The 69,572-nt window shown below is 40.1% G+C and overlaps 2 protein-coding genes and 1 long non-coding RNA gene across 17 annotated transcripts in view; 2 read left to right on the forward strand and 1 right to left on the reverse strand.

The window, feature by feature from the left end:
* Positions 1-2,495: 2,495 nt before the first annotated feature.
* On the reverse strand, positions 2,496-34,249 carry FAS (Fas cell surface death receptor). Of its 14 annotated transcripts, none has more exons than XM_067710069.1 (10): positions 33,897-34,079; positions 21,440-21,602; positions 14,910-15,047; positions 13,744-13,852; positions 11,961-12,019; positions 11,721-11,816; positions 10,459-10,520; positions 9,371-9,395; positions 7,337-8,637; positions 2,496-3,032 (listed from the first exon to the last, which is right to left on the reverse strand). In XM_067710069.1, the coding sequence occupies exons 1-9, from the start codon at positions 33,924-33,926 to the stop codon at positions 8,306-8,308; spliced, it is 1,014 nt and encodes a 337-aa protein (XP_067566170.1). In that variant the 5' UTR covers positions 33,927-34,079; the 3' UTR covers positions 2,496-3,032; positions 7,337-8,305. The 14 variants fall into 14 exon arrangements, with proteins under 14 accessions (XP_067566170.1, XP_067566174.1, XP_067566181.1 ...); XM_067710073.1 differs by lacking the exon at positions 9,371-9,395 and having other exon boundaries at positions 7,337-7,586; positions 7,980-8,658; positions 10,455-10,520; XM_067710080.1 differs by lacking the exons at positions 9,371-9,395; positions 33,897-34,079 and adding an exon at positions 34,086-34,249 and having other exon boundaries at positions 7,337-8,658; positions 10,455-10,520.
* Positions 34,250-60,615: 26,366 nt separating this feature from the next.
* The window catches only part of ACTA2 (actin alpha 2, smooth muscle), a 17,397-nt gene continuing 8,440 nt past the window's right edge, over positions 60,616-69,572 (forward strand). Inside the window, exons 1-4 of one of the 2 annotated variants that reach the window (XM_067710093.1) lie at positions 60,616-60,774; positions 64,929-65,083; positions 66,464-66,592; positions 69,430-69,540. In XM_067710093.1, coding sequence (XP_067566194.1) covers positions 64,955-65,083; positions 66,464-66,592; positions 69,430-69,540 — 369 coding nt within the window. In that variant the 5' untranslated portion in view covers positions 60,616-60,774; positions 64,929-64,954. The remainder of the gene's footprint in view (positions 60,775-64,928; positions 65,084-66,463; positions 66,593-69,429; positions 69,541-69,572) is intronic. The other variant, XM_067710094.1, reaches the window with a different exon arrangement.
* LOC137209025 (uncharacterized) lies at positions 66,599-68,029 on the forward strand. Its single transcript, XR_010935867.1, has 2 exons — positions 66,599-67,661; positions 67,749-68,029. It is a non-coding gene; the product is annotated as an uncharacterized lncRNA (long non-coding RNA).

Here is a 69,572-nt window from a genome sequence, read left to right on the forward strand (position 1 = left end):
CTTCTAAAGCCAGTTAGCTGCCATCTCAAACATTTTGTCAGCAGCAATCATGAAAGCATCACATGGAAACGAAGAATGCTACTATAGCTCTCATTAGGAACCACTGCCTCTGGTAGACTTGAAACAGAATAGGGAATTCACACATACACACACACTCTCTCACACACACACACACACACAGAGTTTGTGAAAAGCGGTATGAGGCATAGAGGATACCTGGCTGAATTGAGCCTGGTCTGGTCATCTTTACTGAGTGTCACTGAGAGCCTTCTCTAGGTGGGGGCAGGCACCCTCTCATCTAACTCTAAATCTTATGTCAGACCCATGTTGGTTTTCAATGAAAGTTCATTAGGCTTCTGGTGAGGGTACTAAGAGTTCCAGGAAATGACACTGCTCATTATTTTAGAACTTTCTCTAGAGTATAAAAACTCAGTCTCAGTTGTCAGCAGAAAGATGTATAAAGTTGTACAAAGCTTTATCTTCTTAAAGCCTCAGTTTCTTCATCCTTAAAATGGGTGTAATAATACCTACCTCAAAGTCTGGGAATAATATGCATTGATGGAGTTAAAACTGAAAAGGATTCTTGAGGGGCCCATTGATATTTCTCCATAAATAGAAGAGTAAGACTACCTCGAAGCTCTCCACATCTGAGACCCTCCATCCTCACTCCCTGCAGGAAAACATTTCACTGAACTTCCCTACTGAAACATTTGCTCTTATTGACAGTAAGGGCAGAAATTGAGGTAAGGCTATGAAATGATCTATCAAAGCTATTACCATTGTCACCTTATTCCGGATTTTTAAAAAAAATTTTTTTACTGGAGTATAGCTGATTTACAATGTTGTGTTAGTTTCAGGTGTTATTCTAGATCTTTACCCAAAGAAAACTCGCCCTAGAAAATAGAAGTCTGACAATCATTGTATGTGTCACCTTCTGAAGCTGAAGAAATCAGAAAAGCCTTTGATTGTTACTATCAGATAAGAACTAGCTGGCATTACACTTCCTTTTCTGACTGTGCAGAATTAAAATATGCAGCTTCACTTGAATGTTTTTGGAAATACTGCTTCACGAAAGAAGCTGGACATAAAAGACCACACATTATATGTTTCCATTTATATGAAATGTCCAGAAAAGTTAAATCCTTAGAGACAGAAATCAGATTGGTGGTTTCCAGGGGCTGGAGGGAGAAGACGGGGAGAAGTGACCCCTTAATGGATACAGGGTTTTCTTTGGGAGTGATGAAACTGTTTTGGAACTAGATAGAGGGGGTGCTTGCACAACACTGCAAATATACTAGATGCCATTGAACTGTACACTTTCAAGTGGGTAATCTTATGTGAATTTCATCTCAATTAAAAACAAAAAGGGAGGGGTGAAGAAAGGGACTTTCCAAATGCTGTGTTCTTAAGAAGTCCTGTCTCAGTGAAAAGATGACTAAGGTGTGAGGCATAGGTCAATCCCTAGAACAGCTGGCAGAGTGAAGAAAATGCCCAAGGGCAGAGTGTACTCTGCACAAGGACTTGGCGGGATGGGGTGTGGAAAGTGCTGCGTTGAGATCCCCCCTCATTTACTGATTCAGGGTTCCACCAATTCAACAAATGGTCCTTACAAAGACCAAGTGCAACCAAGTCCACTTATTGTTAATTGTGTGTCTCCTGTTGTTAGAATCTCAGCTCCAGAGTCTCTGGGTATTTTATTAACATTTTAGTGAAAGGCTTAAAATGGTGCTGGCTCAAAAACAGTTGCTCAACAAGGATTTTCTAGAAGACTAAAAATTCTGTAGTTCTGTTTAAGCACGTTCCTTTCTGTAGCAGTGTGAAGTCTGAACAAGGTCCAAGTGAAGCAAAATTCTATAGCCCTTTCGGAAAACTTCACTATCTCCTGTTGCCTAAGGTGAAACTAGAAACACCCACGTCCAGGTGCTGGGGTTGTCATGTCTGAGCTATCCCACCCTAGCCCCGCACCCAAGGGGCCAGACTGCATAGCTCTCCTGCTCTGTTCATCCTTTGAGTGGGACCTTCTCTGCTGGGGCAACAGCCCACTGGAGGAGTATCCTTGGAAGAGTAGGGGGGCCGAGGCTTTGCGTAGAAATTGTGAAAATGCTGCCAGTACTGGTCAAAAAATCCTGGTGGTCTGTGATAGTCATAGTGATAGAGCACTCCACGAGATTCCTGAAACTTCATTGCTAAACTTCCTGCACATCTGCTTCTCTCGGCAGGGTGAAGCCCATGATCCAGCCATTACCAGAGGGCACTGGGTCAGTTATTTGGAAGCAAAGATAAGCCCATGGGAGTCCAAAAGCAAAGCTAAGACAATTCTGTTGAGTCTGTCAAGTCCTGTTACCCAAATATACCCATAAATGGGGTAAAACTTTTAGGGATGCTCTACAGACTGTCCTAGATCTGATTATCACACAATAAATGTTTCCAAATACTTGCTGTGAACATGAAAGGATGAACAAAATGCATATTTCTGCTTTGATTAATCTATGAGGAGAGGGGATTTCATAAAATTTTATTCAAAATAGAAAATAATACGTGCCATTACAAAGGGAGTTAAGAATAACTTCTGTGCCTTAATCTCTCTTTCTACTCGTATGTATTTGTATAATGCGGTTTCTTAAATTACGGTCCAAGGGCCTTCAGCATGATGATTATCAAGGGTGCTTGGTAATATGCACATTCCCAGGCACAGCCCTGGATCTACGGAACATCTCTGGGAGCAAGACCTGGGAAATATGCAGTTTCAAAATTTCCTCAGGTGATTCTTATGCACATTAATAGTTAACAACTCGTTCCATAGTACATTATAATTTATTACACTTGCCCATGTATTTTCTTCTTGTTCCTCTCCAAGTCACAAGAAGGGTAAGCCAGATGTGTCTTTCATCTTCTAGATGAGGAAACAGAAACTTGGAGATGTTCAATTCAAGGCTATAAGTTAGTTTGTGGCAGAGCCAGAAATTGAACTTGGATTTGCCTGATTCCAGACTGCGTCTTGACCTACTACTCCAGGCTGTGCTTGGCCTCTACTAGAAAAAAAAAAAAAAAGAATCAAAATATGAGATGACTGGGATATGTTTTGGTAGGGATAAGTCTTTTATACAAGGAGTGCAGTTAGTACTAGGAGAAACACTGCCATCTTGTGGCCAACTGAGAGCAAAGTGTAGCCTTGTTATTTATTTATTTTATTTTATTTGAATTAATTAATTAATTAATCCTCTATGTAACTGAAAACAACTTGAGTGCTAGTTGTAACTTAAAAATGTAAAACAAAACAAAACATTGTTTCTGATCATCTAATGACAAAATTGGGGCCTTGGGGTTAATATAGAATTGTAAGTGCACTTCTTGAGGGCCACCCCCTCTCCATCTGACCAAACGGCAGTGACACACAACACATTTTAAAAGAAAAACTAAAAGGCACAGCCAGGCTAAAGAATAAGAAATCCTTCCTTGCTAGAAGAATGGAAAACAACAGCAAGATAATTCATGACCTGGACAGAAGCCAAAGCCTCGTGAGATCAATGCCTGGAAGGAAAGCAGAGTTTGCTCCTGGGTTTAGCCAAGAATAAATGGGCCCACCTGAGGCAGAGGACAAGAGCCAGGCTCCCTTCTTAAAATCGGGGACTGAGGCAGAGCTTTCTGACTGGTGAAAGACAGCTAAACAGAACTTCTGCCAAACACTGCCTGGGACTATGGCTTATATGATGCTGTGGGGCTTGGGATCTGGGAAGACCTAGGCACAACCTCATGACATGGAACTGAGCCAAGCTGCCCCCAGATACATGACTGAATATGTGACAGCCCCAGTGTCACCAAGGGCTGTGAGTTGCAAAACGCATCTGTAAATCCAGGCTCAGAACTGGGGACTCTGAGAGCCCTGGTAAAAGAAGCCACAAAACTACTAGATAGAGGTGAGTGAAGAGAAATAAGAAAAAACCCAAATCTGTTATTCAAGATGAACCTACAGAGCTCAAAAATACAAGAAGAAAATCACACCAGAAAAGCCACACTATAAAATCAGCATGAAATCACTGCAGTTAAGGTTAAGATAACAAAGCAATTCTAAAAGAGACTTTAAAATAACTGTAAGATCCTGAAAGAGATAGATGGTAGAATAAAATCTATTGAACTCTAATAAATTGCCAGTGAAAAACAAGCAGAAATGAAACAGGTACAAGTGAACGTGTGAAAGAAGCCCTTAGAAATGTTAAGAATGAAAAATGTAGACAACAAACTATATACCTCAGTGGATGTAATACTCCAGCCTGATTAGTAAGAAAGAAAAGAGTTAATTTGAAGAGAATGAAGAGGAATTCCCCCAAATGCAATATATAGAGACAATTATACTAAAAAATTAAAAAAGTAGAAGTAAGAGACCTGAAGAATAAGCCAAGAAGCTTCACCAGATAATACTAAGAGTTTCAAAAGAAACTCTTCTGAAAGAGAAAATAGCTGAGAATTTTCCAGACAGGACAGAAGCTACAGCCCTATCTTTCTGATTAAAAATTTACTCTTATTAAATAAGTTCAGTAAAAACAAATCTACATCAAAGCTCGTTGTAGTGAAACAGCAGAACACCAAGGAAAAGGTAGGGGAAACTTTAAAACGTATCAGAATTTAAAAATAAACATTACCTTTGAAGGAATGATATTTAGACCAACAGCAGACATTCCATCAGCAGCGATAAATGTAAGAAGACAGTAGATTAACATTTTCAAAGTGATGAGGGAAAACTGCAAGTATTCTGGCATAAAATTCTATACTCAGATACATTACCTTTCAGGAGCGAGGACGGACAAAATTCTAAGTTGCATTGGTTATATACCTTATCCAGACAGCTCTACAGAAACTGATGATTCAATAGCGAAAAACTTTCTGATCAAATCGACGTTGGGAGAACTCCGTATGCAAACCAATGAGGAAGACCAAGATGTCTGAGTAAGCAAGTCTCACCATATGATCTACGACCTCTTTCTACAAATAACCTTTTTTCTACAGCTCACGGGTGACACTCTTACCCAGGATGTCCGCCACAAAGAGGACTAGACCAGGTTCACCACAATAAGGGTGATCTTGAACCAAGGGCCACCTCAAGCTCTGGATCATGGCTGTGATTATTGGGAACAGTCACACTCAAGTGAAACTATGAGGGAAAAAGCCATACCACCAAGTCCCAAGACCTTCTCAACTTCCCTCGTCCTCCCAAAGGAACCTGAAATTCTCGGATTGGAACTTACCAGAATAGGTACAGGATGTTCTCTAACTCAACTTCACCTTGCAAAGTACAAGGTGAAGATACTGTGGATTCTGTTCTAGACCACCGCAATAAAGCAAATATCGCAATAAAGCGAGTCACACAAATTTTTTGGTCGCCCGCTGCATATAAAAGTTATGTTTATACTATACTGCAGTCTATTTAGTGTGTAATAGCGTTATGTCAAAAAAACGTACATACCTTAATTTAAAAATGCTTTAGTGCTAAAAAATTCTAACCATCATCTGAACCTTCAGCAAGTTGTAATTTTTTTTGCAACAGTAACATCAAAGATCACTGATCACAGATCACCATAACAAATATAATCATAATGAGAAAGTCTGAAAGATTGCGAGAATTACCAAAATGTGCATGAAGTAAGCAGATGGAAAAAAAAATGGCGCTGATAGACTTGCTCGATGCAAGGTTGCCACAAAACCTGTTTGTAAAAAACACAGTATCTGTGAAATGCAATAAAGTGAAGCACAATAAAATGAGGTGTGCCTGTAGGACTTCCGCTTCTGGCCGTGAAGATTAACTAGTATCAGACTTGCCCCCCTGCTGTCTAGAACCAGAAAACCAGGTAACAGATAGTGCGGACTATCCCTCAGAGAAGAGAAACTAAGGAGGTGATCTCTATGACCACTCAGCCTTCCTGCCCACAAGCCCTTTCCCGATCCTAGTACAGGAGGAACTCTAAGCAGAGAACAGTCATCTTGTCAAGTTGAGGGGCAGAAGGTTAAGTTTAGGAGGCGGAGGCTGCCAGGCTTTTCGGAACAGAATACTGAAAAGAAGGAAGCTACACAGAAAAAGAGTTCCAGAAATCGGTACAGAGATTCTCTGGAGTCTTTGGATGATACTACGCGCACATGCAGGGATAAGACTCCAAGACCAGCAAAGAACAGCTACGGGTGCTGTAAGCAGAACAATTCCCAAAGCTGACATAGGAGTAGGAGACTGTTGATGCTCCAACCAACCAGAGTGAAGAGATCCCGTTGAAAAGCCACAGAGAGTACTGGACTTTAGTAGTAGGGCTAAACCAGCCATAGAGTCAAGGTTGCCAGATCTGCCCTAACAAAGATATAGACCTGAACTAACAATGCCATAACCAGTCCAAACTGAGATGTGCTTGTAAGTATAAATAAAATACAAACCAGATTTTGTGGGCTTTACTATGAAAAAAAAATGTAAATTATATCATTAATAGTGTTTATACTGCTTACATTTGAAATGATAATATTTGGGAAATGATGGGTTAAACAAAATATATTATTAAAATTAAGTTTTAAAAAAGAGAGCTAGTCCAGTGGTCACTATGTAGCCAGAAATGGAAAGTATGCAGGAAGGATTATTTCTAAATCCCCATTTAGCTTTCTTACCAGTAAAACCAACCCTTTGAAATATTTACTTTCTTAACCACACGTTCAGTGCCTGATATATAATCCTGTTATAGTAAATCCTCACATAATAACTAATTATGTGTTTAGGAGAGGGGTATTTTTGAGAGTAACAGCCTATGGAGGAAATTATTTAACTACTAAAGGGCTTTAAAAAGGAAATACCTCCTAAGAGACCAAAGGAAGGATGAAAGATTTATAAACAGGTTACATTTAGCAATAGATGGAAAAAAGAAAACAAAAACAAAAAGCAAGGCCCCACCAAAAAAAGAGATAACCACAGATACCAAAAACATGATTTTAATTAAATAGTTTTACCTATATTTTCTATTTCCAAACATAAGAGGAAAACACCTTCCATCAATGGAAGCTCTTTAGGTAGTTCTGAGTATCTGTTTCAGCTTATAACTGTCTTCAGCTTACAACTATATAAATATTAATAGTATTTATTAACATTCACATTTAGTATAAACTTTCGAAAGTGTTTAATGTAAAAGTAAGGAAGTGGTAGTGGGGAAAGGGGCTTGTTTGTCTAAGAAGCTACAGGAAATAACAAGAGCAATTCCTGAAACCTGACATGATTTCACTTTTGCTCTGTATAAGCTGCCTTTGCATCAAGAGAGAACACATGGGGAGTTACTGAACATTTTGTGGCGGGTGGAGCAAAATAAGAATCTACCTTATCAGCTTTGGTGGTAGACATGGGTTCGTGCTATGCCACAAAGCTACCTTCCGTAAGACCAGTTAGTCTCTCCAAACTAAGCTAGGTGTTTCCAAGGGCAGTCCCAGCTTTGCATGAATCAGTTAAGTGTTTCTTAGGCAGTCCTTCCAAGTCTGGGGGTGCACAGGCCACCAAGACGCACATCAAGGAGAAAATGGAGAGGTGCCAATGATCTAGTAATTCTTTCCTGATCAAAATGTTTTGACACCTGAGAAAGAAGTGGATTATTTTGATCCAAAGTGACAAACAAATATAAAATAGCCAAGCATTATAACTGAGTCTGCATTTTCTATGTGAATTCAAAATTGAAATATTTCACCATGAAATGCCAATAATCTGTGCAAAGACCTTTGAGGTAGAACTTTATTATATTCTACATTCAGATGTATGTGTAAGTTTTCCCTGAGTACGCTCCTCTCAAAACTAAACAAAATTTACAAATATGGTAAAATCTCTAGAATTATCAGTGGAGCTGGGGAGGTCATTTAGAGCCAGTTGATTGTGACAGGACAACAAAAGATCACATCTAGGGATTTATGGAATGAGGTCAGCCTGTGCATAGGCATTTGTATTTACATATGTTAATTACATTCATACTTACAGAATCATATGTTAGATACTTGAACATGATCTGAAATCTTTTGTCCTTTGCATACGTTCTTTTTTGCGCACTTGACATGCCCCTGTATTTACTCTTAACTGTGTCTGTCTTCCCAGCTAGATTTTAAACATCCTTGAAGGCAGAACCATGAGATGCTCAACGCCTGTAAACATATTAGCTCTACAAATCTAATAAATGAAAAAAGAAAACACACCCAGTAAAAAAAAAAAGCCAAGCAATATTTATAGCTTGCAGCTACCCAGAACTTATTCGAACATTAATCTTTCTTTAGTATATTCTTAGAACTGAGTTAGTTGTTTTTCACTTTAAGCCAAGCTTTCATTTTCATTTTGCAAGTCTGCATTTTCATGTTCACTAGCAATGTCCTTCTGGACTATATCTTGAATTTTCTCTGCAAGGGCATGAAGTTTGGCTTTTCTGAGACTTTTAATCAAAGTGCAATAAGCATCTTTCTTCCCATGACTTTGATACCAATTACGGAGCAGTTGGACTTTCTGTTCAGCTGTATCTTGGGGATTGTCGTGCTTGATCTCATCTATTTTAGTTTCCTCCATACCATTCTTCCGAACAAATTCTTTAACTTCAGTTATTTTCATTTGTTCAGCAATACTAATGATATGTTTTCCCAAGTCAATGTCTGAAAAATACAGAATAGTCTCTGAAAATTTGTTTTTCTAAACAAAATTCCCACTTCTGAAAACCATGTTTATTTCTCCTCTTACAGTACTTAAGAATATGGGTAAGTCCTAGAGATCTAAAGAGCCAGTCAGGGAAAAACAAAAATAGAAACAACCTTGAGTTCTAATCCCAATTCCTCCTGTGTCCCCATTAATTTGCTCTATTACCTGGGCAAGATACGTAACATCTCTGTGCCTTCTTTTCTCATCTATAAAGTAAGAGGGCTGGAAAAGATCACCTCTAACGTCCGTATGGATTTGATGATCAATGACCCACACATCTAAAAGGCTGGCCAAGAGTTTATATGACCATCTTATCACTGACTCACAGGTCGAAGAACAGAACAGAATAGAATCATGAATGTTGTTACGGAACTAGGATACACCAATAATAACTGAGTCTACAATTCAGATTAGCCTCCGAGTCAATGTAGGCAGGAGCTCTATACTACACCTAACTGCTTGTGAAGGGAAATTAAGCCTTCAGAATACAGCATCTTATGTTACCTGAGTATTGGTTATACATTTAAACTGCTTAATAAACCCTTTTTGGTGAGCAGGAAGAACTGGAACCTCAAGAAACGGCAAGACCCCACTATATGTTACTGAAATTCACAAAATTATTTAACTCTAAGATTAGCTTGTGACTCCTAAGGAAGCCAACTCGATGAAATAAAATGATAAAAGTTTTACCTGTGAAATTCAGTGGCATCATTTCCTGGGGAGAAAAAAAAATGGAGGGAAGGAGAAAGATAAAATATACTTAGAATACTCTAAATGTAACAGAATACTCTAAACGTAATAAAATACTCTAAATGTATAAATTTAGACTAAGTGACTAAGGAGGATTCTTTCACCATTCAAATTTTTATTCTGAAAGTTTCCAGCCTAACCAGAAACTAAGGAATATTGGCTTTTTTTTTTTTTTTTTTTTTAAGGAGGCAAGGAGCCTAAGTAATTTGTGGAATGTGCTGAGATTATTCTTTATATAGACTCATGAAAATAGACATAATAACCATAATCATTCTAAAATTTTCTTTACTGTAACTATTCTAATTTTTGACACGACAACATAGTTTAAGTTGAAATGATTTTGTACCACATTGATTTAAAGAACCCTAAGCCTCACTGGCCCCAAATGAGAAAATCATTATTCATCAAGTGAACTGGTTACTCTCCCCAGTGTATCTTTTGCTATATGTGTGTGGGGTTTCTTTTTTTTTTTTTTTGGCCGCTCTGTGTGTGGCTTGTGGGATCTCAGTTCCCCGACCAGGGATTGAATCCTGGCCACGGCAGTGAAAGCCACTAGGCTACCAGGGAACTCCCTCTTTTGCTATTTGAAATGCTTTGATTCCATGTTGTAAAAAGATATGGTGACAGATAAGGTAACAAGTGTCTGGAGAGAGCTGAGTTGTACCTTTACAATGGCTTTAAGTGTTATCTCTGTGCCTGGACTTGGATACGGAATCCCTGCTCTGGTAAAGGATGTCTCTCTGCATTTCTCTTCAGGATAATACCAACATGGAACATGGAAGCTTGGCCACATCCTTTTCTCAACTCCCTTTGTGTAAGTGAGAATTTATTACTAAGAATTAATTCTTGTTATTTGTATAGAAGCTTCTTATCAACTGGGAACCATATCTTAATTCATTTTTGATGCCCCTCTAACCCATGCACACACAGGCATCATAAATGTTTGTTTTTAAAAAAGTAAAAGTAAAAAGCTGAAGGACTACCTTCTCTATTTTTTTAAGAAGGCTGATGCATGTTTCAACACTTACAGTATTTGAGGCGATAGATTTCTGGTGACCATTCTTTCTATTCCTGCGCCGTCTTTTCACCTCTGAAAGATCCAAGAAATTTCTATCAGACTCAGGTCTCAGCCTTGTAGGAAGCATGTGAGAATATACTCTCAGACTAAGAGAAGTGTGAGAAGAAAGGAGAAACTCATTCATTGAAATTTAAAGCAACCGAGCACCAAAGAGGCAGATTCGTCCTGATTTTGAAAATTCCATCCCACCGAGTCAAGTGGTCTAGAGATATGCCACACCTTAATGGAGCCATCCAGTTACCACACACTGGCCTAGCCTGAAGCTGGCTTTTGACTTATTGTATGGCCATCACCACTCCCTCTCTCTGGCTTGAAGCTGGGCACAGAAGCCATAGGCTATGGAAAGTCGACATCAGTTTGCCATGAAGTGGCATTCAATGCCCCAAAACTCAAGTACACACACTCACAAATAATTCAAATATATATACTCAATAAATGTATGCCTTGAAGTCAGTATGAGGTGGAAGAAAGAAATCTAGAAGTCTCCAAGCACAATTTAAGTGTTTATATTTTTAGTTAAACAATCTCTAATGGCAAGGCAATCTCTTTATCTTCAGCTGACCTGGAGAAACAGTGATTTGTTTCAACAGAAAAAGAAAAATTGGATGTTTCAGAGTTATTGAAAGTTGGCACCACCATGTGTTGTATGAATGATCTAAAGGGATTTTTCTAGAGTAATTATAAGTACAGCCAATTTTGGTTTACGTGCTGACTTTACTAAGTAACCCTCGCATAAAAGGTATTGCCACAGTATTTTAAATTAAGGTGGAGAAATAATCAAAAAGCATGGAGTCTGGACAAGAGAAAGGAGGCACAGACAGGGGTGAATTTATCAAGTGTCCCCTGCAATGCCTTCGCTCCTTGAATTCTCTTTGTGCATGGGATGATCTCAATGTAGACTGAAGGACTACTTCCGATTCTTGGCCAACTCAGCTACTGCCTAAATACAAACACCCTTGTTCATGGGGAGGGTGGGAACACCCAATCAGTGCCCCAGAATGGTTGCTCAAAAACAGTAGCTGAGAGATAACATCATCTGTTCTTACCAGCTCTCAGGGGTGCATTTAGAAACAGGAATTTAACACCATACCAGAGCTGCCTACCTGGTAGGAGCTTTCTTTCTCCTGGTAGGTAGGAGACAGGAGGGAATTCTTGTGAACAACTACTTCCCAAGTTACTTCAATCTACAGTTTGAACAAAGTAAGAACTTACTCCTGTATAGTAGTAGTGCAGGTATGAGGATCAGGATGGGGATCAGGAGGGCCCATAAACCGTGTAAGTTAGATCTGGATCCTGTAGATTGGAACACTGGACATGGTAAATGAACGTAAGCAATTTTTAAGATTAAAACGAAGTACTCTCAAAGAATCAAAAGTTTTGGATTGGCTTTTCTTCATATTTTACAGTGGGGTTGGAAGAAAGGAGAATATAATCATAAAAAGGAATAATTACCTTCTCTGCATTTGGTGTTGCTGGTTGGTGTGCATTTCTCAATGATTCCATGTTCACACCTAGAAAAAAATACAGAGGGAATTCAGAAAGCCTGGTGGACTGATTCCTTGATCGTTTTCAATGACACACTATAAATCCAGGGCCATTTTATTCATTTTTGCATTTTTGGCAAACATATTCCCTCAAATATTTCTAAATTAGCATCTACACTGGTGCAAATTCATAACATAATCTGGTTGTTTAGATGAAAAATATCCCAAAGAATGACTATGGTTTAAAATGCCTTGAGGTAAAAGAAGGTATTAAAACATCAACATAGAAGAAAAAGGATGAAATAGACACAAAAATAAAGTTTAATTTGGTCATAAACTGTGCTCTTAAAATCATAAATTTCCAAAAGCAATTTCCAAACTGTCCCATAGAACAATAAAATGGCCAGACAATAGCTACTGCCCAGGCTGCTGCTTAGGGAGTCTACCTAGGTGGTCCTTAAAGGTTACCCATTTTAGCATCAAGTGGTGATTACAGCACTCAAGAGGTTCCTGTGGGATTTTCTTCAGACAGCCAAACACTGACAAATTGTCTGAACTATAACCTGGCTCTGCCTATTACTTAACTAGGTGAGCTTGGGCAAGTCAGTTAACCACCATGAGTCTGTTTTCTCATCAATAACAAGGAGATAATATTACTTGCCTCAAAGGGTTACTGTGAACAGAAAATTAAATCAAGATTATGAGGTATTTAGAATTATTATTATCATTATCATTATTTTACTACATTAGTTCCCCTCCCAATCCCCACTTACACTGTCACCATGACCGTACTCTCAGGCACTTAGGCTAGAAAGGAGAGTCTAGGTTAACTGCACATAATTTAACATTTTCTAGTAAATAAGAGACATAAGGCATTGTGTCCCTACTTTTCAAGTCTACTAAGTGAACTCCTAAAAATTTCCCAAGGTGAATTACAAGTTTAAGGAGAGGCACATGAATATAATCCTAAATATTTATATTTATACAAAACAATATCTTACAAAGCGAAAGCTGTTTTTACAACACATATTACCCAGTCTGATCTTCACAGAAATTAGGCTGATAAGACAAATGAATATTATCTGCATCTATGAATGAGGAAACTGAAGCTCAGGGAGGTTAAGTGATTTGCTCAAAATCACCCAATTAATCATAAGAAAAGTGAAATCTATAATCAGGTGTTCTATCTTTGGGTCAAAACCAAGCTCTTTTAGCATGAAAGACAGGTCTTTCACGATCTGATCCTGGCTCCTTCTCAGTCTTTCCTACACTCCAGCCAGGTCGTCTGTTCTCCAGAGCTTCCTTTTATCTCTTTGCAGTGGCTGTTCCCCTGCCTGGAATGTCCCTTCCATCCGTGTACACCTGGTAAGGCTCTTTCTTTCCTTCAAGACTCAAGCCATGTGTCATATCTTTACCCATCTCCCCAGGCAGAGTTGAAAGCTTTTCCTATATAATTCAACACCTGAGTACAAGTCTCTTCTTGCCACGTGGTGTGAACACAATAACCACTGCTTTTCTTGACACTCTCTGCCTCTAGCCTTAGCCCTTCAAAGCCTGGCCCGTGTCTGCTCATATCGTTGGCTTGAGCAGCCAGCACAGTACCAAGCACATAGGAGGTGTTCAATAAATGTTTAGATACAGGATGTTTGGGTGAAGAAATGGTTATCTAGTTGCTTGGAGGCTTCCCTTTAGGAAATCATTCTCTCTCAAGATATACCTAGTGTTTTAACCAGAGAAAGACTAAAACTTACGTGGTACAAGGGTTACAGTGTTCGCACAGAGATACGTTACAAAAAAAGTTTGGTTTACATCTGCACTTGGTATTCTGGGTCCGGGTACAGTTTTTTTCCACTTCTAGGCCTAGAAAAACAATTCGCAGACTATTAATTAGAGCAGCTAGTTATAAATGGACAATGAAAAGGATGGGCAGGAGCTGCATAAATTTTTGAGTTCCAGCACTTGTTAGCAGTCACACCATCACACCTTTAGTAACACAACTAGCATTTAAATGCCAAATACGCAACCCCAGGTTGAAAGAGTTGAAATCGTTTAGCAGAGTTTTAAGTAGACAGACAATCCAGCAACCTAGATAACCCCACCTGTACTTAAATGGCTCCCTTTTTCTCATCTAGAGCCTGGCTACTCCAAGTATGGCTTAGAGACCAGCAACATCAGCATCACCTGGGAGCTTGTTAGAAATGCAGAGTGTCAGGCCCTGACCCAGGCCTACTCAATCAGACCAATGCCAAAACCCTCACTTAGAGATTCTGATTTTATTGCTCTGAGACGGGACCTAGGTGTTGGCATTTTTCGGAGCTTCCTGTTTGATTCTAATGTACAGCTAGGGTTGAGAAACACTGCTTTAGAGCCTAAATAGGGAGAAGAAAAGCTTTACATCCAGAGAGTTCTTGATGTCTAACAAAACTGGGAATACTTCCGTTTTATTTTAATCTGAACCCTCAAGATAGATTGGGATATCCATGAAAATTCAGGTCCCCAATTGGAATTAGCAGGACAAACCAGATCCCCAAAGAAGGGGGAGCAAACCACCCACCTCTTGGGTTCCTCTGTCCTTGTATCTGAAGGAGTCTGAGCTCTTTCTGGCTAAGAACAAAAGCCATTATACAAGCATAAATGAAAGCAGGAAAAGAAAAGTCCCCGCAGTTTTGATTGGAGCTCATGGACCCTGTTCACCATGTTTACGTTTAGTCATTCTCCTACATCTGGGAGAATTGCCTAGACTTGACTCATAAATGTCACTCAGTACCTGGTCCTGCTTCACCCCAGCCAGGCCCATCCTGTCCCTCCTGTATGCTGACATAGTGCCAGAATAGGTCCCAATTTCAGACTGTATTATACATGGTGATACATGCAGTACCATGATTGGTCCCTTTTGATTGTTTATTAAGACACTTACCATGTTCTCCATCACAAACTCTACATCTTCTGCAGTTAAAAGAATGATGGTTCTTGTCTGTGTACTCCACCCCCTCTGCACAGAGTACACATTCTGGTTCACCTCCATCAATTTTGCAATCATCACTTTTCCGTTTGCCTGCCCAAGAAGAAAAATGGAGCAAGGGTTTAAATGCAAGCTAGTCAGGCAACAGCAAGGGAAGTCTGAAGGGATGATAATAAAACAGGAGTGGAGGGGCTAAGCTAATGAAATATAAATACAGTAGGGCAGAAAGTTGTAAAAATCGTGGCAAGAGACAGAATTTCTCCCAAGACAAAAGCTAAAAGAGTCATTAAGGAATATGCCTACAGAAGTAGGATGATTAAAAATAGGAGCATATAAAACAGAGGTTAGAATCATCAAAAAAGCACTAGAAGAGACGCCTTTACCAACTTTGGGGGGAGGAGAAAAGAAGGTTGCTAGGTATATATTCATGGTAGAGATGACTGCCACTGGCCACTGAGGTTACCTAGTTAATTCTTGTTTCTCTGACTTATTTTACTTTCCAAAGTCCACAAATCCTGACAAGGACAGTATTGTTTAAGGAAGAGAACATTTGAAGTTCTAAAGACTTTGGTCAAATATTTAATAGCAACAATATCTTTAACAAAGTGCTTAATCTGGGACTTCCCTGGTGATCCAGTGGTTGAGAATCCACCTTCCAATGCAGGAGATGCAGGTTCGATCCCTGGTCAGGGAACTAAGATCCCACATGCAGTAGGGCAACTAAGCCTGCGTGCCACAACTACTGAGCCTGAGCACTACAACTAGAGAGCCTGCATGCCGCAACTACAGAGCCCTTGTGCTGCAACTACTGAGCCCATGTGCCACAACTAGAGAGAAGTCAGTGCACTGCAACAAAAGATCCCACGTGCCTCAACTAAGACCCAACACAGCCAAATAAAACAAAAGAAAACAAACAAAAATAAGTGCTTAATCTCTCTAAGCCTAACTTCCTCATGCCTATGATGGAGATAATCATACTTCTCTTGCATGGCTAACATTACTGCACAGGACCTGCCTAGTAATTGCTCACAGTTCCCTTTTCACTCCCCTTTCTTTCTATTCCTTTGCCGTTAAGGGACAGAATATGTTATGATGTGCAGGCATGAACGTATTTACAACAAAATTTATTACCAGGTTTGCTATCTTAATACGCAAAAGTTTAAATCATATTCGCATTTACTTTTATTTACTTTAAAAATAAAATGAGTCATTGGATTTCTATTAGTAAGCATTATACAACAATGCCTTCTGGAAAATTCATTTATTTAAGAAGCGTTTATTAAATACCTATTGTGTGCCAGGCACTTTCTGGGAGCTGGAGATACTGCAGGAAATAAGACAAAGCCTGGTCTCCAAAGGCTTCACATTGTCAAGGCAGAAGCAGGCAATGAACAAATAAATACAAGACGGCAAGTGGTGATAAGTGCTGTGGGGAAAGCTAGTTTAGGGCAAGTGAATAGAGAATGAAGATGAAAGAGATAGAAAATATAAAGGGAAATCTAAGAGAAAAGCCTGACTAGTGACTGTAATTATTATGTTATAACTAATTTAAAAGAATAGGCAAAATCTAATCTGCCCCCCTCGCATGTACAGCAAAAATAATTTATGCTCTTTCCCCAGGTACATGACTTTCTTAACAACCTCATAGCATTCTTTTTTTTTTGTCTTTTAAAAGAAAATTTATTGTAACATTTCAGACAATTACTTTACATGACTGTTCAGAAAATATTCTCATTTTAGATCCCATGACAACAACAAAAAAAGATTAGTAGAACAACAACAAAAAAGATTAGTATACAGAGAAGGTGAAAGAAGGAACGCTGGAGATCTAGATTAAATTTGAAAAGAAAATTCCTCAGTAACAGTAGCTCCTTGCCATTCATGAGCAATATGTTATAAAACCAACACAGGGCTTCCCTGGTGGCGCAGTGGTTGAGAGTCCACCTGCCGATGCAGGGGACACGGGTTCGTGCCCTGGTCCAGGAAGATCCCACATGCCGCAGAGCGGCTAGGCCCATAAGCCATGGCCGCTGAGCCAGCATGTCCGGAGCCTGTGCTCCGCAACGAGAGAGGCCACGACAGTGAGAGGCCCACATAACGCAAAAAAAAAAAAAAAAAAAAAAAAAACCAACACAAATACTCAATTTTACTTATTCCAGTACAGCATGTAGTTTCCATCCAGAAGAATGCAAGTAAAATGTATGTGCACCCGTCAGATCCATAACAATTCTTATAATGGTAATAATAAATGATAATATTAACACTTATTAAGCCAAGGACTCTGCTAAACACTATTAACACATTTCCATTTAATGTTCACAATAATCATAAAAGGTCAGAACTATTATTATGTCCATTTTACAGTTAAAGAACCAGACTCAAAGATGTCAAGTAACTTGCCAAAGGACATGAAGCTTGTTAATAGCTAGGAGGACCAACCATCCCTGTTTGCCCAGGATGTGGGACTTTTAGTGCTAAAATTGGGGACATCTCAGGCAAACCAAAATATGTTGGTCATCCTCTAAGCGTCAGATGGAGGATTTGAAAGCAGGGACTGATGCCAGAACTTGAGCTATTAAACATTATTCAATATCTGCTTGGTAAAGATTTCAGCTACCATGTTACAAACTAAGACAAAACTTTTGAAGTGTTACCACATCTGGTAAAGTGTAGGAGTTTACATTCCAAGACTGGAAGCTCCCTGAAGTCAGGGGCTCTGTCCTGTTTCTCTGCCTTCATCTCACAGTCCCCATGGCTTGTCTGCTGCACTGGAGAATGTGTGCCCTGGGACATGCTTCTTCACTTGCTTTGCCTTTTCCTTTTTAACACTGTCCCATAACTCTCTCTCTGAAGTCAAAGCTTCCCCATTTGCCTTCCTGGGATCACTCTATGGAGGAATTATTTACTTGGTATGCCCACTCTGGATGCCAAAAACCTAACTGCAAATGGTGATTAGTACACAGTTCAGCACATTACAATGTCTTTACGTTTTCCCTAATTTAGGACTTTGAAAAGGATTAGTCAATGTGGCAGAGATCCCTGATTGTCACCCAATATCCATTTTCCCTTCTCCCATAGGAATAGGATATTTACCAGGGGACATGGCTGCCCTGAGTCAAGACTACATCTCCCAGCCTCCTTTGCATGGCCATGTGACTAAGTCCCAGCCAATGGGATGTTAGCAGAAGTGTCCAGTAATACCTTCCAGGATGTCAGGATGTTTCCCAGAGCTGGTGTGCAGTTTAAGTCTAAAGTTTCATCTGCTGTATGTGCCTGAACAGCAAAAATAATGTAAGCTGCCTCTCCTAGGAACATGACTTTCTTAATGATTTCATAGCATTCTTTTTGATAAAACAAAATACTACATAAACAAATTATGAAATTTAAACATATACAATATTTTAGTAAACAAAGGCAATGATAGGTCAATAGAAAAAAAAATACATTGTGGAAACTCAGAACCAAATTTAAATACAGTGCATAAGGGTTCTATACCATTGCAGCAGTATGTTTAAGAAAACCAAGCCAAAGTACAACTTTAATTGCTTGTCAGTGGAATTATACTGCTTTCTAAATGAATTGGCCTCTTTAATGAATTACCTTGCAGAATGTGCCTGGCACAAGGCCTACAGCATGACAGGGATACAATATCACAAGTTCTTTCTTTTTTCCAATGTATACAACCTAAATTTATCAAAATATTTAAAAAGTAGTTGTTTTCTTGAAAATAATATTTTAAAATATATTTGTTTCTGAGTATAATAGTACATATGCTCATTGTAGAAAATTTGGAAAATTTAGGAAAGTGTAAAAAGCACCTATACATCAACCACTCTGAGATACTGTTTTCATTTTGGTGCATTCCTATGCATATAAACACACACATATATACATGTGAGTATATGTGTGTGTGTGCATATATATGTGTGTATGTGTGTGTATATATATATATATATATATATATATATATATATATATATATATATATATATATAAAAAATGTATGCAGTGTACCATAGAATCCTTCTTATTGGATATGGTGATGTGATGAGGACTTTTTTGATTAAAAATGTCAGTTCACATAAGGGATCATTGAAAAAAATACTGTCAATATTTCAATTTATAAAATATAACTATATAATTATTTGCCACTCTTGTGATGTAGAAACAAGTTATTAGAATTCTACAGTCTTTCTCACTTAAGTCACATCCAAAATGCATCACCTATGATTTCCTTTTTCTTTTTTGGGGGCAAAATCTGACTTCATCTTTATTTTATTTATCTATTTATCTTTGGCTGCGTTGGGTCTTAGTTGCAGCACATGGGATCTTTGTTGCAGTGCACAGGCTCTGTAGTTTGCAGCACACGGGCTCTCTAGTTGAGATGCGTGGGCTCCGTAGTTGCGGCATGGGGGCTTAGTTGCCCCGTGGCATGTGGGATTTTAATTTCCCGACCAGGGATCAAACCCGAGTCCTCTGCATTGGAAGGCAGATTCTTAACCACTCGACTACCAGGGAAGTCCCTGATTTCCTTTCTCCCTTTCTTTCTTTCTTTTCTCCTCCTTCTTTCTTTTCTTTCTTCCTTTCTCTTTGATGGAAAGAAAACTTAAAGACACCAATAATCTGTATGAAAGGCGTTAACATTTTTGTGATTTTTCCATGTATTTTGCCTCCACCTAATACATTAACATTTTTTTTAGTAACCCGACTTTACTGAAATTCTCCAAAGCATTCAAAATAATTTTCATAGAAATAAAATCTGTTTTTTCTGTGTATTCATATATTGGTTTATGTAATATTTAATTAAATTACATATTAATATCACAACACCAATGAGCATAAACAAATTTGGAAGCAATCTGAATATTGATAAGCTTAAAATTAAAAAAAAAAGGAATAGAAGTAGAAAGAGTGTTTAGTATATATTGGACACCATCCAGGATCTTTTAGAGATGGAGCAGAGAGAATCAGTTAATCCAGCCAGCGGATCAGTTAGAAATCTCTTAAGGGAATTTATATACATTGAGGCTTATATCAGAAATATATCAGAAAACATGACTTTGATTGATACATAATATTCCAGTCTTTGAATACTCCAAAATTTACTTAATCTTACATCATTGGGTATCATAGTGAAATGTCATGCATACAATATTTTCTTTTATTTTTGACTATTTTCTTAAGACATTTTTCTATAAACCTATTACTGTATCAGTGTATTTTCAAAGTTTTGATCCACATATCCAAATTTCCTTCTTAAAAGGTTTTTTTAACAATTTACATTCCAAGAATGACATATGAGAGTTATCTCACAAGCAAACTCACCAGGACTGAGATCACTTCTAAAACGAAAATAAAACAAAGCCAAACAAACAAACAAAAAGCAAACAAAGTCCTTAACAGTTTGATATTCAAAGCTTATTATCTTCATTTTAATTTGCATTTTAGGTTTTAAAAATAGGAGTAAAGGTCTCAATTCACAGGAAAAATAGATGGTGTTTAGCAAGTTACAAAAAAGCCAGAAAGCCATTCTTCATTCTCATTTGGAAAAGAGTAAATGTGAATATGCTTAAATGTAAATGGGTTAGATTATCAGAGATTTTCCATAAGGGTTATTAAAACCTGGAGAGAAGGCCAAGATGGACTGTTAGAATCTTTTTATAAACAGGGCCCATGCCTGTTTAGCAGCTAGAGTGCTGGAGGCCTGGAGAGCCAAACATGAAACTTACCACCGTCCTTTATGGTTCTATTAATCTATCGCATATGCCCATGTGTTGTTTTCCTTTATCTTCCTGTTTTCCTTCACAATGCAACTGGGAGATCCATATCTGTATAAAATAGTAGTCAACTCTACTCCATGTTGAAAAAAAAGTCTGCCCAATTGCATTTTGCTTAGCTTCCAATTTGCTACTGTTTGAAGGATTTCCAATCTGAAATTGGTTTTCATTTCAAAAATACTGATTTTAAAAAATGGTTGGTTTTTCTCCATTGCTTTCCTAGCTTATCTAGTTATTTGGTTGTAAAATGCAAATGTATTTTGCAGGCTTCAGTGCCAGGACAAACAGCTTTCTCAGAGACTTTCTGATCGAAGGGAAGTGTTGAGACATCTCTTAAGGATAGAAGTCCCTTGCTTTCAGAGCTCCACAATTATTATGATATATTCTCACCAGTCTGATGTGCTAAGTTTTAATATCCACAAATTAGTCTGCTTTTGCTATTGAAAAATGGAGCTAAATAAATAAATCCTCTCATTTCTGAGGTACATGTCATTTATAAATTATATTTACTTATTCTCACATCAAACCAGTGTGATAAAGATGACATAAGCTGGTCTTCGGAAAATAATGTCATATTTTTTTTCCTTCCCAGTCAGGCCATAATGCAGGAGAACTAAACACTATAAAAACACTCTCTTCATTATTATTATATGCTACTCCTCACCCTGATTTTCATTCTGATCGCTAGATTTTTTTTGTATAACATACCAGGAGGACACGGCTGACAACAAAATTCGTGCTCACGATACAGGCCTTCACCGCAGCTCTCCCTTTTAGTAATATTCTTACTCAATTTCAGCATCTCAGAGTTGCTATCAGCCACATGGGAATTATCACCTTTAGACAATGGTCCAGCAATGGAGGTAAATATCTGTAAATGAAAAACATGAAGAGAATTTTACTGACTTCTGAACTAAGCAACTTGGTAAACAGGTGTAAGTCGCCCCAAATGGCTGTATTTTATTTGCCATGCACAGGCAAAATCAACGTGGGTTCCATCCTTCCACTGACTCATCTCCAAAAAAGGAGCAGATCAATTGCATGACAGTCCAGATCTTGGGTTCTCCAAACTACCCGAGAAACGGCATCACGGATGGTAGGAGCCACAGCTCTGGGCTCAAAAGTCACGGCTCCCACTTAGCAGCCCTATGATTGAGGGGAAAGTCACTTAAATTCTCCACGTCTCTGTTTTGTTATCTATAAGGTGGACATAATCTCTTCTTCATAGGTTTGCTGTGATGATTAAATAAAATAATGCACTTCAAGTTCTTAGCACAATTCCTCACACATAATAAATAGGTGGCTGGTAAGCAGTATTATTATTAAGTTCCAGTGAGGGACAACATAGCAGAGTAGGAAAAAACATGAAATTTCAAAACGACTGTGGTTTGAATCCCAGCTCTGCTGCCAACACTGACTTTGGGCAAGTTAAAGGGCCTCACTGATCCTCAGTTTCCTGATCTGTAAGTGACAACAGTATTTTCTGTCTTGAAGGGTTATTGTGAGGATAAAAAGTGATAATTTCTCCCAATCCTGGTACTTAGCTTACAGCATGTTCTGTTTCTTCCTTTTTTATATATAGCAATAGAATCTACAGTTTTGATGAACTCCTTCCTGGTTATCTAACCATACAATAAATCCAACAGGATTTTCTTCACTTTTATTCAGGAAAAATGAACTTCTCTTAATAGAGAACCAATCTTTATTATTTGTTCCTTTTTTCTGGAGACAAAACCCATAGGTCCAAGTGACACTGTGTCAAATTCATCTTAGTTAGGCTTGAGCTCCTTAGAAAAATGAGCCTCTAAAATGTATGGAAACATTTGGAGGTAATGTATGTTTGATTCCTTTCTCAGGTTTTCTAAACATTTATTGTTTGTCTCTCTAAACACAAATACACATAATTTTTCATCTTATGTGGAATATGTAAATTCATTGCTAAGCATCAAAAAATTTTAAACTACTGGTTCTGAGGATTTTCCCCTCAAGGTCATTTTTCATAGTTTTCATGGTATACTTTTTTCCTTCTACTTTATGGCATCTTCTGGGTCAAGGGAACTAAATATTCTTCACGTATAAATCACTGCCACAGGAGTCCCCACATCTTCCCTTTTAGCCCTTCCTCCTTTGTCACCAAAGCCTGCATCCCTTCTAAGTCACAAGATACCATGGGACCTCCAAGGAAGGAGGGATGAAGGAGATGCGGTTGCCATCTTTTCCTCCTGGGATGGATGTATTGATGTATTGAAAAATACATTTCTAACATCCAGACTCCAGGAGGGAATATCACACCAAAATATCAAGAAAATACCTGACTTATCCAGGGTCACTCATGAGCAAAAGGTAGAGAGCTAGGACTTGTCTGAGTCTCCTCACTCTTATTACAGTGTTTTTTCCCCTACACCCAACTCACCATAAAATACAGCTTACTTTCTCTATATGAACAATTCTATGTAAAGAATAATTGGAAATGGTAAACAGATCAGAGGAATTATGCCTAAATGTACTGGCTTCACTATCAAACCACTGCCTTTTTAACCCAACAGACATTTCACTAGCACCTTCTATGTGCCAGGTTCTGTGAACACAGAGACAAGTAACATTGATTATAATCGAAAATGAATGTTAAGTTTCCAAAAGCAGATTTGCACATGGGCATATTATTTGTAATGTATTAATCATTGGGGGATTTTTAATGTTATATTTGCATGACTCTTACTTTTTAAAACACATTTGAATCTATGATCTGCTTCTAAAGCAGCTTTGAACAAAAAGTATTTATTAGTATCAATTTCTCTTTTCAAGATGACAGTTCCCCGCTTCTTACCTTTTCTACAGAAGGTCATCCTGTCATCCTGTTAATATTAGTCCCTCTTCCAGATCAGAGCATCAATAGCTAATGAACAGTAACTGAATTGGGCACTTTAGGAAATAATAACGTGATTGAAATCACACCAAAGGGTTAACTGCTAAGATGGGAAGGGCGTTCAAATGAAAGTCATTCACCTTTTAGGACCCTTATTCTATAACAAACTTTGTTCTATTTGACAGTCAGAAATTAAATATACTAACCATGTAACATTCCAGACATTGCCAGCACATGAAAATTCTCAAACAAATGTAAAAATCTCTGTAGCTAGAAGAAATCAGTAAGTCCTTTTTGCAAGAGATAATGGAAAACAGAATCTAGGCAACCAAACTGAGTAGACACAACTCCTTTCTGTTATCAGCCACCTCTGTTGCTGGGAAGAGGGACTTAACAGTGAGATGTTACTTGCTCTCCTTCTCTTTCAATTCTGGTTTCTCACCAGAAACTGAAGAAAATGACACAGATTTAAACTCAAAGAGATCTGAGTCAAAATTGGGTAGCCAAAATTGACAAGTCAAAGGTGCTCAAAGTTGATACCCAATAGTGTGTGGATGTGTGTGTGTGTGTCCCCTACAGCTATAGGTCCCATCCTTTCCTTGGTAAGCTAATTTCATCCAGCAGTCATGTGACAATATTACAAGCAGGTCCACAATTCCTGGTTTAAATGATCAAGCACTCAGAGAGTGCTTAACATTTATGTAATGTAACATTTATGAATTGTTACCTTAGTGTTATTTCTAAAAAAAACTGTGCATATACTAAACGTTCTGGAGATGTCTAAGAGAAATGTACTTTCTAATTTTGCTTTAGTTTTGAAGTTTTTGACTGGAAATCAAAACCCACTGTTCAAAAATACATTCAGAATTTGAGAAATGTGAATCTTGGAGTAGAACAGTGAAAGACATAAACATCACTGGCCATGGAGCAGATACCAGTGCCAAACTCATCTCATATTTGATCACACCTGCTTCACAGAGCTGAATTTCTGGAAACATTTCCTACTTAGTTCAGCATCAAAGAATTATGTCGAGGATAAAAAAAGAAAAATGGGTCTAAAGAGCATGTTCTAACTCTTACAAGATATTATGTAAGCAGTGTTCCACACAGCTTGTGTTTTTTTAAGTTTTTGCATTAGCTCAAGTTTGTAGTATGCAAAGATTTAACCCAAACTTTCCAGGCAGAAACTGGGGTGTTTTTGACTGTGACAAGGCAGGAAACCCACAAAGAACTAAGTGATCAGAATGCTCAAAAAAATTTTTTTTCAAAAAAGCTGAAAAGGCCAGAAAATCAGTTAAATCAAAGATGTGAAAAGTGGATAAACTAAGGCAAATGATAACCAAATGGGAAAAAAAGGAATACAATTAATTTAAAATTTCCATCATGACAAAGATTCAAAAGTCAGAGAGACCTCAATTTTATATTCCGCTGGGAATAATATTAGCTAATACATTAATCAATTACTTAAATGAGTAAATACTTTGTTGAGTACCTACTATGTGCTAGACAGACATCCAAGAACAGAGCAGTAAACAGATAAAGACTTAGCTCTCATAGAGTTTATATGTAAATGAAGTGTACTGTATTAGTCAGGGTTCTTGAGAGAAACAGGACCAATAGTGCTTGTGTGTGTGCGCACACACGTGTGTGTGTGTGTGTGTGTGTGTGTGTGAAGAGAGAGAGATTGATTTATTTTAAGGAATTGGCTCACACAACTGTAAAGGCTTGCCAAGTCCAAATTCTGCTGATGGGGTAGGCCAGCATGCTGAGGAGTCAGGGAAGAGCTGCAGCTCAAGTCCAAAGGCAGTCTGGCAGAACTCCTTCTTCCTTAGGGAATCTCAGTCTTCATTCTATTAAGGCATTCAACTGACTGAATGAGGCCCACTCACTTACAGAGGGTATCTAACTTACTCAAAGCTTACCAATTTAAATGTACAAATCAACCAAAACAAAAAAACAAGCAAAACTGTCGCAGAAACATCCAGAATAATGTTTGAGCAAATATCTGGGTGCCATGGTCCAGTCATGTCGACACATAATATTAAGCATCGTGTGGAGGGAAATGATAAAGAAACAAAGAAATATGTCAAGGAGGAATAAGTGCTATTTAAAGGAATAAAGCAAGCTCGGGGGCATGGAGAGTTTGAAGGGTGAGGTAGTGATGTTTTAGGAAGAGTGGTCTGGGAAGGCCACAGAATAAGAAGACATTTGGGCAGTGACTTGTTGCAAGTGGATGACTAGCTGGGAAGGGCTTTCCAGGCAGGTCACACCTAGAGGAACTTGGCTTAGCCCAAATGGGGACATACCTGAGGACCTCAGCAAAAGCATTATTAGCAGCTAGCTATTAAGAGAGTTAAAGGTAAATGTCTCCTGAATCACACTGGTAATTAACATGTTGACCACTGAAGCCACAGTGGGATCATACAGCCAATCATAACCATAGACGCTGCAGTCTCGTAGCATCCTGGAACGTCAAAGCAGAAAGGGACCATATGAGCATCTGCTCAGCTTCAATATAGATTTTAAAAATGGATCTCCTTGCATCTTTCATTATCTACAGGATTTTAATATTTTCTGCAAATCAGAAAACTTGCTTCTCTCTCTCCTTCTGAATTGTTTGTGAAAATGTTAAGTCAGGAAACCAAACCCTAGACATTTGCCTAGCTTTTTACAAAGTTCATTCACACACATCACCTCGTGGTCATCGCAATAAATCTACACATGAGGAATTATTACGGCCTTATTTTATAGCCGAGGAAGCTGAGCACAGAGTATATGAAATGACTCGTCCAATAACCCACAGTTAGGACTGGCCAAGGGAGGACTCGACAACTCTGGCCCAAACACCTCTGGGCTGTTTCAGGTTTACAAATTACTTTCCTAGTTGCTTTCTCCACATAGGCACACAAACAACTCAATTTGTTTTCAGACAATTGTTCGCAAGATGCCTGTGTGTTAATTATACAATGAACCTTCAAAGCAAATGCATGTTGAAGGTGGAGGCAGTCTGGCAGGAACTTCCTGGAACCCAGAAGTCAGTCCCCTGCCCTCTAGTCTGGGAAAACTGTAGCAGGACTGTCCAGGTTGCGGTTCTGGCTGGCAGGGAAGGTGAAACTTCCCAGCCCTGGTCTGCAGCTTGAAAGGAAGGGGAGTTTAGGTTTCCCTTCCTCCAGCCTGAGTGCCATCACACCCACTGTGAGTCCCTTGCAGGGGTGGGGATCTGCAATGCACAAATAGGAATCAGAAGTCTTCCTATCCTCCAATCTTTGCATTTGCTCCATTTGAAACTCTCAGAAACAGGGTGACGTGAGACTTTGTCCCTTGTATCAGATGATGAGAAACTGAAAGAACAGCTGGATTTTTATTAGTTATCTGCAGCAGTGATGAAGCACTTTTCATAGTCAACCTGGTTACTACGTAGAAGAAACAAAGCAGGAATGGAGCAGGAATGGCCAGACCCAGAAACTGATGGCCACCCTTGAGGTATATCACTTCACTTTGACAAGCTCTCCACACTTTCCCAGGAATCATAAACACCCAAGATTTAACATGGCAATTACAAATAGAGTAACATTGCAGTGACTGAATTAAACAAACTACTGGAAGAAACTGAGAATCCCATTAGCATTACTTCAAAGAAGCAGTGCGGCAATTGGCCCTAAGAGATGAGCTAGGGTTTGAAAAGGAAGTTTAAAAAATCACCTTTTTTTCTGTTCTTAGTGAAGTTCAAAGCAAACAGGAAAAGAATTTTAAAAAGCAGAGGCAAAAAAAAAAAAAAAGGTGTCTGGTGGTGAAAAAATGGCAGCAAGAATAAGTAGACATCTCTGGGACAGTCAGCGAGATTTTTCAATACTGAGCACACACTTCAGGCTGATTATAGATATTCAAGCTGACTAGAAGCTCTCCAGTAATCATGGTGAAGAGTTTTAGAGATGACCCAAGCCCTTCACCTTATAGGAGAAGCTATGCCCCAAACGGGTGGTGGGGTGACTGGCCCATGTCACACAGCTAGCTCAAGAGATTCAGACTCCTATGGGCTGAACTGTATCTCCCTCACATCCATATTCCTATGGTGAAGTCCTAACTCCAAGTAGCCCAGAATGTCACCATGTTTGGAGATAGGGTCTTTAAAGAGGAAATTAGTTAAAATGAGGTCCTTGGGTGCACCTTAATCCGATATGACTGGTGTCCCTATAAGAAGAAACTTGGACGCAGGCACAGACAAGGGGAAGATGACGTGAAGACACAGGGCCAAGGAGAGAGGCGAGGAAGAGATCATTGCCTCAGAGTCTAGGCTCCTTCTAGCCTCCAGAACTGAGAGAAAAGAAATTTCTGTTGTTTAAGCCACCCAGTCTGTGGTGCTGTGTTACGGCAGCCACGGGAAATGAATACAGGCCCAAACCACCATCTCTTAATTCCCTCAGATTCTGGATTTGAGGGAGGTCAGTGGTGCATACACACTTGGGAACTCCTCATAGCTGAGCACTAGGATTTCCCATCTTGAACTATCACTGAACTAAATAGACAAGAGATTGCAAACAGTCTTCAGAACCGGAATCATCAGGGGCCCCTAGGAACCTGAACTTCTTCCCAGTCTTACAGGCCCCACTAGGGGGTTGAAATCTCACTATCCCCTACTGTCCAGGACACAACTAGAACAACAGGCTAGTTCTGGTCATTCGCTCTTTAGCCTTTTAATTACTTATCAATACTTTAGGAAAAAGGAATTCTAAAAAGACCATTAATAGTTCACCATTTCCGATTGTATAATGCACCTCGAATATATTTGTGTAAAGGGTAAGGAAATAGTAATGACATTTTGTAGTAGGTGAATTATTGAAAAACTGAAATAAAAACAAATAAAAGAAAATTTTCTATATTAAAGAGATAAGTGAAGATCCCATTCGTTCTTACTTTTTTCAAAATGAGTAAATAAAATTACACAAGGTAATCTTATTCCAGTAATGTTTTCATTCTTTCTTAAGGCTAGTTTCTTGGGAAGACCAGGAGAGAGATAGCTGAGGCAGTGGGAGTACATGACTGGTTAGACCCCTGACTGAATCAAGCCATAAATAAAACAAAATGAGGAAACCCAGAGAATTTCATCTGGGATTAGATTTTGAGTTTAGTGCTAGAGTTAGAAAAATCATTTTCAAAACCCTGAAAGACATTAGAATCATGTAGTGATGGATTAAAAATTTAAAAAATGCTTAGGTCCCAACACAGACCTAAAGAATCTGGATCTCTGAGAATGGGGACTCCTTATGATTATGTTCTGTTACTTAATATTTAATAACCCTGGTGGTTATTTTGATGCTCCTCCCAGCTGAAGACCAACTGGAGGAAGCACAATTTGAGGTTAGCAGGCGACTACATTTACATGTGAGAAGATAAGAGTGTTACAGAGTAACAGCATCTGTGCTCTGCACTTGCAAATCAGAATTTGACTTTTCATGGAGAAATAATGACCCTTCTAAAAATAAGCCCGAAAAGAAAAGAAGTCATCTTTGGTGGAGGAAATGGGTGATGGGAGGACTACCAAGTCCTAAACTAGAACCCTAGAGTCCTTAAATGCCCAGAGGGGTCCCAGGGCTATCACAGGAGTAGAGCATCCAGGTGGAACAGACAACAAAGTGTAGGAGGGGCTGGTCAAACGGAGAGGTGCACGTGGACCAAAGGGGCAGCCATTTGATCCAGGGGAGTGGGGGTCAGGTGGCATGTGGGTCCAGATCTTCCAGTTTTCAAGAGAAACCAAAATCTTCCAACATTTAAGTGGTGGAAGCTAATATTAAAAATATATACCTGCACACATACATACTGTTTGTGTCAGTACTGTGCAGGGTAGACAAAACATAGCCTGGGGCAGTGTAAGCCCAATTTTTGAAATCAGGCCTAAATCCACACAGACATCCATGTGAAAAAACAGTCCATCAGGAACAAGGATCCTTTTGTGAGGATGGCTAAAAACCATAGCTCAATCCTCAGCAAGGGGCAAGAGCCTTACACCACAGGTTCTGAGTTCATTTTCTCTCTCTGTCTCCCCTCTTTTTTCTAAGATCTCTGACCTCAGAAATCAAAAGTGTTGATGTTTCTCACATCTTATATTTTTATGGTCTCCCAGAACACAGAGGAGACTAAATCCAGAATGCTGCATCACTTGACTGTAGGACAGACTGACGTTAATGACTCCGAAGCAAAGTTTATTCTAATTTTCCAAGTTTATCCCAGTTCACAGCTTAACAAAACCTACCTACGGTAGGCTTGCTTGCCTCGCTGGGCTGAGTACATCTGACGATTGAATCTGTAGTCAGATTTGCTAACTTACAAGATTGGCCTTACTCAAAATGTACAATTTCATACGAAAGTCACTATCATCCCGCACTTAGTGGATCTCGGGCCAGGTGTCCAAGAGAGCAATGGCTGCTGTTTCTAACTGCCCAAAGATGGGGATGGCTTGGTCGCACAAAAGCTCATTCCAAATCAGAAAGGAAGCTGTGATCAAAGAGGAGAACTAGCCCATTTCCTTCTGAGGAAGGTGAAGTTAACAATCTTACAATGATCAACTTTCTAATTTGGGCCTTACAACTCATAGTCTCACTTCAAAGAAAATAGTATGAAAGTAGGCAAGTACTTTTGAATTATTTGTTCCTGTTTAAGACTGAATGGAAGATAGTTAATTGGTGTTAGGAGTCCAACTACATAAGAGGCTAAAGATACATTGTTTTATTTCATTTTGTTTGTTTATTTATTCATTTTATTTCTTTCATTTTAAAGCAAGGGTCTTCCAGAAAATGAAAGGACTTATTAGCTAGTTAAATGCTGTTTTCCCACTTTTGTGAATAGATACACACACACAGCAAAAAGAATACAATACTATCCATTAAGTTACTTACAATGGTCCTATAAATAATTTTTTGGTAATAAGCTATATACGGTATTATCTTTACATGATTACTTATTATTTTTCATCATAAGTCAATAAGTCTTTAGTACCTATTACAAAACATGTGCTCATTTAAGGGACTTTTGGAACCTAAGATAATTCACCAAAAGGCACTTAACTCACTAGGGGTTTTCAAGTGGGGGATTTCCTTATTCAGGTTTTTGATCATCTCTTAGAAAATGATTACTCTGTCCTTGGCAGTTGTGGTAGCCTTCAGAGAGATTCCTTTGAACTACTGACATTTCCACCACTAAGAACTATTTAGAAGTAAATTACTTGTTTAGTGTCCCAAAGAAACTTACTTAGAGACAACATCCAAATCCTGAGTCCTCTTTGTCTTTCACCTTTTGCCTTCTCTAAACTCAACGCAAGAATAAAAATTGCTTTTTCTAAATTAAACTCTAATTTTGCCACCAAGGGTGGTAATTGTATTATGGAGAAAGACAATAGAAGATTTTTCATTCACCCAATTGTAGCTAGTCATGAAGGACCCAAAGATTTCCATATATCAATTTCATTTTTCCTTTCCAATCTTGCCATCTTTTATAAATTTCTGTTTTTCCATCCTGGTTGTTAATGTTTTAAATTACATTTCATAATTTATTTTATTCATAAGAATTTTCAAGTTTTTTATGATTTAAGGAAAACCTGTTAAAAACAACAATAAACAGAAACACATTGCAACCTATTTCATGTCTCTTAGCCTGGTTTAAGAAAAATTATTAAATTATAAACTAAACAACTGTCCTTTATTTTGTCCCTGAAACTCTTCTGTATGATTACTTATAAATACACCGACTTCTTTTTCAGCGGCCCTCTCCTTGTCCTCGACCATAATTTTGAGAAGTGCTCTAAGAAATAAAGGAGAGGAAAATGGCTAATCTAGTAACTGCCTAACCATAGACCTAAACAGTACAAGACAAAGCCTATCAGGACTATGTGCTATTAAAAGAAGCAGCAGCAGTCCTCACAGCTATTTCTCACACAAATTTCTAAAGTAAGTTTGCCTCTTTTTCTGTCTCCTTTAGACACTTGTGAATTGTTTGGGGCTTTCAAACTTACTTATCGTAGGTCCCATGGAAATGACACCCAGAAACTAGGGGAGAGAAAACTAACTCCAAGAGGGAAGAAAGAAGGGAGGAGAAGCAAAGAGGTAAAGGATGGGATATTTGCTGACCATAGATTGCGCTAGACACAAGAGGACTAGAGGAAGAAAGAGGAAAAGAGAAAATATGGCCGCTCCCTCCCATCCACTTCCAGCCCACTGACATGATTAAACCAAACTTGCTTCTGCGTTCCACGTAATTAGCACTCGAGCCCCCATTTAATTTATTTGCACACTAGTAAATAAAGCCCTACTAAGTGCGAAGTCATAAAAGCAAGCATTTTCTAGAGACACACAAGGTGACATAATGGTGTGGAAACTTCTTTAAGAATAGAGGCGTGATAGTGTGCCAGTGATGGGGGCAGGGCAGCATTCTGTGTAGCTAAATTTAAGAGTCATATTAGAAAAGAGAAATAGAGGATATACTACAAAATGCAAACAATGATTATCTAGGTGATAGGGTTATGTCAGATTTTTTCTTTTTACACCTCTGTATTGATAAATTTTATTTGATAAATGTTAATTTCTTAGGCCACATATCATATATAACAGTAATAAGCAAATTATGTTTAATAGATATTATAGATATTATAACATGTATATATAAATAAATGTGCATGTATATATACATGCATATATGTGTGTGTATGAATGTGTGTGCATTCTTTCAGAAAAGCAGTTTCCTTGGTGCTTTAAACATGCACCTCTGGTAAAGATGCTATAGTATAAAAGTTAAGCATAGCTCTGGGCCTTGATAATTTTGCTACACTTATTAGTATTGTTGTTCCAAGAGCTAAGAGACTGTCAAAGCAACTAACACTGCAATAAGGCAGTGGTTAATGATAAGGAAGAGAAGAGTGTGATCTGAGGTTGTATAAATGGTTTCTCAATTTTGAATCCTAAATTTTCTCGAAGAAAATTCCTAAAGGAGCCCAAATATTGTACATTATTTCTGAAAGGATCAGGGAAATTTTTTTTTTTCCAGTCATAAGATTGTTCCAGACATCAGTGCTTTCTTCCTTTCAACTCTTGTCATCTGGACATCAGGTGCAATCAACGAACCGCCCGGGCTTTGGAACTGGATCTAAATTAAATCCCCGCCCTGCCGCTTACTGTTTGGACTCGGTCTAATTACTTAAGCTTTCTGAACCCCATTTCGCCATCTGTAAAATGGAGATGAGGACATCTTCCTTCCTGCGCAGCTGCGAATGAACTGAGATCACATTCGTAGACATTCTGATCACAGTGCCTGGCACTTTGATGGGGACCAACAAAGTAAGAATCCGTTGGCTTTCAGAGAATTCGGAACTCACATGAACCTCTGGAGGCCCAGTGTCTTCGATCAGCCATCACCACGCTGGCATTGCTGAGGCAGGGACTCTCCAAAAGAGGTGGCCGCTGCTTAGGCTTCTAGGCCAAGTACAGGCTCCCCAGCGCGTGCGCGGTGGCAGGAGGTACCACCGCCTGAGCAGTGAGGCCCAGGTTCCCTACCGCCCCGGAGTTCAGCAAGCAATGAAAGATAACAAGAAAGAAAATGGAGAGAAGAAAATTTAAAAAAAAAAAAAAAGACCAAACCTGAGATGTGACTCACGGTCTTAAGGAGAGGGATTACCGGAAGGGAAACAAAACAGTTTCTTTTTCTGTGTAGCGATAAGAAGGTAAACAAGTCTCTTAAGGCGCATTCAGCCCCAAGATAACTTTTTCAAGAAAGAAACGGTGCAGTCCAAAGCCTCAGGTTTAACCACCGCCTCGGGGCTGATTTATTCCCTAAAGTTGGGAACTGCCGGAAAACCTGTATTACCAGTGCAGGGAGTGCAGGTTCTCACCGCCCCGCGGCGCGCACATCCACCAGCACAGCAGCGGTGCTTCGGCGTGACTTGTAAGGACTTGTCCAGAAGATCCCCTCCAGTCTCCGGTCCCTCCAGCGACACTCAAATCTCGCACGCCCCGGCCTGCCCCCCGCGCCCACCCCTCTCTGGGCCGCGAACAGCGTCCCCGGGGAGCACCCGGAGCTGTTCCGCCTGCCCCGCGGGCTTACCGCTCTATATCCAGCTCCAAGAAAAACGAGTTCCCCGGTTTCCTGAGATGCCGCCCTCAGGGAAAGTCCTGGCAGCCCTGGTGAGCCAGCCTGTCAGAGGCCGGACAAGCCCGCCGCCCACGCGCGCGTCCCCCTGACGCCCCCGGAGCTAGTCCAGCGCCCGCCCAGTGGCCGAGCTGGGAGAGGCTCCCGCCCGGGCAGGAAAACACTCACCAGTGGCCAGAGAACCCAGATCTCGGACATGGCTGTGGAGCAATCGCCAAAGTGAAGGAGCCTCTCCAACTGGCACCCGAGCGGGTCACACACCCCGTGAGAAGTGCCAGCCCCGCCGGGCCCCTCCCCGCGCTCCAGCCAGCCTGAGAGAGTGTTCCCGCCGGGACCCGCCCCGGGGCGCTCACGCACAGTTACTCCGGTAGCGCTTTTCTCTTTCTCCAGCAGCGTCTCCGAGCACCTGCGTGTCTCTTCTGAGAGACCCGAAAAGACTTAAAGAAAGGTCCCCGGGCCCGGGGGCGGGGGGGAGCCGAGGTTGGAGGAGGAAGCTTTGCTGCGGAACGCCTGGGTGGGGGAGGGCGCCGTCGATTCAGCCTGCGCGCGCACGGGGCGGGGTGGGGGGGTGACGGGGTTGTAGAGCCGGGAGTGGGGATTTGTTACACAAGCGGGCATTACCCGTGGCGGGCGTTTCCGCAGTCGGCTGGCATGCTTAGCTCAGGTGAGGATCTTGAGAGCGGGCTTGATGTCCTTTCTAAACTCTTCCGCAGTTTAAACTGGGAAGGCTGGGGAGGGCTGGGGTGCAGAGCGCAGACATCCTGCCTCCGTGCAGAAGCCTCGGCTAACTGCTGGGATTCTCAGAAAAGACCCAGTCTTCCCTCAGCTCCACGTGTTGTGGTGGTGACCTGAGAGGCTCACAGGAGTCCCCGGACTAGTGTATGTAGTGAGAGTTACCGAACGAAAAGTTTCAGATATCGTGCTATGGGGATTCCGAAGAGGACGGACCCCTTACCTTTTATTTCTCAAGAGGCGTACAAAGCTAACTCCCAAGACAAATCACACAGCTCCAGCTGTGTTAGAAGTTCACAATTACTTCCCCTCCTTTGTTACTCATTATTTCCTGGCGAATTTTCTTAAAAAAAAAAAAAAAAAAGTAGTACTTTAGTGCTTTGGTTAACAGCTCGAAGTCACTATTGTTTTGGAAAAGTTGATCTGTCTGTTTAGCCAGTTCTGCAAGAATTTTACAGAAGAAAGTTTGTATAATGACATCATCAAGGAGCATGACTCTGAAAGTAGTTCCTAGGCTGGGCACCAGTGAAGCGGTATTTCCTCGGCATCCTTCACTAAGCTTTACACCCTCACTCAGGTACTCTTCTTCCTTCCCAGATGGCTGTATCCCATTAGGAACACTCTCCTTTCCCTCCCTTTGCCTGGCTCATTCCTCATCCATCAGACTCCCTCTCTGTGGACATTTTCTTCTGGTAGCCTTTCCAGGCTCCCAAGTCTGGGTGAGGTCACCCTCCTAAATGCTTTCACTCACCTGGTGTTTTGCACTGCCCTCATGGCCCAGTCTTGTAGGTATGGATTTACCTGTCTCTGCTCATCTCCCTGCAGATTGATAGTGCTGTGAAGAAGACCCTGGCTGGCCAGTCCGGTTCCTAGTTCCCAGCCCAAAACAGACACAAAAAGAAGTGAATGGTGGGGGGCTGGAGCCAGGAAGTTGGGGGTGTGTGTGGGATGTGGAGAGACTGTGTATTATCTTTGCAACTTTTCTGTAAACCTAAAACTGTTCTGAAATTTAAAAGTTTATTGAAATTAAAAAAGAATCATAAAAGGAAGGAAGGGAAGAAAGGAGGGAGGAAGGGAGGGAGGATAGAGAGAAAGAGAGAGACAGAGAGAACAGTTGACAAAATCAGCATCTCATGAGTGAATCATGAGCCAGCAACTTTTACAAATGGTTCTTCCTTACTTAATATTTACCATTTTAACCCAGTGAGGTAGGTGATTATTAAACTTACTTTATAAATAAAGAATTGTAGCCAAAAAAGTTTAAGCAACATTGACCATTTGGTTAGTTAATAAATAGCAGATCCAGGAATTAAACTTCGATATTCTTGTTCCTGAGGCCCTGCTCTTTCTAACCCGCTCTGCCCCCCTCCACCCAATTACCCTCAAGTTCAATGAAATAATTATAGATGCTTTGTGGGGAGGAATGTGTTTCATGATCAAATGATTTTAGAAAATTCTGGGTTAATTTAAACAGGTCTCTTAATCCAAGACTTCTCAGAGCCTTCAATATGCTAATATGCACTGTGACTGTCTAAGAGGGGGCTATGATATATACCGTTCCCCAGCCTCTGTCTTCTTTATAGAGTCCTTTGAAGAACACCTTCTGAATGACCACCTTAGGAACGCTGGTGTTCTGCGAGAAACAGTTCAGACATCTCTAACGGTTATTTTTATTTAACAATGTATTCCTACGGGCCTCCAAGCCTTGAAGGGCAAAGAAATACAATTTTGATAACAGAATTTCTGGCACTCTACCAGATGCGGGAGATACTCTGGACAACCGTCCTGATTTTACTGAAACCACACCATATGAGTTAAAGCCTGTTCTACTCTAAAGATATCCTTGCCATTGAACATTTCCTTCTGAATAACATTTAAACACACATCTGCCTATTTGAAAAAGCTGGGAGGAAGAAAAACCCCAATACCTTTTTACCATCAAGACTACTTTTATTTCTTCTCCACGAATGTTTTAAAAATTGTTATCAAAAAAACTGCTCTTACTAAATGGCAACAAATTGATTTTAATAATCCCCACTTGCAGTGCACGTTCATGACTGTTTATCCTACATCTTTTCCCCTTCTCCCTGGTAACAGCATCTCTAAGTTGCCTTTGTTCCTCTTCCCTCTTCTTCGCTATTTGATGTGGGTGGTTGTACTTGTCAGGATTCTCTAGAAAAACAAACACAATAGGATATATATAGACAGATATCAAGATCTATATAGCTAGATCTATCTATTTATCTATCTACCTATAGATAGATAGATAGACATATGTATATATAGAGAGAGAAAGATGTAAGGCATTGTTTTATTTGATTATGTAGGCTGGCAAGTCCAAAATGTGCAGGGCAGGTTAAGCAGGCTGGAAACCCAGGGAAGAATTGCAGTTCTCGTCCGAAGACCATCTGCTGGCAGAATTCCCTTTCTCTCAAGAGAGGTCACTCCTTTTCTTAAGGCCTTCCATTGACTGGATGAGGCCTACCCACACTATGGAGGGCACCTGCTTTACTCAAAGTCTATTGATTTAAATATTAATCCCATTCAAGAAATACACCTAGAAACACCTCAGATAGTACCAACTGTTTGGGTACTGTGGCCTAGTCAGAGTGACACATCATCCTATGTGTCAACATAGGATTAACCATCACAGTGGCATTGACACCAATCCCAGGGCCTGTGTGTGTATGTAGTGAGGGGAGAGGAAGACAGGGAATCCCAGTTGGTTAAGGCAACCAGCATATCACATTCTGTCGTGAGCTTTCCTGGAAACAGTGGGACACAAACTCTTTTTTTTTTTTCCTCCACTGCATTTGAAGTGGGAATATTTGAAGTGTGGAACTGGTGAGGTGGTTCCTACCAGAGCTGGAGACAGAGTCAACCCACGGTGAGAGAAAACAACCCTGAGAGGCTGAGCCTAGGAGTGTCGCCTGAGTCCTGGATTGATTGAGTCCTGAAATTGAAACCTAGACTACCCACAGTTACCTGGCTCAGTACATTCTCAGTGTTTGCTTCTTACAGCTAAAAGAATCTTAACTACTATGTCATCAGAGCTTATAATCAGTGTAAGAAACTCTCTGTTATCAAAATTAGTTGTTACAAATGGACTGTTGCAGTTTCAGGCTCAAGTAAGGATAAAGGCCTAAATAAGCCTGTAGAGATGGCCGAAGGTCTAGCGCATCACTTCTACCAAAGAATTTTTCTATAGCTAGAGGGCACCAGATACCACATCAGCCAAGTGATGAAGAAAATTGAATACTGTTTCCATCCATGGATAGAAATATATTTGAGTTCTTGGGAAATGGAAGAAAGAAGAGGGAATGTTTTGATTTGGGTATGTAATCTGTGAACCTGATCACTGAGACATTTTCATCTCCCAAAGAAGATCTTATTTCTCTCAGAGTTAAAGAAATGACATATCCAAAGGACCTAGCACACTCAATAAATACTACTTACTACTTTGGCACTGCTCTTCCTAAATAAGGTGCCGTCACAGGACAGGTTGCTAACTGGGGTCACAGTTCAGGTAGAAAGAAAGACAAGTTTAGTAGCTTACAACCACTTTCCTGTATTATTTCCTATATGAGTGTGTTCATGGGCCCAGAGGTACAGGAAGGTACTTTTCCTTTTTCTCCAAGGAAAAGTGCTTGGAGCCTGGCTGACAGAAGCTGGAAAGCTTGGCCCTGGGACGTGGAGCAAGTTACTCAATCTCCCAGAGTCTTCCACCGTGAAAACTGGTATATTAACCTACCTCTTCAGCAAGAACTTGAAAAAGACAATGGATTAGAGAGCATTTAGACTGCAGTGGCTAGGACGCCGAGAGCACCCTGAGAAGCACGTAGTTGGAGAAAACAGCTCTTCTGTAGGGCCTGAGTTTGTAATCCATTGGGCACTCCTCCCCTGAGTGCCCCGAAAGCACAGATTTTCTATGAATCCACACGCGAAAAGTGGGCCCGGGCCCACCCAAGGTGTTCAGAACCGACACACGAAAAGGTAGGGACCACTTTTCAAGAAGTGCTAATCTGGGGCAGATGAGATTTAAGGCTTATTTTAAGGCTGTATTTCTTAAGCCTCAGTCTACATTTTGCCATATCTGTGGTCCACTTGTACTTTCATTTAACTAATATATATGTTTAAGTCAACTTGCTTTGTTTCTTAAGTAATTTATTTTTAAAAGCAAAGCATTACTTTGTAACTATAAATGGAAAATCAGCATTCCTTACCAAAGATAGAAGGTATCCATAAAAATAAATACACAACCATTGAAACAAAATATTTGCCTGCGTACCACTAAAAATGTTTCCCAAACCACCTGTGGTAAGGGTACCACTACACTTCTGGAAAGGTTGGCCTAAGACATGAAAGTCTCTGCTTTAGCCTTCCTCTCTGCCTCCAGAATGACAGCCAGAGAAAAGACCAGCAAACCTGGACCTCAGGCCCATCTCTAGGTAATGTCAACAGCAAGAGATGTCAGAGCAGCATGGGGTTAGGGACAGTCATTGCCTGTTAAGCCCCATCTAGTGCTGGAGGAGTGTGATTGGGGGCAACCCTCCACCAGGGCACAAACCTTTCCCTATTAGAACAGGCTGAGTGACAGATCAAGGGAGATGATGGATGCGGAAGAGGGGAGGGTTACAGCAAGTCCTGTAAAGCTAGAGAGAAAATGCAGAGTGAGGTATTAGAGGAGAGATGATAGGGGAACAGGAGGCTAATTTAGAGCACAGAGCACCTGGAGAGAAGGAAGAAGTAGATGGTTTTCTGCCGAGGATGGCCTTAGTCAACTAATACAGAAGAGTCAGGAGGATAGACCCGTGGATTTAAATCCTAGTTCAGTTACTTCACTAGCTCTGAGAAGCTTTACATAATATTTAACCTCGTTCGGCCTCAGTTTTCTCACCTGGCAAACCTAAGTGCTTGCAGTGATAATGATTTGTCTGGGAGTTGGTCTTGTATTTTGTAATATTATTTTAATCTTTGCAATGTGCAAATGTCCTCTCAAGACTACGTGATCACCAACACCTTTCGTAGGTAACAACCTATGTGGCCTTGGCCCAAAGTTACCAACATTGGTGCCCTTTTATTTATCTGTACTGCTTTTCCTTCTTCACCAGGTCAGAGAGCATAAACATTGCCTGCAGCCCCTCATCTTGGCTTCTCCACAAAGGAAACAGTATATTTTAAACTCTTTGGAAAAGAAATAAAAAGAAATCATTGGCTCAGGCTCCTCGTTCTCATGATCATCTATTGTTGGCTCTGATCAGGTCTCTCTCTTCATATGTGACTTGACCATTTAGACAGGCCCAAAGGTTTCATGAAGAACTAAATGCAAATTGCATGCCCAGTTTGTGCTATGTCTGTGGTTCATTTGCTGGTTCAAGTCCACCAAATGGGTATTGACAAAGAACAAAGATCTTAATAACTTGCTTTGTGACGTGCCTCAGTGATTATTACAAAGTTGTTCAAACCCATAATGAGAAATGCCCAAAAAGGGAGGGTGTCATGGATATATGATTTAAAATTGTTTTAAATTTCTAAGCATCCTCTCCTCCCATATACACACCACCTCCTAGGAAGGATGGTTCTCTAGAAGACTCTCCCAAGTGTTGTAGTGGGTATGAGTCTGCTGGGTTTGGAGAGGCTGAGACTGAGCAAAGATACAAAGCAGGCATCGCCCACTCACCTGGCTTTGAAATCTTGGAATTTCCAAGTCATCCAAGGGGCTTTAAAATTTTTCTTCAAACTTATTTTTATTTAAACCATGAAAATATGTTGGGGAGAATTGTTTAAGGAAAAAGGAATGTGAAATCCAACAAAACTAAGGTATTATTCATAATAATATCCAATAATATTAATTAGATTTTTTTAACATCTTTATTGGAGTATAATTGCTTTACAATGGTGTGTTAGTTTCTGCTGTATAACAAAGTGAATCAGCTATACATAAACAGATGTTAATAGTAATGTCTAACGCTTAATAATAACTAATCTTAACACAGACATTTGTGCGTTCTTCGCCTTCCTATTAACTCATCTAAGCCTCATAACTACCCCATGAAGAAGGTCCTGTTACCATCCCATTTCATAGACAAGAAAATTGTTATAGCAACTTACCCAAAGTCACACGGTTATGTGGTAGCCGAGGTGAAGTTCTGAAGTCCATGCTGAATCTACTTCCTCTTCAAACAAGTTACATCAATGGCCTTATGATCAAGACATAAACTCTCTAAGCAAGTACAGAACCTGATTGTTTTGTGGTTCCGTTGAACACATGGTTTCCCATTGATTAATGTCATACTTTTATCATTTTATTTTCTTCAATTTCAGGCTTTATTTCCTAAGACTTCATGAGTTAAGGGTACTCTTTATTGTACTGAGCGATTCTACCAAGTAAGAAATTTTGCTGTCTTTATATCCATTCGCCCCTTCTAAGAATCATACCTCTTGTCCATGTCAATTGGATTGAAATGAAGACTGTGATGATTAAGATTGTGTGGCCATAACTCCACACTCGAACTCAATGCTTTCCAAACCTTCATATGGAGATAAATCTCCTGGTGATTTTATTAAAATTCAGATTCTGATGCAGTAGGTCTGAAGAGGAGCATGAGATTCTGCATTTCTCACAAGCTCCCACAAGATGTAGATGGTACAGCTGGAGAGGACCCTTGCGTTGGCAAGGTAATCAGCTCAGGGAAACCAGCCATCAGTCCAGTTGTCTGATCTCATACAGATACAAACAAGCTGACTCCACTTTTAACATTTTGACCAGGTGTATTATTATTTGAGGATTTCTTTTATGGTGTTAGGTAGGGAATGTAGGGAAGTCAACAAACCAAATAATGTCATAATAAACGTATTTTTATCCGGTTTCCATTTAGCTTATTTTTATACTCCCTAGGCCAAATTTTCACTTAGCAGAAACAAGTCTGCCCTGACTACATAAATAAATAGTTTCTATCAAGAGAAAGAAGGGAAAAAAAAAACTTAGTTCATTTTCAAACACACTGAGCTTTTATTTCCGTGAACAGAAAGAAAACTGGCAAGAAGCCTGCTGATCCCCTCAGCCAATCAGAATAATATGACCATAAATGTCCATAAATTCCCCCCTCAGTGAATCTCTGCCTTCTTTATTTCTGTCATGGGGACATGTATCTCACAGTTCGGTGCCACATACTCTGCCTTTTATGTCTTACTTTCCCCTTCTCAAAAAAAAAACAAAAAACCCACATTGGATCTCCCATGTAAAAATTTTTTTATGTTAAACTTAGTACACGTGCAGCTTTTGATTACCTTTTAATGATAATATCTAACACATTTAGAGCATTTAATATGAGCCAGGTACTATTCTAAGGGTTTTATAAATATCATGTCATTTAATGCTAATAAAAATCCCGAGAGAGGTCTTTCTTATACCCATCATATAGGTGCAATAAAGTGAGGCCCCAAGTGGTTAAGGATCTTGCACTTGTCACATAGTGAGTAAATTGTAGAGCTGGAATATGAACCAAACAATTGCTTCTTACATTTAACAGTGTGCTGCCCTCTTCCTGAGCCAGCACATACTAGCTAACTGAGCATTTGCTATGCATCAGACCCTTTTCCATATATTATCTCATTTAAGTCTACCCACATCTACAAGGAAAGACTAACTTTTTAAAAATTTTTGATTTATTTACTTTTATTGTATTGGAGTATAGTTGATTTACAATGTTGTGTTAGTTTCAGGTGTACAGCAAAGTGATTCAGTTATACATATACATATATTCATTCTTTTCTTATTCACATAAGCAGGTACCTTGATCAAATTCTCAAGTCAAGTAAGGGACCCAGGTCTGTCTGACTCTAAAGCCTGTGCTCTTTGCACAATATCTTGATATCTACCACCTTTTTAGTGAATGAGAGTTTGCCTCTTGCTTTTTTTTGTTGTTGTTAATGTAGGGCCAATTGGAAACCTTTGCATACACCAGAGCACAGACTAGAACATATATTATGTGGTTCTGGGACTCTTTCTGAAAGGGTCTAAAATACCTTGCCTAAGTTTTTCCTACCCTTTTCCCCACCTCACCTTTCCTACCTCTCTCACAGTTCCCTCTTCCTATGACCTCATGTCTCTCATCTCTGCCCATCTACCTCTTTGTGGCCTTATTAACAAAGTAGACATTGGATGGAATTGGAAAATATCCCTCCCTTGCTTTCGCTTGGGGCTTCCCCACAGTGTGGGATTGCATCTCTTCATTTTGCTTTCTTTTCCTTAGATACTAGTCTAGCCCTCATGCAAAATAGAATTTCCTATCTTCTTTTCATGTTTGTCAGTAGAGCGAAAGTTCATAAACCACAATGATGAAGGATAAAGCATTGGCCAATTTCTTCAAAAGAAGCATTTCCTCTCTCAGCCCAATGATTGACACATTACTAACATTTATGAAGAGTTTAACTGCACTAGAAAGCATTTTATGCACAATCTCATTTGATCCTAATATCTTACTATTTAAGATTATCCTCATTTTACAGGTTAAGAACCTTAGGTGTGGTGAATTTAAGTAACTTGCCTGAGTATCGCACGCCAGTGTATGTTAGAGCTGGGTTGGACCACCTGTCTTACCCCTCTGTCAACTGACCCCACTTCCTCTTTGATGGTGTATTGTCTTTTGCCCTTTGCTTTTGCTGACTTCCTGGCAGTTGGCCTCCCCACACCCTCTCCCCACCCTGTCATCAAACTGCCCCTCTGGAAGGACCCTCTTCCTCCACTTTGACAATCCAAATCCCACTTCTCACATAAGAAAAAATTGAAAACTCGTAGCCTTCCCTGACTTGCTTCACCCCATTGGGACCTTTCCAAATGTAGAACTTTCTCAGCACTTTCTTTTCTTTTTCATCGTTTTATTTATTTATTTTTAACATCTTTATTGGAGTATAATTGCTTTACAGTGTTGCGTTAGTTTCTGCTGTATAACAAAATGAATCAGCTATATGCATATGTATAGCCCCATATCCCCTCCCTCTTGCGTCTCCCTCCATCCCACCCTCCCTATCCCACCCCTCCAGGTGGTTGCAAAGCACCGAGCTGATCTCCCTGTGCCATGCAGCTGCTTCCCACTAGCTATCTACTTTATGTTTGGTAGGGTATATATGTCCATGCCACTCTCTCACTTTGTCCCAGCTTACCCTTCCCCCTCCCCGTGTCCTCAAGTCCATTCTCTACGTCTGCGTCTTTATTCCTGTCCTGCCCCTAGGTTCATCAGAACCAGTTTTTTTAGATGCCATATTTATGTGTTAGCATACAATATTTGTTTTTCTCTTTCTGACTTACTTCACTCTGTACGACAGACTCTAGGTCCATCCACCTCACTACAGGTAATTCAATTTCATTTCTTTTTATGGCTGAGTAATATTCCATTGTGTATATGTGCCACATCTTTATCCATTCATCTGTCGATGGACACTTGGGTTGCTTCCATGTCCTGACTATTGTAAACAGTGCTGCAATGAACATTGTAGTACATGACTCTTTTTGAATTATGGTTTTCTCAGGGTGTATGCCCAGTAGTGGGATTGCTGGGTCATATGGTAGTTCTATTTTTAGTTTTTTAAGGAACCTCCATACTGTTCTCCATAGTGGCTGTACCAATTTACATTCCCACCAACAGTGCAAGAGGGTTCCCTTTTCTCCACATCCTCTCCTGCATTTATTGTTTGTAGATTTTTTGATAATGGTCATTCTGACTGGTGTGAGGTGATACCTCATTCTAATTTTGATTTGCATTTCTCTAATGATTAGTGATGATGAGCATCTGTTCATGTGTTTGTTGGCAGTTTGTGTATCTTCTTTGGAGAAATGTCTACTTAGGTCTTCTGCCCATTTTTGGATTGGGTTGTTTTTTTGATATTGAGCTGCATGAGCTGTTTGTATATTTTGGAGATTAATCCTTTGTCAATTGCTTCGTTTGCAAATATTTTCTCCCATTCTGAGGCTTGTCTTTTTGTCTTCTTTATGGTTTCCTTTGCTGTGCAAAAGTTTTTAAGATTCATTAGGTCCCATTTGTTTATTTTTGTTTTTATTTCCATTTTTCAAGGAGGTGGGTCAAAAGGATCGTGCTGTGATTTATGTCATAGAGTATTCTGCCTATGTTTTCTTCTAAGAGTTTTATAGTGTCTGGCCTTACATTTAGGTCTTTAATCCATTTTGAGTTTATTTTTGTATACGGTGTTATGGAGTGTTCTCATTTCATTCTTTTGCATGTAGCTTTCCCAGCACTAATTATTGAAGAGGCTTTCTTTTCTCCATGGTATATTCTTGCCTCCTTTATCAAAGATAAAGTGACCATATGTGCATGGGTTTATCTCTGGGCTTTCTATCCTGTCCCATTGATCTATATTTCTGTTTTTGTGCCAGTACCATACTGTCTTGATTACTGTAGCTCTGTAGTATAGTCTGAAGTCAGGGAGCCTGATTCCTTCAGCTCCGTTTTTCTTTCTCAAGATTGCTTTGGCTATTCGGGGTCTTTTGTGTTTCCATACAAATTGTGAAATTTTTTGTTCTATTTTTGTGAAAAATGCCATTGGTAGTTTGATAGGGATTGCATTGAATCTGTAGATAGCTTTGGGTAGTATAGTCATTTTCACAATGTTGATTCTTCCAATCCAAGAACATGGTATATCACTCCATCTGTTTGTATCTTCTTTAATTTCCTTCATCAGTGTCATAGTTTTCTGCATACAGGTCTTTTGTCTCCTTAGGTAGGTTTATTCCTAGGTATTTTATTCCTTTTGCTGCAGTGGTAAGGGGGAGTGTTTCTTAAAAATTTCTCTTTCAGATTTTTCATCATTAGTGTAAAGGAATGCAAAAGATTTCTGTGCATTAATTATGTATCCTGCTACTTTACCAAATTCATTGATTAGCTATTTTAGTTTTCTGGTAATGTCTTTAGGATTCTCTGTGTATAATATCATGTCATCTGCAAACAGTGACAGCCTTACTGTCTTCTTTTCCAATTTCAATTCCTTTTATTTCTTTTTCTTCTCTGATTGCTGTGGCTAAAACTTCCAAAACTATGTTGAATAGTAGTGGTGAGAGTGGGCAACCTTGTCTTGTTCCTGATCTTAGTGGAAATGGTTTCAGTTTTTCACCATTGAGGACAGTGTTGGCTGTGGGTTTGTCATATATGGCCTTTAGTATGTTGAGGGATGTTCCCTCTATGCCCACCTTCTGGAGAGTTTTTATCATAAATGGGTGTTGAATTTTGTCAAAAGCTTTTTCTGCATCTATTGAGATTATAATATGGTTTTTATCCTTCAATTTGTTAATATGGTGTATCACATTGATTGATTTGCGTATATTGAAGAATCCTTGCATTCCTGGGATAGACTCCACTTGATCATGGTGTATGATCCTTTTAATGTGCTGTTGGATTCTGTTTGCTAGTATTTTGTTGAGGATTTTTGCATCTATGTTCATCAGTGATATTGGCCTGTAGTTTTCTTTCTTTGTGACATCTTTGTCTGGTTTTGGTATCAGGGTGATGGTGGCCTTGTAGAATGAGTTTGGGAGTGTTCCTCCCTCTGCTACATTTTGGAAGAGTTTGAGAAGCATAGGTGTTAGCGCTCCTCTAAATGTTTGATAGAATTCGCCTGTGAGCCATCTGGTCCTGGGCTTTTGTTTGTTGGAAGATTTTTTGTCACAGTTTCAATTTCAGTGCTTGTGATTCGTCTGTTTATATTTTCTATTTCTTCCTGGTTCAGTCTCGGAAGGTTGTGCTTTTCTAAGAATTTGTCCATTTCTTCCAGGTTGTCCATTTTATTGGCATATAGTTGTTTGTAGAAATCTCTCATGATCCTTTGTATTTCTGCAACATCAGTTGTTACTTCTCCTTTTTCATTTCTAATTCTGTTGATTTGAGTCTTCTCCCTTTTTTTCTTGATGAGTCTGGCTATTGGTTTATCAATTTTGTTTATCTTCTCAAAGAACCAACTTTTAGTTTTATTGATCTTTGCTATTGTTTCCTTCATTTCTTTTTCACTTATTTCTGATCTGATCTTTATGATTTCTTTCCTTCTGCTAACTTTGGGGTTTTTTTGGTTGTTGTTCTTCTTCTTTCTCTATTTGCTTTAGGTGTAAGGTTAGATTGTTTATTTGAGATTTTTCTTGTTTCTTGAGGTAGGATTGTATTGCTATAAACTTCCTTCTTAGAACTGCTTTTGCTGCATCCCATAGGTTTTGGGTCATCATGTTTTCATTGTCATTTATTTCTAGGTATTTTTTGATTTCCTTTTTGATTTCTTCAGTGATCTCTTGGTTATTTAGTAGCGTATTGTTTAGTCTCCGTGTGTTTATATTTTTTACAGATTTTTCCCTGTAATTGATACGTAGTCTCATAGTGTTGTGGTCAGAAAAGATACTTGATACAATTTCAATTTTCTTAAATTTACCAAGGCTTGATTTTTGACCCAAGATATGATCTATCCTGGAGAATGTTCCATGAGCACTTGAGAAGAAAGTGTATTCTGTTGTTTTTGATAGAATGTCCTATAAATATCAATTAAGTCTATCTTTTCTAATGTGTCACTTAAAGGTTGTGTTTCCTTATTTGTTTTCATTTTGGGTGATCTATCCATTCATGAAAGTGAGGTGTTAAAGTCCCCTACTATTATTGTGTTACTGTCGATTTCCCCTTTTATGGCTGTTAGCGTTTGCCTTATGTATTGAGGTGCTCCTATATTGGGTGAATAAATATTTACAATTGTTATATCTTCCTCTTGGATTGATCCCTTGATCATTGTGTAGTGTCCTCTTTGTCTCTTGTAATAGTCTTTATGTTAAAGTCTATTTTGTCTGATATAAGAATTGCTACTCTCACTTTCTTTTGATTTCCATTTGCATGGAATATCTTTTTCCATCCCCTCACTTTCAGTCTGTATGTGTCCCTAGGTCTGAAGTGGGAGTCTTATAGACAGCATATATATGGGTCTTGTTTCTGTATCCATTCAGCAAGTCTATGTCTTTTGGTTGGAGCCTGCCTTCTCCAGCTTAGGGGCTCTGGAAAACCCTTTCCTGCCCCAATCCACAGTTGTCTGAGAAGAGCTTAAAAATCAGACTCCATCACTCTGGAATATGTCTACTATTTGTCCCTTTTATGGATAAGAGTAAGCGAAGACAAAGTTTGTCATTACATTTTTCTGTGTTTTGGTGGTAAAATCCCAGTGTCAGACACAAATTCAGACATATCTCTTTGTCAGATTTTTGGATTCATAAATACCAAGTGGAAAATTCTAAAGCTGCACAAAGTGTCTAATTTCAGGACTATCTAAATGCAATATTAATATTCTGGTATGATGTCCTTCTTCCCACCCCCTAGTACTCACTGCTAGGGCTGAGTTGTTTTTAGCTGGAAATAGCTCTATTCAGATGGTCCCCGCATTCCTAACTGAATGCCCTCTCTTAGGAGCAGGGGCCTGAGCTCCAAGGAAACCTTGGGATAAAAGTGGGGATGGAAGTCAGAGAACGCTCAGCAATTTGCTGCATTCAAAAGGGAACTCAGAGGAGAGGACAGTCAGGTCAGCAAGACTTTTCTGGGATTTCAGAGTGTTTCTGGAGAGTGGAATAGGATGTGGAGATTGGAGTGATGCTTCTTGGAGAAATAGATCTACTTGAATGGAGTGGTGACTTTGCCTGTGAGTGGAGAAAGAGCTGGTAAGCTGCAAGCTTTACTTTTTTACATAAAAGTAAAAATTTTTCTTAAGCATCATATCCTGCAGTTTAACATTAAGCGTGAGGAATTTATGGATTCCCTGAATATTGAAAACACTGTTCTATCACTAGAAATGCATTTAAATTCATCTTTCTTTAGTTATTAGTGTGGTCTGCTATCAGCATATTTTGCAAAAAGTGCCTATTTCCAGAAGGATTAGAGGCATTCATTCATCATCAAAGTCCAGGCAGAGTTGATCATTTACCAACATTCACGTGAGAGACGTTTACTGAGCACCTGCTATGCCCTTGGCACTTAATAGACACTGGAGATACCGTGGTGAACAGTCAGGGTCCCTGCCCTAGCCTAGTGAGAAAGGTGCGTATAATGAAAGAATCATACACTATCACAAATACTGATAAGTACTAAGAGGTGAAGTTTGAGTGCTCTTAAATTACATACTGAGATCTAGTTGGGAGGGAGTGTGGTGTTCAGGAAAGGCTTCCAAGAAGTTGATCATCTCAGAGATCTGAAAATTCTGAGTGGGAGTAAACCAGCCAGAAAAGGATGATGAGAGATGAAACCAAAAGGTCTGAAAGTTTCCTTTGCACAATAAGACAATACGCCATTCTGGGCGGGTTGTTTCCCTTCAAATAGAGACATCAAAGTCATATCAAGGCAGAGTGACGCTCAGGTTACAACATGTGTTTAGGCACAGTTGATGCCCCAAACATACCAGAATGTGGAAATATTTGTTTCTTACAAAGCAGTTTTTTTTTTTTAAAAAAAAAAGATGGAATATTGACACTAAAGTCAAGAAAGTTTTTCGGGAGATGAGAGAAGTGGCAGGGCAAACAAGGCATTGGAAAAAGCTATTTTAATTTTATGGAAATAATGTGTCCCAATTTCCCCCACTCCCATCACTTAGGATTACACTTGTTGGTTCAACCATCAAGATCCTACTTTTAGGGGTCTTCCCTGGTGGCGCAGTGGTTGAGAGTCCGCCTGCCGAGGCAGGGGCACACGGGTTCGTGCCCCGGTCCGGGAAGATCCCACATGCCGCGGAGCGGCTGGGCCCGTGAGCCATGGCCGCTGAGCCTGCGCGTCCGGAGGCTGTGCTCCGCAACGGGAGAGGCCACAACAGTGAGAGGCCCGCGTACCACAAAAAAAAAAAAAAAAAAAAAAAAAAAGATCCTACTTTTAAATTGTCTTGAGTACCATTCAATGTGAGGGAAAAGATCTTAATGCAACGTAGATAGTAATTTTCCAAGCCCCTACACCTTTACGTTTTCTGGGATGTTTCTTTTTATTCAGAAGGATCTTCTACCCAGACACATTTTCCATCTGTATGTAGTCTGGGAAAAAAATAAAACAATGTGGTGTTTTACCACCAAATGCCAAACCCATATAAAGTTCTGATGGACAGAAACTTTTCCTTCTGTATGTCTGGGAAATCTTCCATCCACATCCACTTTCCAAGAAAAAGACTTTAAAAGGGGTGAATGAGGTATAGGGGTCTGTAGAATTTCCACAACACATACACATTTTGTTACTAGAAAAGAGGACAGAAATTCCTAAATCAGCAGTTGCCTGAAACATTTTTAGCAGAGCCTCATTCCAGGCCAGCCAGTGAGAATTAAGCAGGAAAAGACTTTGTGACTCAGAAGCTGCCTTCCCTTATAAAGTCAAGGTTCTCCCGAGTGGTATTTTGACTACTTTTGGAGGAGGGGTTGCCTGCATCCAGTTCTCTGAAGAAGCCAGAATTTTTTGTTCCTCTCTACCAAAAAAGTACTCCATCGACAATTATGTGCGCAAGATACAGACCCTGCCTGCATTCTTTCAGGTCAGCGGAGTGCCTGTAATACCAGCATCCGCAGCTGGTTTTTGGGTAAAGTCTTCGTTGTCATGGGTTCAGGAAAACAAACATGTTTTATTGCTCTATTATGAATTTTAAACCCAAGGTGACCAAAGACCCTGCCTGAAGTCTTCCTGGGTTCCTGTGCCTGTGAGGAATCACCTACATTACATATAAGAAAATTACTGCAAAATAAAGAATTTCATTAATGCATAGGTGGGACCATTATGGAAACACAATTAAATATTGTGATTAGTCAGATAGTCTGGATAAATGAGAGTTGCTAAATCTAACATATCTGAGTTATAAGTTTTCAAAGACTTACATATAGATTTATTATACAACATGCAAGCTGTCCACAAATAATTATCTATACAACCCTACTGAATTGAATACTTTATTTCTGAAGAACTGTCAGGACCATGCCACACCTTCAGGTCACAAGTGAAAAATCTCAATTATTGTTATATGTTACACCAAAAAAAAAAAATTGTTATTTGGACACTATAGTTTGAATTCTGGATAAAATATAAGATTGCAGTATGATGATAATACCAACAAAATCTTGAGATTCATTTAAAAACCTCAAATTTATATTTATTTCTAGTAAGGTCCCAAGTTAGGGGATGGGGGAAGACTTGTCAACCATCTTCCTATTTTTTAATTTAGTGATGATTAAAATGGGTTCAGAGTATAACCTTTAAAAATTGCGAATCACTATGTTGCACACCTATAACTTACAGAACATTGTACATCAATTATACTTCAATAAAAGAAAAAGAATAAATGCATAAGGTAATCAGATATATCACCAGAAAAATAAAATAAACTGGATTCAGGGATGTGAATTTCATGGCTTCTGGACTGGCTGAAGTATTCACAGAGATTCAGCCTGGTTTTTTTTTTATTGGCCTTTACAAGACATGGCCTATGATAAGAAAACTATGAAACAATTTGTTCTACTTTATACATTTATCTTTAATCTTTGAAAGTTTAAGATACAAGGGTTCTTAGGCTTATTTTTGTTTGCGTTTGAAGGTTGCCAAGATGTGCTGCATTTGCAATTTGGGTTCAGGTAATGTGGAGTGTGATCAAATGCATGTAAGAATGGAACAGTGCTGAGGAACATTCTATTACAAGTCACCAGAATTCAGTATTCCACTGCGTTCTCCTGTCAGTACTCACAACAATTTGATGGAGTAGATGTTATAATATTACTGTTTTACAGATGAGAAAACTGAGGAGCTGAGATGCTGGATAATTTGCCCAATGACTCAGATTAGGTTGAGTTTGAGTCACAACTGACTGGTGTTTGAATCCAACTTAATTCTGAAGCCCATATGCTTTCCCCTACTTTATGAAGCTTTTCATCACATACAGTGAGAGTTTTGGCCTGTTCCAACTATCTCAAATTCCAATCAGGTTTTAAAGAATTGGGAGTTCCTCAGCCTGAAATTACCCTATAGGGTCTCAATTTTGTTGGAAAAGGAAGTGAATGCCTTGAATTCCAAATTGTAGCATTTAGACTTCTTGAAGCATCCAAAGATATCTCATGGGACCCTTCCTGTTCACTTTCTTTTCTAGGGACTAAAAGTGTGTCTGATGCTAGAGAGAGAGTGTTGTGTAAGCTCCCGGCCGATCTCGGCACACAGCCTGCCCTCCCTCAATGCCAATCAGGCCACATTTGCTCTCTATGGAATCATCTCACTCAAACCTTAGCATCATCTAACAGAACCCTAAGTTTCCAAAGCTTCCCATGGCACTCTGGACAACAAACATTTCAGCATCTCCCGACACCTGATATTCAGCTGAATTAATCCTCCTTTAGGTGACAGCTTATAATATGCCCCCTGGATTGGCATTTTATAGTTTTCAAGACACTCGAGCAGTTTATGTCTTTCTGTAAAGTCTACCAGCTCAGGAACCCGGTGCAGTGGTTGAGCCAGTATCGTTGTCATTTTGCAAATGAGGAGACTGGGGTGCAAGTCATACACAGCCAGTGGATAATAAGGTACCAGGTCTTGGGGCAGAATTTCAGCCACTGTATCTGGGTCACACTTTCCTTCTGTGAAAACTATCAACCTCTTTAGCCTATTACCTCATAGATGCCATCAGGCCAGTTTATACTATATATTTTCAGATTTAATATTTCAATCAGAGATAAGTGGAAGTAAAAAGGACATTAAAATATATAGGCCCACACACTTATAGTTATGGATGACAAAACCAAGGCCACAGGGGTTAGTGAACTGTTCAAAGCCACACAGACACTTAGTGACAGGGCCTAAAATAGAGCAAAGCCTTCGGGTCTTGCCTAGTTGCCTTCCCCTGTCTCTGTGTCTGCTCTCTGGAGACATGTGCCTGGGACCTGTAATCTAGCTAGAGATGATAATGATAATAATGAACCGACCTACACAATTTTCCTATACTTTTGATAGTTCTATGTCACATTATCTGCCTACACTCTGCTCCAGTGCTTCTGGGTTGCTCTTGTTTAAATGCACATCTTCAATCCCCACCCCAAAGAATCTGTTTCAGGTGAACCCCAGGAATGTTCATTTTGAGAAACTAATGAGTAATTCCAATGGCTAAGGTTTTATAAACTTAGGCCACGCTTTAAGAAACTCTGCTCTAACTCACTATTTTCAAGGACTGGGTTGGGAAATGCATTGGTTAACTGCATTTAAGCCTTACTTTCTGTAAGGCTGTCCCAGAGACCAGTTATGATGGTGATCAGTAATCGGTTAGCAGAAAGTCAACCCAAACCAGTGGTGTATCATAAAATAGAGACTCCTCCAATGAGTCTGTTGTTCCTTTAGTAAAAAGTTCCTCTGCTCAGAAATCCTGGGAAAATCTGCCCCTTGCAGCAGAAGTGCAAAGAGAAGCCTAATGGCCACCCTAGGCTGCTTTGCTGAGTAACCTGACCTCCCAAACTGTGTGGTCCAGCCTGCTTGGCCGAGGGCTCTGTTCTGGGCATTGGTTTTCAGCAGCGGGTGTATACTGATGCAGCTAGTGTGCCTGACCTCCTAAGGCTTCGATACTAGACAGCCACACTGTTTAAGAGAAGGAGGGCAATGCTAGAATGTTGTAATAACCCTGAAATGTGCTAAAGAAAGCCTAGAGCCACAGCACTTCCTTATCGTATGCATCTTATCTGTTCTTTTCTTAAAATACATTAGGAAAACTTTCTGAAAATAACAATGTTATTTTCAATGTCTGAGATGGTCATTGCAGCTATTTTAAGGTTTGGGAGAAATAGGAAGTTGCTTAACTGCATTCCTGTGTTCCCACTCTGTGTGGAAGGGCTCTGTGCCCTCAGGGAATAACGAACACACAGGCTGCCTGTAAAAGTTGGCAACCTAATGGTGGGCGCAGGGCACACATGAGAAAATGTAGAGGCTTATAACAAGGAAATGTAATGAGGGAATCACTGGAGTGATAGAACATTCTCCACGTGGAAAAATTAATCTAAGAAGCTTTATTTGAGCAGGCTTTTGAAATAAGGCAGGAATCTGATTTAGCAGAATAAGAAGTAGGAAGGTAACTCAGGCTCTGGAAATTGGATGCATGAGGGCTCTGAGGCAGAACGGTCTAAATTTGAAGGAAAGGGGAAACTCAGGACATTAAAAATGTTTGTAAAGCTTGAAGTGGAAATTGCAAGGGGGCAGCAAATAGGAGGTGTGGAAGGAAGCCTCCTTTGAATGTTCTCGCCCTCCTGATAGTTGAATTCTTACAGCAACATAGAAGGAAAGAGGTCTATTGGTACAAGATATATAGATACTATACGTATATATGAAATATTCCTAATTGAGACCACCTCCTTCACTGGATTTGTTGCCCTTTTGCCTGCTCTTCTGTGTATCGTGTAAAGTATTGTTTTAAACAAACCCTTGATAGCAATCCACACTTCTGCTCCTCCCCTTTTAAAATTAATAATCTATTGAAATACTGTAGGATGGAGTCCCAGGGAGCACTGGAATTGTGATTGGACTGGTTGTTATTATTTTGTACCTCAGTTTACAAACTGAAGTCCCCCAGAAAGGACTTAACCTCCTTAAATTTTTTCTTAATGTGAATTAATTGCCATCGTTGAAAAATCAGGGGATTGTCCATAAAAATTGCAATTTGCCTTCCCTTAAAAAGTGGAAAACCAAGCAACTCTGAACTAGCATATCAACAACAGATGAGAGTTGAATGGGGGAGGACCCCTTTACAGGATACCTGGGTTCCCTGTTCATCAAAGTTATCACCTGACTTTTTCAGTCATTTTTGCCTCTCTAGGCATTTAGATTTGCAAAACTTGCTGTAGATTTTGGGACATAGATGACCGACACATGGCAAAAATGTCATATATAAGATTGTGCACACCTAAAAAAATTAGGAAGTAGAGAGGTCAATCAATGCAGAAGTTGTTCTGTTGTTAATTCTGTTGTTCATACCTTCTGCAGCATCATCAGTAAAACCTAGTCTCAAAGCTTGTGATTTTTATGGACTGGTAATGCCTAGTACTTTCTCACTGAGATTTAGCAAACACTGTCTAAAGATAAAGGCAAAGAGGATATGGAAGAGAATGTCAGAACTAGAAGAAAACCGAGAGGCAAAAGAACTCAAACTTTCATTTCAGAAATAAGTTCTTGAGATTCGGCGATGCAGAGATCTTGTCCCCAGTCACAGTAGCTTCTTCGTGGCAGAGTCAGAACTGTGGAATTCCCATATCAGAGGTCTTTCTTCTGCACTGTGGCTACTCCCGGCTTGCCTGCACTAAGTTTTCTTCTGAAGTGTGTAAATCAGCCACTATAAGAGCTGCATGTTGCGTATTTGTAACAGGAGATATTATTATTGATCTTTCTCATTTTTTAAGGAACAGAGGTGGACAGTATCATTCATCCAAGAAACTTAGTATGGTGTCACTCATACTGCAGCGAAAGACTGGAGAGCCAAACAGTAAATGGGTACTTAAAAATCTCTTCAAATTTCCCACATAGTACAGGAATCCACTCTACAATAGCCCTGAAACCATCTGGCTTCCAATTAATTCATTCAATGGACAAGGTGTTCTCTACCCCATAAGGCAATTTGTCCTCCGTGTTATTGGGTTGTTAGAAATTTTAACCTAAGTTTCTAGGTAAGGGGGAATGAAATCTGTTTTCTCGTAGATGTGACCCATAGTTGCTAGTTATATTTTCTCAAGAAACATGTAGACACCCACTCTCCTCCCTGATATCACTTCAGGCCTTTAGGCAAACCTCACGTCTCCCCAAGAGCCTTTCTTTTGACTAAGCGTTCTTGGGTACTCAGAGCCATTCCTGTCTGTGGCCAGACTTCTGGGTCACTCACAATCCTCACCATCATGAGGATTCTCACCGGCCATTTCCTTGATAATTTACATGTAACACTCTGCCGATCAATGCCTTGAGAAACCAACAGGTTGAGTTTCTAACTGCAGTTTGCTAAAGCCAAACTGGGATCCAGGTTGCAGAGACTTTCTCTGGTTTATAAACAGCAATAATAAAAGACTTTCCTCTTGGTGTAGCAGTTTGTTACTAGCTCAAGGCTTCTGTTAAGGACAAATGAGTCTCTGAATTACCTTTTACACCATAAACTCTCTCAACAGTTCATGTGCCCAAACTCTTGCTATTGGTTTCATCTTCAGCTTGCCTTCCCTGTATAGTTTTTCTGAAGTCAGCGACTTTCATAGATGTACTTCCCAAGTAGGAGCATGGTTGCTTCTCACCTGTTGTATGTGTACTACGGCCTTCAGATAACTTTGGGAATGACTCCTTCCTCTAAGAATACAGCTTACCTAATCCTTTGCTTTAACCTCAGGTCCAAAGTCATACACACTTGTATTTGAATCCTAAATCCGTCACTCAGTAATGGTGTGACCTTGGGTTAAGCTCAGCTGCAGTTTCCTAATTTAAAGAATGGATATATTAGTAGTACAACTGAAGCCTGATACATGCCAGTAGCTTAATAAATGTTCGTCATTGTTGTTGTTAATGCTATTGTAGCTCTGAGGTGCCCTGTATTGCTCGTGTGCCACGTGACCCTCTTCCCACAGCCTTATATATCCCAGGATCCTGGGCCCCCATGACACCATTCCTCTGGTTGACATAGCTGATACTTTCTCTTCTTTAGCTGACTCCTCAGCAGTGTCCAGCACTCCCATCCAAAGCGCTGTATAAATTCTCCTTGGTATGGCTTTTTTCTCCTCCAGCATGCTGGGTTCCAATTCCAAAACACTCCACGCTGGTAATATCAACAATTCTATGTTTATCCACTGTTTTGTGTCTAGAGGATCCAAGACTCGGTTTCTAGACTAAATAAGTGACTATCAGTCAGTCTCTACAGAAGTCCAGCAAATCCAACCGTCCACCATGTCATCCACACTCAGACAATCAGAGAGTCATCAAGCTGGAAGGAACCCCAGGACATCAGGTGATTCTGCCCTTCGGCCCAGTGATTCCCAAATTTTGGTTTGGATAAGCATCATTGGAGGTCCTATCAAAAATAGATTTCATGGGCTTCCCTGGTGGCACAGTGGTTGAGAGTCCGCCTGCCGATGCAGGGAACACGGGTTCGTGCCCCGGTCCGGGAAGATCCCACGTGCCGCGAAGCGGCTGGGCCCGTGAGCCATGGCCACTGAGCCTGTGCTCCGCAACGGGAGAGGCCACAACAGTGAGAGGCCTGCGTACCGCAAAACAAAACAAAAAAACAAAAACAAGAAACATTTACTGCATGTTTTAGACTCTAGGAATACAAAGATGAAATCATGCATTTAGTCTTTGCCCTCTAGTCTGGAATTTAGGTGCACTATAGAAGAGCAATGCTGTGGGTCCCAGAGGAAAGGTGAACATGGTATGGTATGGGCAAACAGAGGAGGGGCACTTAAACAAAATGGGGCTTAGTGACACCTAGCTGAGTTGATATTTTGGACTTCTGACCTCAAGAACTGTAATATAATAAATTTTGTTGTTTGTAGCAGGTTTGTTGCAATTTGGTAAAGCAGCAAAAGGAAACTAACACAGAGTGTCACATTCTTTTGGTTAAACGTTTAAGTCTGTGCTTTTTTTTTGGTCTGAGAAACTGTCTCGCCTCTAGATCTAACTTTCGCTCATAGAACACTGGATGATAATAATAGCTAATAATCCCATAGTGTTCTCCACGGGCGAGGCAGTATTCCAGGCACTTCTCATTTATTAACTCTTCACATCCCACTAGCACCTTGTGATAAGATATGATTATTAACCCTATTTTCATATAAGAAATCTAATAGTCAGAACGAGGACACGTTATGGTTACCAGGGGGGAAAGCTTGTGTGGGGGGAGGGATAGTTAGGGAGTTTGAGATTGACATGTACACACTGCTGTATTTAAAATGGATAGCCAACAAGGATCTACTGTATAGCACAGGGAACTCTGCCTAGTATTCTGTAACAACCTAACTGGGAAAAGAATTTGAAAAAGAATAGATACATGTATATGTATAACTGAATCACTTGGTTGTACATCTGAAACTGACATAACATTGTTAATCAACTGTACTCCAGTATATAATAAAAAGGTTTTTAAAAAGGAAGAGAGAGAGAGAGAGAACACAGAGCTAGTGGTAGCTCTAGAACTTGAACTCTGAATCAAAATCCCTTGTGTATTGCTCTAAAATTTTTTGCCTTTGTACAAAGACAAGGACTGAAGGCTGATTTTCACTGCATTTCCTCCTTATGCTTCAGGTTGTTTCTCTCACATTTAGTGTGCCAAGTGTCTTCTCTTATGGGACATTCCTTCAAACTTCTCAGATTTTGAAATAAATAAGAGCACTGTGAAAATAAACACCATCTACTGAGTATTAGCATATCCCCCAAATACCTGCATTTACCTTCCCATAGGAGGTGTCAGATCAAATTAGCAATAAAAAACTTCTGATTTGCTCAAGCAAAGAACAGAACGGAGTCCAGCAAATCCCTGCAGATGTGGCTGGAATGGCCATTGTGCCAGCATGGGCTGGGTGAGTTTGTCTGCTGGGGCTGTCTTAGGAGAACTCAGCCTTTGATTCTGACAATTCCAGAACCTGGAGAATTCTGAGAATTAGAAACAGAAAGGATGCCTTGCTCTCACTGAGTCTCCTCAGGCAAAATGATTTCTATGAGCTGAACAAAATAGTTAATGAGTGTGATCAGTCTAGAGAAAACAATTTCTACAGCCCAAATTTTCAACTGCAGCAGAAAATCATTTTCCTTGCCAGACATCCATATTATATGGCTGTTTGCCAATACTGACACGGCCAAGTGAAATCCACATGGTACTGGGGGTAAAGATTAATCAAGAAATCATTAGGCAATTAGTGAGCACTCACTGCTTACTCAGCTCTGGACTGAGGATTAAAATTGTCCCAGATCTCTAGGAATTTACAATAAATCATCATTGGATAATGCTACCAAGATGGTGTGTGCTGTTTGTAGAAGCACACGTCTGGGCATGATTCTTGAATGTGCTTATAGCCTGGAATTTATTTTATAGTTTTCCTGAATGGCAACCAAGTCATCAGACACTACTGTTTTTCTAATTGCTCCATAACTTCTTGGATACATGGCTGAGAGCTCCAGAAGATATCTGGCCACTTGACTGGAGATGTCTCTGTACACACACACATACTCATCCAGTGCTGTTTTCTCTCACTGAGGAGACTTGGATGGGATATGAAAGTATAAATCTCAAACCCAGACAATGAGACCATTTAATCACTGGTTCAGAAATTTATTTTCAATTAGAGGTCCTCCCTGGTTAGTGTCATAAATTTTAAAAAAGAAGGAAAGGGGCTTCCTTGGTGGCGCAGTGGTTGAGAGTCCGCCTGCCGATGCAGGGGACACGGGTTCGTGCCCCGGTCCGGGAAGATCCCACATGCCGCGGAGTGGCTGGGCCCGTGAGTCATGGCCGCTGAGCCTGCGCGTCCGGAGCCTGTGCTCCGCAACGGGAGAGGCCACAACAGTGAGAGGCCCGCGTACCGGAAAAAAAAAAAAAAAAAAAAAAAAAAAAGAAGGAAGGAAAGAAGGAAGGAAGGAAGGAAAAAGGAAAAAAAACTTGTAAGAAAAACTGAACCTGAATCATCGTTTTGTATGTCTGTTCGTGTCGTCATAGTCTGATTGCTATCAGGGCTGTGAATGCACACTGGTAGAATCAAGGGAGAAAATGACATAAGAATCGGGAAGGTGAACATCAAAACTCTTATTTTCGGTATTTAAAGAAACATTCACTACATAAACTGTCAGGGACTACACAGACACTGCTTGAGACAGAAGTGGGAGGAGGCAGGATCCTACCTCTGCTCAAATTGCCCTCCCAATGAAGAAAATATGGAATTTTTGCTTCACGTGTTCCCTGTGATAAAAACCACTAGATTAATTCCAAATGCCCAACTTTATGTTATATTGCATAGTCTTCAAGTTTGAACATTCACACAATTGTGTTTTCTGGTTGACAAAAACTAGAAACGGTTGACAAATCCTTGAAAAATACAGAGCAATCTGTTATCATTTAGTCTTAAGCCATATAAAATTACATAATCATCAATGGTGCAATTTCTCAAAGATAAATGTGTGTGTGTGTGCGCGTGTGTGTGTACCATAAATCAAATGGGTCAGACACAGTAACATGAGTGAAGGGCTGGCCACAGCTGTAAAACAGAGACATTCATCCTGGGATTTTTCTCATATGTCAGCAGAAATGCTCATGGTAGCTGTCAAAAATATTTCTACCATGAATTTAGTTAGAACCTTGGCTTGGCAAAGAGGAACAGGCAAATGTAAAACCATTGAAGTTATTTGTTGTCACCTGGGAATGAGAGCTTAAGGTCAGACTGGTGTTTACTCACTACCTTCCTCTGAGGAATGCCTGGGTCACCTGTTATCTGTCACCTGTCAGGTGCATCAGCGGGGCAAGAGGAGGCTCAGAGAGACTTCCCTTAAACACGCCCTTTGCTCTCAGACTGCTTCTGTGACAGGTGCCTGCATGGACTCTGCTTGAAGGACAGCCCCTATCATGCTGCTACATCGCTCAGGACAAATTAGCAGACACAGCTAATGAACCAGGGCACCAAAATGGTCAAGGTCGTGCTGACTTCCAAGCGCCTCTGTGAAAACACGGGCCTTCAAACCTGTCTCCACTTCAATTCCTACTTCCATCACCCCCCGCCCCGCCCCAGACTTGATTCATAAACCCAGCACTGACGACCACAAAGTTCTCACTCCCTCTCTAAACTTATGGACCATTGCAGCATCTCTTTCTTCATTGCAGACCCCGTTTTTAGGGGAATTTTTAAAAGTCCCTGCTCCTCAGAGGCAGCTTCTTTCTGTGCTTGGTTCATGAGGAAATGACCCGAAATGCTAGCAAGACAGCCGTTTGGCATCTCCTGAGGAATGTGCGAACCATGCCTGCATCTGCCCCATGAGGCTCACTCAGTATCTCTGGGCATTTCAGCAATTGTTCTGAAGGCTTGGGGTGTTTATCTCCCACAGGCAGCTGAGCTGCCTGCCTTTTCATGAGCAGAGCAGTGGAATGCGGTGGAAGAGACCCAGACCTTCGGCCACCCAGATTAGAGAGTTTTGTGCTGAGGTCCCTATATGGTTGTGTTAGACTGAACGGAGGGCTGAAGTCTGTCTTTGTTCCTTGTTTGGGAAGCAAGTGGGAGGGGAGCAGACCAAGGAGCTATATAACCCTTCAGCGTTCAGCTTCCCCGAACACCAGCCAGAGGAGAGGAGCCCAGCCGAGCACTTTCAGGGTAAGTGGCACCGGCCCAGGGATGTGACTTAGATTCCAGCGGCTCTGACATTCCCCAGCATAATCAGATGTCATCTCTGGGGATTTTGGCCAGGCTCACACACTCTGAAAGTTTTGAATGAAGGTTGTACTACTAACACGATCGTAGCTTTTAGCTCTAATTATCTAACCTTAAAATCCAAGCTAAGACGCAGCCTGGTGTGGGAAAGGGTGGGGAGAGCAAGATGGAATGAAATCTATGTGTGTCACCTGCAACATCTGTTTATACTAAACCAACTGCCCGGGTCTTGCAGTGCATTTCAGAGACGCAGTCAAGCTGTCTGCAGTAAGTTACATGATGATTTATATTTAGGCACTGGAAACTCCAGTATCTGCTTGTGGTTCAGATTTGGTGTGGGGATTTCTCACTGGACTGTACTTTTGGTGCAGCTACGGTGTCTGGAAGTGGATTTTAGAATTGAACCGAGGTTGCCTAGCCTTTGATATTGGCTCTTTGTGTATTTGCATCTGGGCTCCTCTGGCTCTCATTGGTAGTGTCTTCTGTGGGAAAGTCTCTTGAGTGTAACTGTGAGCTTACACTTCAAGATATACGCGTCTCAGTGAAGTAAGTCAGAAAGAGAAAAACAAATACCGTATGCTAACACATAGATATATGGAATCTAAGAAAGAAAAAAAAGGTCATGAAGAACCTAGGGGTAAGACTGGAATAAAGACACAGACCTACTAGAGAATGGACTTGAGGACACGGGGAGTGGGAAGGGTAAGCTGGGACAAAGTGAGAGAGTGGCATGGACATATATACACTACCAAACGTAAAATAGATACCTAGTGGGAAGCAGCCACATAGCACAGGGAGATCAGCTCGGTGCTTTGTGACCACCTAGAGGGGTGGGATAGGGAGGGTGGGAGGGAGGGACACGCAGGAGGGAAGAGATATGGGAACATATGTAGATGTATAACTGCTTCACTTTGTTCTAAAGCAGAAACTAACACACCATTGTAAAGCAATTATACTCCAATAAAGATGTTAAAAAAAAAAAAGATATATGCGTCTCGGTTGGTTGGTCATCTGCAGCAGAGCGCAGCAGGCGCCCCGCTGAATCTTTGTGAATAAAGAGAGAGGGAGCCGGGTGTGCGTCTGACAGCTGTTTGCGTCTCAGCCTGTGCGATGTCTGGTTTGCATTTCTCAGCCGGGCGGGACCTGGGAGCCAGCCCTGCCACCACAGGCTGCTCTTTGCTGTAAATCAACAGTTGGCAGCTTCAGCCCGGACTGGAGTTTTCACACTGAGATTTTCCTTCCATTTTGTGATTCATGACTAAATATGGTTTGTGTTTCAAGACTGTCGAGCTGGGACCTGGAGCGTTCCCCTCCCACTAACTCCTCATTTTTGGCACAAGATGCACTCGAGTCGGTTAGAGCAAACCCCCTGACCCGGGTGCTGTTCCAAAAGCAGACATTCGAGTGTGTTTTACCTAATTAGGAAATGCTTTGCTCCAAACCCAGCTGCTCATCAGGTTAGGTAAGAGTTGCAAACCACTGAGCTGGGTCCTTCCTGGGGACACAGATTTCTCTAACGACAGTGCTCCTTTAAGAGATTTTAAAATTCTTCCTGGACGTTTTCTTTCTTTCTTTTTTTGCCAAATAAAAACACATTTACCAAATGTTGAGATCTTTTTATTTTCTGCAGGCTTGCTGATCTGAGCGTTAAGTCTACTTTGTCTGCAGTGCATTCTAACACTCCCCCAAACCCTTCCTGCCCCAGGAAAGGGTTACTAAGGACATGTGTATTCATAGTGACCACACCATCACATTTTTAGAGCCTCCTAATTCCAAATATTTTATCCTGTTTTCAGCCCTTACTTTTGTTTTGGCAAGTCTGCTTAGCACATCCAGAGAGGCTGCTGGTCCAGTGCTGACAGCCTCTGACACATGCCTCCGACGCCGACTGCTTTTCCGCCTTCTCTCTCTTACATTTCTCATCTCTCTTTTTGCTTCTTAATCTGCTAGGAAGGAAGCCAAATCACATGACTGCCAAACATAATTCAGTGTCTGGAAAGGGAAGGGAAGGGTGGAAAAAGAAAGAGTAGGCCATTGATAAACCTCATTTTCCATTCTCACAAGTAGAGTCCACAAGTTGAAGGTTTCTGTGGTAGGCCTAGAGGGAGTGTGGAGAGAAAGCAAAGACTGGAAGTAAAAAGATCTGGATAATGACAATCATCACATAATGATGCTAAAAATTTTAAAATAATATTTATTCATAATGTATATGCCACCATAAATTATTTTTAATGCCTTTTAGAAAATCTAATCCCCATAAGAACTCTATGGGCTACATACAGATTTTACTGCTGTTTCATAGATAAAGAAACTGATTTAGAGATGTTACATAACTGACTAAGTCACATAGCTTCTAAGCGGTGAAGGCCACACTCAAATCCAGAGTGAGACTCCAGGATCCAAGCCCATAATCCTCACGTGCTGTGATTTTTAGTGTCCTAACTCTACCAGTTTTGGGATCTTGGACAAATCATTCCAACTTGAGTCTTGATTCCCTGGTTTGTCAGTTGGCGATAATAGTACATGTCCTGGATTTTAAGATATGTTCTCTCAGTTGAGGTTCATGCTCTTTGCAAAGGGTTATGTTGTATGAGACGCTGCCATGGAAGTTCTAGGCATTTGGAAAGACAGAGCATTGGCTTCATGGGAATGGTCTGGTGCAACTCAAACTGTAATAGCTTTTTTTTTCTTTTCTTAGGTCCCAGAAATTTCCTTAAAAGAGTTGCCTTTTATATCTAGGCCTGTGGGTGCAATGAGTTCACCAACTTAGAAGACTCTTCCTGAACCTTAAATCCTATCATCTCAAAGTCAGGCAGAGAACTCTGGGTGTCCTTCTCTTTAAAAACTATTTTTCACCTAATTCTGCTTAGAAAATGGAAAGGGTCTAGATTGAAAGCTGAAGGGTAGCCAAGGGGACCTGATCTCTGGTTCAACTTTGCCCGTAAGGCCCTGTGCGCCCTTGAGCAAATCACTTCCCCTGAGTTTTCTCATTTGAGAAACGAGGGCATTAAATGAAAACGTTCTCTAATAAGCCTTCAATTTCCCAGATCTCTAAGTTGTTACTTGTGCTCCAGCCTTCCAAATTTTGCTGTAGGATACAAGCTTAACAATGGGATATTTGAAATATTGCTTTCTTACTAAAAGAATACACGCTCAATTTATTTAGAAAAAATTACAGAACCCAGGGATAATCATTTAAAACACCTAGAAAACCCACCACTTCACAAATAACCCCCATCAACATCATGGTAAATACGATTAATCTTCTTCTAGTGCATAAAAATACATTTTTAATGGGCTCGTACAATGTTAATTTCTCTAACCTAGTATCACCTAAGAATATACCTGTAACTTATCCTTTTAGTTATCTTTTTTAATGGCAGCAAAGCATTCTACTGCATGATGTGTAAGGTTTTGGATTCACCCTGACTTGTTGGACTTACAGGGTAGCAGTGGTTTTTATTAATGGAATAACTGTGGTCCCTAAAATGTAAAGCACCTTCTTAGAAAGTTTTGATTGGTTCTAATGTTTTTCCAAGGGTAAAATTTAAAGTCTTCAGGATCCAAAAGAGAATTTTCTTTTAAACATTTTACATTAAATGTCTCAATATATCCAAATTTTCACATGCTGCCCATTCCTCAAAATCTACGTTTTTGAAAAAAATTTGAAGTTATAACATACCTAGAAAAATGTGAAGATGGTTGGATACAGACAGCAAATTCCAGATACTTCTTTAACAAATGACTTGTCCCTGTGAATATCTGATCTCATGGTCTGATATTCCATATGTGCTCTGCAGTAGTTCATTCATTCACTTACTTAGTCAGTCTTTAAAGTGCTTGTGAGCACATGTGACGTGCCAGCCACGGTGCTAGAGACCTGTTGTGTGAACTTGGAAATCAGAGTTTTAGTTATAAAACGTTTTCAGTCTAATGAAAGTACTTTGAGATAAATGCTGTGTTAGATAAGAATCAGCAGAAGGCGCTCTAGGAGTGCACAGGAGGGGTCTCAACCCAGCCTGGAAGGTGGGAGTGGTCAGGTTAAGTGCCAAGACTGTTGGATAACAGCGGGGTGGCTTCCTCCCTGTTCCCTGCAGGACCCTGTGTCGCAGCTCCAGCCAAGATGTGTGAAGAAGAGGACAGCACCGCCCTGGTGTGTGACAATGGCTCTGGGCTCTGTAAGGCTGGCTTTGCTGGGGACGATGCTCCCAGGGCTGTTTTCCCGTCCATTGTGGGACGTCCCAGACATCAGGTGAGGAAAATTTTCTCTGGAACAGAGAGAAACAAGGCTATAGATTTGGTCCCTCTATGTCTCTGGTACCCGCTATGGGTATTCATAGATTGTCTGTTGCTCTCTGCCCGGGAATTATGTAACCATGTTAAAAATGTACCTCTGATGATTGACGTCTAGAAATAAGTGCCAATTTAATACACGATGTTGATAGATTCTCTATTGGGTGTCTATCAGATACAAAGACTGACCCTTTTTCATAAATCCTTTTTGTCTGAATGTAATCATTGTCATCAGCATCAGAAATATTTATGAGTTATCTGATGTATTCCATAGCTACTCTTTGGAAAGAAACTAAAATAAAAGCCCAGGTCACTCACTCTCACAGAACCTAATGTTAGATGAAAATCAGCATTGTTACCAAATGTAATTTTCCATCTGTTAGCTGTCAACAAAATACATGTGGACAGCCACACGGTAATTTTACATAGCATTATGTAGAAACAAAATGTTGATGGCAGCCACAGGGTAAAAACTTAGAGTTTCATCTCAGAAATTCTCCTTCACAGCAGAAATGTATTTTGCACATGGAGCCCATCTGACTGATATTTAAGCTTTCAATTTGGCATAGATTCACAAGAGCAAAAAATAGAAGCCTCTCCCCATGAATGAACTCTGTCCCTTTGTTGAACTTCTGGAATGGAGATATTTTGCATAAATCACTACTTATGGAACTATAGTAGCCACGACTGTTTTGCAATTTTAAGTCACTCCAGTGCAATTTTAAATTTTAGTAATGAGAATTCTCTCTTTTTTAAAGCTTCACCATAATGATTAAAAAATACATCCCACTACTTTAGGCAGATGTCAGTGTTGATTGGTATGAATTTATCTATGAGAAATCAAGCACAGAGTGATCATTTGTAGAAAAAATGTTTTTGCTCATAACGGTTAGATATACTCTTGGGTAGGCGGCAAGTTCAAAAGTACAGTTTAAAGGATTTATAAGGGGCAAAATGCCATTTAACTAATACGTAAAATTTTACATATCCATTCAACAAATAATGATTGAGTGCCGAATGTGTGCCAGGCAATTTGTCATAGTGGAGAACAAGACAGATACAATCTTTGCCCTAAGAGAGCTCATCAAGGGATGTAGAAGATAAATGACACAAAGTTGCCTTACCCCCAGGGTTCTCTGCTATTTGAGAGAACTAGTCAGGCCTGTTTCCAATCAACTAAGGCTGTTTCGTAAGAACTTAGTGACAGTAGGATTCAGCAAATCATTGTTGGTACCCGAAGGAACTTTCTATCGCAATGATTTAACCCTTTGTGTTTGGACTGTAATCAGTTCACAAGTTCTGAGAGAGGCTGGCTCGTGATGTGTTGAACCTTTTTTAGGGGGTGATGGTGGGAATGGGACAAAAAGACAGCTACGTGGGTGATGAAGCACAAAGCAAAAGAGGAATCCTGACCCTGAAGTACCCGATAGAACACGGCATCATCACCAACTGGGACGACATGGAGAAGGTACCGGGAGATTCATGCATAATTCCTGGGGCTCCTGTTTCCAAACATCTTGCTACTGCTGAGGAAAAGAACTGGCTCACTTTGCCCAATTGTACTTTTACTTGTTGATGTTCCTTCTAGATTATTACTAACTGGAAAAAAGAAAATCCTGAACTGTTTCTTTAAATTAAAAAAAAAAAGCAAATCCTTTGCCTAACAGGGTTTATAAACCAATCAGAGTGAGCTAGCTCTGCAGATGAGAACAGTAGCCCTTAGACAATGGTGGGTATTAATAGACTTGCTCAGTCCACTGGCTTGCCCTCCGAGGACAAGCATTATATGAGTAGCAGCCAGGAGAACAAAGGGTTGCCTTCACCCACCCATTCTTGAAAGTTTTTCATTAACTCACCCCGAACATTTAAAATATATATATATATATTTTTAGTTTTCACTATAGAAAGCTATACATTCATACATTCCTGAATGTTCCTCAACATATTGAAGCCCAAGCACATGACAAAAATTTTTAAATAAATATTTTTAAAAGTATCTCCCTGTGTTGCCTTCAGTGAAGTCTTTATCTCCCAGACCCATATAGAAGAGCTAATGAGGAGAAGAGTTAAATCCTAGGATTTTGATGTTTGTTATTAGGCATTATGGAAACACAAGTGATCAGAGAAAAAGCAGAAGAAATAATGAGAAAGTGACTTAAATTTTTTAAATGCAGCAAATATATTAGAACCAGAACATCTGGACTTTTATATATCTGTCACCTCCATACACACACACACACACTCTCTCTCTCTCTCTCCCACTAGTGTAAAAGAAAATAGTGTTGGTAGGATTTATCAGTAATAATGCTGAAACTTCTGCTTCTCTACAAAAATTGTGTTTCCTTAGGTTTACTGAGTCTAAGATTCTGGATTTGGTTAAGACTGCAGTTTTCACTGTGAAGAAGATATTAATAGTAGGAAAATACTCTTTTAAGAGATTCTCCATGGAGCTGGCAGCGTCTCAGAGGGACGCACCTGGAGAAAGATCCTTGGAACAAATAACGCATTCCATAATTTTTAAAATTTAAATTCAAAGGGTCTTTGAGAGAGAGAGAGAGAGAGAGAGAGAGAGAGAAAGAGAGAAGAATAAGACACAGAGAGAGAGAAGAATAAGAGAGAGAGAGAGAGAAGAATAAGAGAGAGAGAGAGAGAGAGAGAGAGAAGAATAAGAGAGAGAGAGAGGGATTGGTTGGTTTTTAAACGATGCTTCAGAGTATCCGTAGTATATAATACGATCGGTAGAATTTCTTTTCTTCATTTTTTTTTTTTTTTTTGATTTCTTGAACACTGTGCTGCTTTTACTCCATCAAAGGAATAGAACTTTCAGGAGTTTCATTTCCTTTCTAGAAACAACAAATTCAAAACCAAAGTAACTGTGATAAGATAAACACTCTTTAAAGTCGATCTAGCTTTTATTAGTGTATGAGCTTTCGCTAGCAGTTCTTGTTTTATTTTGTTTTAATTCTGAATGAATTTAATATTTCTGGTGCTAGTGGAGAATTTTCAGGCTTTTAAAAATAACTAGTTAACTGAACCTTTTTCACAATGGTTTGCTCTTTATGGCATCCAGGGATTAAAGGGGATGCTCACAGGGAACTCTACTTAATACTCTGTAATAACCTATATGGGAAAAGAAGCTGAAAAAGTATGGATATACGTATATGTATAACTGAATCACTTTGCTGTACACCTGAAACGAACACAACGTTGTGAATCAACTATACTCCAATATAAAATAAAAATTAAATTAAAAAAAAGAAACAGCTCAAAAATAAAAATAAAAAAAATAAAGAGGATGCTCAACCATGAAGCAAACACAAGTATGTCCAAAGTACATCGCACGGACATGCTAGAAATAGACACTGGCTTTTTTTGGAAACACCTGAAGGCCAAATGTCTGCCCATGAACGAAAAGTCCAGAGTGTGCTGACCAAGGCAGGCTTCTCTCAGCCCTGGGGAACAAAGAGGGGAATGGAGCGGAGGAAAATTTCCCTCAAATATTAAAAGTGGCAATTAGGCAATTAGGTCAGCTTCATTCATCCTTTCATATATTCATTAATTTGTCCTTTTACTTGCTACTCTAAGTCATTTGCCCATGAATATTAACTAAAGTGGAAATAGCGGGTAAAGAAGATATTGTTGAATAATAGTAACATTTACTCTGGGCTAAATAGCGACTCTAGGGTTCCCTGACTTAAGTCTCACAAAGACATACAAATTTTTTTTTTTTTCGGTATGCGGGCCTCTCGCTGTTGTGGCCTCTCCCGTTGTGGAGCACAGGCTCCGGACGCGCAGGCTCAGTGGCCATGGCTCACGGGCCCAGCCACTCCACGGCATGTGGGATCTTCCCGGACCGGGACACGAACCGGTGTCCCCTGCATCAGCAGGCGGACTCTCAACCACTGCGCCACCAGGGAAGCCCACAAATTATTTTTATATTACCCATGGAGAGATTGTGGCTGAGAAGGGTTAAAATTTGCCTAAGCTCACATAACCAAGAAGTGGTTAAGCCAGGATTTGAACCCAGGTTTGATGCCAGAGCCTGTACCCTTAACCACTACTCCATCCTGCCTCATAGGCCTGGGTTTGCGTTTTTGCTCATTCACCTACTAGCTGTGAATCCTCAGCAAGTTATTTACAGTCCTTGAGTTTCAGTCTCTGCATCTGTAAAACGGTGGACACATAATGAGTGCTTCTAGCATTTTATTTGAACCTGGTTTCCTTAGCCCATTCTGATCACGTTTTGAGGACTGCAGTGCCCCTACAGCGTCACATCATTGTGCTTTTCCTCGGTCCCCCTGCTAGATCTGGCACCACTCTTTCTACAATGAGCTTCGCGTTGCCCCTGAAGAGCATCCAACCCTGCTCACCGAGGCACCCCTGAACCCCAAAGCCAACCGGGAGAAAATGACCCAGGTAAATATGCACTCCAGGGCCCAGCACTTTGG

Source organism: Pseudorca crassidens, chromosome 16, assembly GCF_039906515.1.
Source record: "Pseudorca crassidens isolate mPseCra1 chromosome 16, mPseCra1.hap1, whole genome shotgun sequence".
NCBI classification, from domain to species: domain Eukaryota; kingdom Metazoa; phylum Chordata; class Mammalia; order Artiodactyla; family Delphinidae; genus Pseudorca; species Pseudorca crassidens.

What these genes read in the sequence shown, in the direction of transcription:
- FAS (XM_067710069.1), bottom strand. Translation starts at nt 33,926, where the DNA reads ATGTCCGAGATCTGGGTTCTCTGGCCACTG. An exon ending in AATCTATCGCCTCAAATACT is followed by an intron (nt 9,396 to 10,458) that starts GTAAGTGTTGAA and finishes TTTTCTCCCCAG; the next exon opens with GAAATGATGCCACTGAATTT. An exon ending in GATGCCACTGAATTTCACAG is followed by an intron (nt 8,638 to 9,370) that starts GTAAAACTTTTA and finishes TGTATTTTTCAG; the next exon opens with ACATTGACTTGGGAAAACAT.